Genomic DNA, 63,841 nt, shown 5'->3' on the forward strand with positions numbered 1-63,841 from the left:
TAATTTTTACAGAAGGTTTGATTTCCTATTTTGTTATTTCCTCTCTCTTTGTATAATAAATAAAAATAGAAAAAGACTCGAAAAAGAAATACTTTAAAGATATATGTAAAGCACTGTAATTTTCTAAGCCTAATTGCATTGATTATGGACTCAACAACTTAATTAAATTTTCGTGTGAAAAATAAATCGATAATAATTAATAACTAATTAATCAATAATCGATATCATAACAGTTCTATAGCCGTTTTAGCAACCCATACACTAAGGACTATTTTGGACATTTTCTTCTAAGGACTATTTTGGTCATTTTGTATAAATTAGGCGTGATTTCTTTCTTCACAGGAAAATATTGGAATCTGCCATCAGTAAAACCAGTGATAAAGAGAGATTTTTTCAAACAAAGCAAAAAGATGGCTGGATTATCACAAGATTGGGAACCGGTGGTGATTCGCAAGAAAGCGCCGACCTCCGCCGCACGGAAAGATGAGAAAGCAGTCAACGCCGCCCGACGAGCCGGTGCTGAAATCGAAACCGTCAGAAAAGGTTCATATACAAATATGCTTTAGTCTTCTCATCTTAGCCTTATTGATTTTCTAAATTACCTATTTTTTCTTCTTTTTCCGATGAGTTATACTGTTTCCTGCTTCTTCTTTTTTTCATTCCCGGTTATTTTTGTTTGGTACGAATTAGGGTTTTTTTTCCGGTTAGGTTATCAGCCATTTTCGACGTATACCGCTTTATCTATGGTTTCCTGTTTACATATAAGTATTTGGTGTTATGGATATTCTTTGTTGGCTTAATACATCGTCATTTGCTTTCGGACTAGGTTATGTTTCAATTGAACACCTCAACTTCTAATAAAGTGTTTCAATTAGACACTTTTGGTTTAAATTTTGAATTTTTTGTATGTATTCTTATTCGTCTATTAGATAGTTAAATTAACCACGCAAAATATATCATATCCTTTATAGTTTATTGAGGTGAATGTATATAATTAAAGGAAGTGACATATTTTATGTGGTTAACTTAACTACTTAATAGACGAATGAGAACACGCACAAAAGAAAATTCAAAATTCGAATTGTGGGGTTTGATTGGAATATGGCTTAGTTCAAATGTCTAAGTGGAATATCCTGGTATGTTTAAGGGGTTGCTTATGTATCAAGCCTATTTTGTTTCAATTATGGCAGTCATGTATAGTACTATACTATCATTGGTCTGCAATGAGTGCATGTAGGGTTTTCATTTTGCTTTTTCCGAAGAAACAAATGACTGTTGCCTCTAATGGGATTCGAACCAAGGTTTAAGGTTGTTACTTCAGATTTGTGGACCTAAACAATACATTTGGGGCAAGGAGAGTTTACTGTTTACTGCTTTAGTTTATGTTAATTGAGGTTATTATCATTTCCCTGTTGTAGGTGGAATGATTTCCATATTGTTCGAGAAAGAAATTCACAGTTTAGCCAATCTTTTGTAAGTAGGTTTAAGTGTTAAAGGTGTGTAACCATCTCATCTAAAAGTTTTAGTAGTTGTTAGAGAAATTACACTTTTATGTACTTAATTATATTCTCAACATGTTCCCTCACGTGGGCCGGATTGTTTTTCATGATCCAAACACGTAGTAATTCTTTGTGATAATGGGTGGTGATGAGACTCAAACTTGTGACCTAGCCTGCTTTGGTACCATGTTAAGGTTTATAGTCATCTCATCTAAAAGCTTAAGCTTGTAGAGAGTACACGCTTATGTACTTTATTAGAGTAGTTAATATCGTCTCGATTCATTCTCTGCGTTTAGGTTAATATCAAAACTTACTCTTCCTGGTTTTGATTTTGTGACAATTAGAAATTTCACTGTGTAGATAGATTTCCTTATTTATAGGCATCTCCCTTCTTTTTTCTTCTCTATTTTAACATTAGGAAAGGGTGGCTCTGAGTTACTTTATGTGCAGTTTAATTTTCTATTTTGTTTGACAAGAGAGACTAGTAATCTGAATTTTGCTATTGTTAAGTGGAAACTGCTAGGTCCTGAGTGATATGCACTTCCCTTCTCGCTTTGTCATTGCATGGCGATTTCTCTTGATATAACTCAAGTTGGGAAGTCAGGGTCGGGAAGGAAATGACTCTTTAATGTCGGAATGCACCTATTTCTATATAGAATGGTATCTCTCTATCCGGGTTAATACCAATCCTTGCCATTTCATGAATATTTTTGTCCTATTTTATATATATACATTTTCATATGTTCTATGTTTTGCCTATTGCTAGACGGTGCGAAACTTCATTGTTGATGTGACCTTTTTTTGTTGTTGACATGGATCCTTTAGTTGTGAAAATGAGCAAAAATGTTTAGTGCTCACGATATCTATCTTCTGATGCAGCTACTGCTGGGTCAAACAAGGCTGCCTCCAGTAGTACAACTTTGAACACAAGAAAGCTTGATGAAGATACTGAGAATCTGTCACGTAAGTTTGAGTTGAAATTATTACTAAAAACACTTCTATAATACAATGCGGTTCGAGAGCTTTTCTCTGCTCTGACCCATTATCTTCCTCGATTTGAACCATGCGCCACTAGCTCTAGGAATTTCTCGGTTATCAAAAGAAGAAGAGCTCTTCTCTGCTCTGTGAGTTCAAGTTATGGTTACATCCTGATTTGACAAGCAGACACCTTTTAAAGGTTTCTCCTTCAGGCAATGCCCGCATATTGCTAAAGTTGAACGTTTAATTGGTTTGCCCCTGGAAAATAACCAAACATTTTATCTTTTGCTGATGACATCGGGTGTTACTTTTTGTTTTTGTTCTCAGATCAGAAGGTACCTACTGAATTGAAGAAAGCCATTATGCAAGCTCGGCAGGATAAGAAGCTGACTCAGTCTCAACTTGCCCAAGTACCCTCTATCTCTCTATCACGCGCTCCCTGCTTAAGGCTTAACTCATTCTATCAATATAATTTTGGTAATCCTTTTGTTGTGCAGTTGATAAACGAAAAACCACAGATCATTCAGGAGTACGAGTCTGGAAAGGCAATTCCAAACCAACAGATAATTTCTAAACTGGAGAGAGCTCTTGGTGCGAAACTTCGTGGAAAGAAATAAACTGCAAGAGTGGGGGAAAACTGAACCTTTTGGACCTCACTATCTTTTGGGTCCTAAACTTGGTCATGTACATGAGCCTTTTTCTTTTAACCGTTTTGTTTAACTACTATGGTGGTTCTCACGTCTGGATTCGTGGATGTTAATTTGCTGGTTAAACCGAGTAATTTTCCTTGATCTTCTCTATGCCTATATTATTGTTGCAAACATGAACAGGTTGCTAGCTCGGTATGAGCAGTTTTGCATTTACTCTACAGATATAATCTGTGGGTCAATATGGTGTTTGTGCAGTGAAATGGTGTCATGACAGTGTAGGGAACTAGAGCAATCGAGGCTTGACAATAGAAGCTGGTGCCACCACTAAAGACTGCTAATTTTGATTATTTTTTTTAATTATACGTTTTTGAAATTTGAAACATTTGTTCATTTTAAACCACAAAAAAGTGCTAGAAATTATTTTTGCTATTAATAAGCTACCGATCTTCATTATTATTTGCTAATAACAAGCTTTTCCCGTAAAATTGCAACGGAGGTGTCATAACTATGAGAGTTGTGATACAATTAGAGGAAGAAGAAGGAGGAGGACGGGGAGGAAGTTTAATAGCAGGCATAGGCGGATCCTCCAAAATTTTGAAGATAGGGGCTCTCACTATCTTTTAAGGAACAATAACAAAAAAAGAATGCCTTCCAGTGTACCCAAATGAGTACACTATAATATACAAAAAAAAAAAAAAATTAAAAATTATCGGGTGCACGTATACCCGATAATTAATTACGTAAAATTTGAGTGTATGTAGGATTAATGTTATATAGGAGCCATTTGAGTATCGTTAAAAAGATTGAAGTGAAAATAGTTTTGTTTTAAAAGTTGGTATTCTGTTTTATTGCATACCTTGTCTTCATTTTGAGAAAATTTCTGAAAGCTGTTTTCTGGTATACATGCTAACGTTTAGTATTCTGTTTCCTTTTTTACCAGATGCTTAGAGCCCGTTTGGATTGATTGAAGAAGTAGCTTTTAAATTAAAAAATAAAAAGTCAAACTTAAATGACTTATAAGTTAAAAAATAAAAAGTAGGGAGAGTCCTACTTTTGATTGTTAACTTATTTTAAGTCAATTTTAACTTATTATAAATCATTTTAAAATTTGTCAAACCCTCTCATAAGTTAAAAATGACTTAAAAGTTGGTATTTTAAAGTTTGTCAAACTCTCTCACAAACAGGCTCTTAGTCATACTATCTTTGGTATTTTATGGTGGATTCTTTCACTTTATTATATTCTTTTCTCGGATTGCTTTGTTATGTTTTTTCTTGAACCAGAGATCTATTAGAAACAGTGTCTATCTCTTAAGGTAGAGGTAAGATTTGCATATCCACTGCCACTTATGAGATACTGTGGGCATGTTGTTGTTGGTATTGTTGTACAATTACATGCTAATGTCCTATGTGTTGTTTGTTATGTAGACCTAAATGTTTAGGAAACACAGTAGGCATTAGAAATTGGCATTGGTTTGAACAAATGAGTTTGATGAATGGTGTTGATCAGTGGTGGTGGATCCAGAATTTTGATTAAAGGGTGTCAAAATTTAAAGAAGGAAAAAATTTCACTGTTACTAACTTAAATTTATACTTGTATATGCTTTATAAGATTGTATTGGGAACACTTGATGAGGGGATAAACAAATATCAATATTTCTATAAAGGTAGTTGCCAAAGCTTATTATTGTTTTATTGAGATTCCATGTTCCTCGTTCTGAATTCGAAAAATAGTCTAAAATATTCTCGAACTATTGAAAATGGTACAAAAATATTCATCATCTACTTATTGAGCCTAAAATGCTCTTGACATCCACCTTTAGATCTAAAAATGACCTTTTAAAATGCCCTTATTGGGCATGAAGGAATTTTTGTACCATTTCTAATAGTTCGAGGGCATTTTAGCCCCTTTTCTGCAATTAAAATTATGTTAAATAAATTTTGATTTATAATTAATTTTAATTAATTAAATTGCAACCAATATATGGCCACCACGTGTTTTAAAAAAATTATTCAAATTATTTAATTAAAATTTTGTTAAATAAATTTTGATTTATAATTAATTTTAAATAATTAAATTGTAACAAACAGATGGTCGCTCACGTGTTTAAAAAAAATATTCAAATTATTTAATTAAAATTTTGTTAAATAAAGTTTCATTTATAATTAAATTGTAACCAATAGATGGTCGCACATATTTTAAAAAATCATTCAAATTATTTAATTAAAATTATATTTTGATTTATAATTAATTTTAAATAATTAAATTTTAACCAATAGATGGACTCCGCGTGTTTAAAAAAATTATTCAAATTAATTTAATTAAAATTATGTTAAAGAAAGTGTCATTTTTGAAACTAAAGGTGGATGATTATCATATAAAATATTGAAAATTACCGCCCTTGACATCCACCTCCAAAAATGACATTTTCTTTAACATACTTTTAATTAAATAATTTTTTAAATACGTGGCGGTTATCTATTGGTTAAAATTTAATTATTTAAAATTAATTATAAATCAAAATTTATTTAACAGAATTTTAATAATTTTTTAAACGCGTGGCGGCCATCTATTGGTTACAATTTAATTATTTAAAATTAATTATAAATCAAAGGGCCTAAAATGCCTTCGAACCATTGGAAATGGTATAAAAATGCCCCTCCTGCCTTTTCCGTTAAAGAAAATGTCATTTTGGACATAAAGATGGATGTCAAGGACATTTTAGGCCGAATAAATGGATGAGGGGCATTTCCATCTCGTCCTTACCCTTGAATTCTCTTTTATATGTTCTGTCTTTTAATCTCGTCTGTGAGCTTCTCTTCTTATAGTCAAGCAATTCCAATTTTTCAAGAGCATTTTAGGCCATTTTCTGTTTTGAATTTTCATCGAACACACACGTAATTTTCGTGATCGTAAGTAATAAATGATTGCTTTTGTAATTGGATTTATTGATTCCTTAGAGACTTAATTGCTGATAAGATATCAATTTTCCTATAGTCTTTATTAGAATTAGGGTTGTTTGTTTTCAAAGAAGTTGGTTTGGTGTTTATTCTCCTAACTAAAATTACTATTAAAAGATAAGATTTTGGTACGAAGGAAAATGTTTTCTACAGAATATAATTTTCTAGAAAAAATTAAGTAGGTTTTTTACTTATTTTCTAGTGTTTGGTAAGTAAGAAAGAAAATATTATCCTAAGGGGTCGTTTGGTTTGAATACAAGTTATGATGGATTAATTATGATAGATAAGTTATGTTGGGATTAATTATGATGTGATAAGTTATGCTGAGCTTATTTTTTTGATTATTTCTTAGTGATTGTTTGATTTATTGTATTCAAAATAATATGCATTGTATAAATTTTAAGAACAAGTGGTATGTCTACAAAAATACCCTTCACTTTATTTAGTTTTTTATATTTTCTTTGCAAGCTTTAGTTATTCATTCTTAAAAATAAAAGTTTTAAAAATAAACGTTTCATCTTATTTAGCTTAAAAATAATCTTAAATTTGTTAAAGTAAAAGATGATTATTATACATATCACTTCATTTAAGCACATATCACTCTTACATTGTAAAATATTAAAGTTTTCATTTTAGTTGATATATAAAATACAAGCTTTCAAGTGGCTAATATATATATATATATATAATTAAAAATATGTAATTTAGTAGTAGAGAAATCAAAACATAAGAATTAGTCAAATAAATTAATAAATAAAAATTATATTTGTATAGTCTAATTTTTTTAATATATCACTCTTAAATTGTAAAATACTAAAGTTTTTATTTTAGTTTATATATAAAATACAAGCTTTCAAGTGACTAAAAAAATATATAATTAAAAATATGTAAGTTAGTAGTAGAGAAATCAAAACATAAATAAACATAAGAATTAGTCAAATAAATTAATAAATGTTAATTATATTTGTATAGTCTAATTTTTTTAATTTAAAAATATAAATAATTATCATAAAAATAAGGAGTAGTGAAGATTATAAATGTTATTATACATGATATTTAAAATAATAATATACATGAATGTGAAAAATGATGTATAAAAAAGGTTTAAAAGGATATTTTTGTCATTTTCTCTATTTTATCCCGGAATTACTATACCACCCAAGAGGAGGAAAAACTTATCATAGTACTAATTATTTATCTCGGGATAAGTTATATCGAATTTGCTAACCAAACAACAAATTAAGTGGCATTATAATTTAATCTCGAAACCATTTGATGTTATCCTTCACACCAAATGACCCCTAAGAGTGTTATTTAACAAAATACTATGAAGGCGGGAAGGGATTGGGAGCGGGGGTTCGAGGGCGGGGGAGGGCGGGATGAGATAGTCAAGGGGTGGGAATTGGCGGGATTGGGTGGGCGGAAAGAGATAATAAAGTTAAACGTTACTTATGCACCTTGTTTCCCTATCTTCATTAAGGAAATCATTTTCCTCATTTTTAAGAAATTTATTTTCCTACAAAAAATATTTTTCAAATATTTTAACCAATCAAATATAAAAAAATTAGAAAATATTTTTCAAAATTTCTCTATACCAAACACACCCTTATGACCTTAAAAATAAATATTCTGGCTATTAGAATCTGCTTAGACAATCAACATGGATTGTGGTACAGTGGAGGAATTATTTTACCCTTAACCAACAGAGATGTCGGGTTCGAAAAAATCTTGCACTCACTCAAATTTAATCGAAGCTTCAATACCGATTCCAAACACCAATTGAGAAAAAAAAATGCTTAGACCAATTACATTATTTAACTTTATTTCTTTATGTATGGCCTTGGAGGTAAGAAATTTTGCAGATGGTATTTCTTAAAATATCTTGCAGCTGAGTTATATCTCTATAGAGATGATGCTAGGATATTATGAAATATTTATTTATCGGTGGGGGATAAGCTTTTCTATTCTGGTTCGTAGTTTTTTTCTTTGCTATGTAATATTTTATAACTTTGTGATATATCATCAAATAAAAAATAAATAAATTAATAACAATCCCAATCAGGAGCGGAGTTAGTAATTTGCATATGTCGAATTCAGTAAATTTTACTTAAATTGTATATTTATCTTAATAAATTTATTAAATATATATAAATATTAAATTTAAAATTTAATTAATATCACTTAAATTTTTATTATAAAATTTATAATTTATAAAATTAAAATTATAAAATTGGCTTCTACATTTTGATACTATCTTTTGGCTGTCGTATGATGAGTTCAGCTACTTCAACAGATAGCAATTCGACAAATAAGACATATGAGACAGAATCAGAATTTAAAATATATGACTTTTAAAATTTTAAAATTGGATCATGATTTTAAAGCTTAAATTAATATGTAATAATAATTAAATTAAGAAACGAATATTACAATTTAAGATATTTATAAAGTGGCGATCATTTAAATATAATATTTATTAATTTATTATAATTATACATAACTGAAATGTTTTACATCATTATTAGGTACACTTTTAATAAATCATTTTTTATTTTTTCACATCATTCAATTGTGATATGTTATGTCAAATTTAGCTCCCTAAGAGAATATATATATATATATCTTTCGTGTACTTTGTATATATTCTTATTGTTATATTTTTGTTGGGGATATTTTGATTTTGAAAAATATTTTTCCTTCTGCTTATGCTTTTTGTAAGAAGCAGAAATTTATAGCTTCTTTTCAATAGCAAAAAAATTATTTTTATTTAAAAATAATTTTATTAATTAGCCAAATATTTGATTTTTCAAAAAAAAATAATCTCAAAATAAATATTTTGACGGTCCAACAACAATCTACTCCTAGTGGATAACTCCTTGCAATCTAATAATTTTTTATTTTTTTGGGCATTGTCACTTTATTTATAGCTAACTTTAATATATATCTATAGGTTGAGGTTTTCTTTTCTACAAAGAAAGGTAGATGTCTCTTTTAAAAAATGGGGTTATTTGATAGTTAGTAAATAGATAATTTGTTTATGCATTAATTTTTATATAATTTATATAATATTTAATAGTTAGTTAGAAATAAATTATTTATGTATAAAAATAATACGATATTTGGATTGCAATTTAAAAATTCACTTAATTAATATGTATATAAATTATGAAAAAAGAATTGTTTTGTAGCTAGTTTGAATGTGAGTTCTATAAGTATTAAATTCTGAGTAAGTAATATCACATTTGATATATAACTAATTAGGAAAGAAACTATTTATGGATAAAATTATTATTGTATTTGATTTATTATTTAAAATCTCACATAACTAATACATGTATAAATTGTAAAAAAATCTGTTAACTAATATTTACATAAAATAATATATGTATTAATTATTCAATCTTATATTCAGCATAAAATATTTATAAATTTCATCAAACTTATACATTTATTAATTATTATATCAATTTTTAAATTATAAATCAAACACCATATAATTTTATACATGATCCTAATCCATTATCAAAAAGTATTATATTATTTATATATGATATAATACATATATGATATTACTCCTAATCAATTACCAACTTACCCTTTAATTTATTATCTTATACCTGATAAAAAATAAAATAATTAACATCCATATAATTAATATTTACATTACTAGTAATTACATAATTTTTATCAACTGCTAAAACATATTTTTAGTAGATTTTTTAGGAATCAGTAGAGGGATAATTATTATTTTTTTCAATTTACAGAAATCCCTTAAAAATATGATAATCCGGATACATTAATTCAGTAATCTGAATATATTAATTAGGATTTTATATATCAGCAAGTAACATATAAAGCATGGTATATTGAATATAGAGATAATTTATGAATAAGAATTAATGTATCCGAATTACTAAATTAATGTATTCGGATTCTCGGATACATTAATTTAGTAATTTAGATACATTAATTAGGATTTTATATATCAACATGTAATATTTAAAGCATGATACATTGAACATATAGATAATTTATGAATTAGAATTACTAAATTAATGTATTCGAATTACTGAATTAATGTATCTGAATAAAAAAAGGATTTTAAAAATTCTTTTAAATAGATAAAAGTAATAAAAAAATATGATAAATAAAAAAATATACTTAGGTAATTTTTCCATCTTTTTAACATTATCGGAGCTAAACACGCCGCTGAACCAAGAACTCATTTTTGTACTACATTCCGCATTAATTAAATATTTATGTATGTTCAGTGAAATTTTCATTTCAATTTCGAGGATATTAAATTTTTATCAAGAATAAATTATATGTTAATATTTTATAAAAAATTAATTATTTATAATAAAAAGTATTTTTTTTAAAAAGAAATTATATTATTTTATTCTCTTTTAACCCTATAAATCTAAATATCGTTTTGCCTCTTACATTTTCTCCACTAATATATACATTATTTTATTCTTTTTGACTTCTTTTTGTACACTTTTTCAAAATATTTGATAAGTTAGAGTAATACTCTATCAAAATATAAATCAATAGTTGAAAAGTGTTGAACAAACTAGAATATCAACTTCTTCTTTTTTTATATCTTCTTAAATTTTTAAGCATTGCAACAAGCATATTAAAGTGGGGATGAAGTTATCAACTTTTTGAATCAAATTTTATGATTCTAACTTTTATCTTTTAATTAAAATTTATCAACTTATAATTATTTATAGAATTATGTTAACAATTCATATAATGATTGTTTTAGTGAAAAAATATTTTTCAACATGAAATTGATAAAATCTTACCTAGAACTTACAACTGCAGGAAAAAAATATTCAAAGAAATCATTTATAAAAAAAATATTAAGTAATAATTTACATCTAAAGAATATAATTTTTTTTTAAATAAATACATATAAAATTTATTTAAATTTTAAATTTTAAATTAAAATTTCGGGATAGACCCTCATCTCCCAAGTATGTTGAACCGCCCCTGCACATACATTAAAAACTTGTAGATATTTTATCAGACGTTATAAATTCTTGCAAGTTCCCAAACTCAAGAATCATGCACATACGCCAAAACTCAAAGGCATATAAATTAACCTACTCAAAAGATTAAACCTCAATCCAATTATCAAAACAAAAAGTATAGTAAAAAAAATGACAAATTTCCAAAAATTCCATGAAGAATGGCATGAACAACTTGGTGAACTAGTACAACAAATGAACAAATCACCAAAATCTACCACAAATGAAGAACAACACAAGTTACACACAAAACAAATACAAAAATTCACATCACATATAAAGGAATATTATGAAGTTAAGTCATTAGCAATTCTCTTGAACAGTCTTTGTATTGGATTTCTGGATGGCGACCTACTACTGCTTTCCATATTATATACTCTGAATGTGGCATTATTTTTGAGTCTCACATAATTGACATTCTTAATGGCTTTTGTTGGGACGATCTTGGACACTTATCTCAAAATCAGCTCACTCGATTAAGTGATCTTCAGTGTAAGACTATCTATCAAGAAAATACCATCACCGAAGAACTTTCCGATTGGCAGGTAAGTACTTCAATTTTTTAAAATTTATTATTTCTCAAAGGTGTGTATAGTAAAAATAATGAAACAAGTGTTGAATATTTTGTTAATATATAAGGTCTTAAATTTAATAGATATATTTATTTATGAAAGAGCATGATTACTATGAACAGTCATTTATTCATAAAAGAATATGACTGTTATGAAAGTCATTTCTTAATATATATAAAAGTAAATTCAATATGTATACGGATAATATTTCTTTTTAAAAAAAGTGATTTTTCATTCTTCAAAGTCATCATCTTCTTTTTTAATTATATTTTCTCTTATTTTTTCAACAAGAAGTCATTAAAAAGGATGTTTATTGAATATTTATTATATATATGTATCATAATTGAGATATTTATAACTTTTTAAAATAATATTTTTTTTTTACGATATGTTTTTACTTGTAGGATAATGCAAATGATATAATTGGAAGCATTGATAGGAAGATGGAAAGACTTGTGGAAATATTGGAGAAAGCTGATCAGGTGAGGGTGAGGACCATCGAGAACTTGCTGCACCTTTTAACGGCACAACAAGCGGTGGAGTTTTTGGTAGCGGCAGCTCACTTGCTTTTTGGGATCCGTAGTTGGGGAATCCATCACGACCGTCAACGATTAAACGGATAATTTTTAGATTTTATTTAGATTAATTTAGATTTTTATTGAAAAGTTTTTTTTAGAACCTTTAATTATAGATGAAAGGATAATTACTATTCGAGCTGAACTCTTATATTTGCAGTATATTATGATTTTCTGTTATTTATTATATGAACTTTAGTGATTTATTTATTTTATATGTTAGTGATATAACAGAAGAATATATTGTGATTAGAAAAAGAAAGGAAAAAGACGTAAGGAGGAAGAAATATAATGAATTCATATTTAGAGCCCGTTTGGATGTGCTTAAAAAAGTCACTTTTATGGATGAAGTGCTTTTAGAACTAAGGGTAATTTGAGAATTTAGTTAAAATATAAGGGATATAAAAATAATTTTCATGGTCAAACAAACTGACTTTAAGCACTTAGAAAAAAATGTTAGAAATTCTAACTTTTTATTTTTGACTGACTTTAAAAACTTTATGACTTAAAATTAGCATTAGGTAAACATGTCCAAAAGCTAAAAAGGGACTTATAAGTTGATTTAACCAACTTAAAGCACATCCAAACGGGCTCTTAATTTATATTTAGAATACTGTCAAAGACTCCATTTTTTATAACCTAATTTATTTTTTAATTAATAAATAAAAATATCAATTCTTTGATTTTTTGATCATTTGTTAATATTTTTGTTTGTAAAGTGATAAAGAATAAATTGTAAGTTCAAATATAATATGAAAAAAATATAAATTAATAAAATATTATGAATACAAATTAGTTTTGGTCTTTGATTTTTCTCTCTTTAAGATTTTTCTGTAATTTAAGAATCATCAATGATAAGATTTTAATTAGGAATGAGAACCCAATCAAAAATCAAATGCGAAGTTTAACTACCACAAAAATAAGATAGATCAGAAATAGGGAATGAGAAGTGAAGAAAGAAAGATTCAATTGTATCCAAGACAAAATCAAGGAAGAAGAGAAATTGAAATTCGAAAAGAAACAAATTCAATTGAAATCACAAATGAGCAATCTCAAGTGAAATCAATATTAAGAAATTTTAAATCAACATATGAATTCATCCACTAACCTAAAGAGAATGCACCTACACTCTTCAAAGAGTTTCTTCATTCAACATCCAGAATAATTTTTTTGAAAAATGGCCAAGGCATTTATTTATAGGATGCCTTTTACAAGAGCAACTTTTTTTACACAAAAAACCCAAAAGTGGCTTATTCGAACTTTTTAAATTGAAGCCACGAATAGCTAATCCTTTCCACCATTCCTTCATCTTGAATCTCTTCATTTTGGCCATCCAAGCTATCATCCACACGTGAAAGCCCTTCCATTGGTGTCTATAAGATCCTTCCGAACTTTTTTTGTATCATCATGATTTGTGTAGCTCGCGGTATATGTCTAGTATGAAATATGTTAATATTGCTCTTATTAATTAATGGTGAATTTCTCGAATTATGATGATGTGAATCTACTTGAGATTTATTTAATCTTCATAAAAGAATTTTGTGTATCATCTTAAAGTATTCGATTATCAAGAACAATTTGATCACATCTTGATTTCTTAATTATCCCATGTGTTTATGCAATATTGGAGGTGTTATATTATTCTTTATATAGATATGAACTAGAATTTAGGATATAGTAATCTTCAAAAATTCTAATTGAAATTATACTTCTTTGTCAGACGATTTTTTTTAATAAGAAATAGAGAGAGTGAATTAGAGGTATGAAACAACATGGAAGGAGGGGGGGAGGGGGTCAGGGTCGGGGGTTATGGGGGTGTAAATTACATTTTGTAAGAATACTATATCATCTTATAATAGATTTTAAATATTTTTTTCTGTTTGAAAAAAGAAAAATTAAAATGTTAGATGTATCATTTGTTAGTTGTTTGCCATATCAGCATCAAGTGTTTTACACTCTCTTTAATATTTTTGTTGATTATCAACAAAGTGTGGAAATAATATAGCCACTACTAAAAAACTGCTAAAAAACGACGGATGAAAAAGCGATGGACTGCATCACTAGTAAAAAGCGACGGTAAAAGTGATACTATCCATCGTTTTAGTATTTTATTATTTTTTTTAAAAAAACGACGGGCTGCGTTGCTTTGTCTGTCTTTTTTTTGGCGGTTGTTTGCACCATAATTCATAAATAATTTTTAAATATAAGTAGTGACGCCATCCTTCACTTTTAATTAAATTATTTATAAATTAATTAAAAGTGACGGACAACATCGCTCTTAATTAATTTTGATTTATAAATATTTTTTTAATTATTGTGACAGACTGTGTCGCTTAGTCCATCGCTTCATTTTAAAATATTTAGTCAAACATTTTAAATTCGCGATGGACAGTGTCGTCAAGTCTGTTGCTTTTTAAAAAAATGTTTGACCAATTTTAACCAAAAAAGCGACGGACTAAGCGATGCTGTCCATCTCTTTTTTAAAAATATCTCAGAACAGATGCGGAATTGTTACACCCGATAAAATTATCCAAATACCCCTAGATGAGTGATTGCTCGTTTAACGCATCTTCCTTAACTTTTTCGGTCAATTCGAGGCCGAATATTGATCAGGGTGAAAAATTGTATGGGAAAATCTATGATTTTGGTTGAATTTTAGGCCAATCAGATCAAAAGATAATTTTTTAGAGTAAAACGATGAAAAAACAGAGAAGTGGGCGACAGTCCTGCATCGCGGACCTGCCGCGGATTGGACTTAATTCTATCCAAGTTATTTTCTACGGAATAAGAATTCGTTCAGAAAAATTTTAGAAAAAAATTACAATATGAGGGAATCAGTCCGCGTCACGGACCTAGTCCCCCACATGTCAATTTTTCTACCGTTTTTATTCTTAAGGAGGGGCATTCCGATCTTTTTTCCACCCTTCCTATACTTACCCACGACTGATATAGATCGTTTTTGACCTTAAAAGAGTTCCTAAACGCATTCTTAAGTCTTTTACGCTAATTTAACTTAAGAGCTAGGGCTAAGGAGTGGAGAAGAGGCTAGGGTTCAAAAGATTCAAACAATATCTTGCAAGATTGATTGTCCTGTCTTCATCCCAGGTATGTAAGGCTAAACTAAAGCATGAACTTTGTTCTTCCATGTGCCCCAAGATTGTGATAGGTTGATTTGTGAATGAATTGAGTCCCCTCGATTGTGATAGGTTGATTTGTGAATGAATTGAGTCTCCATGATTGTGTTCTTGAGAATCTTCTTTAAACTTAACATATTTTTACATAATATTGCATAATTGAGGATTTCTATGAACTTATTATTGAACAAATAATTTTTGACTATTTACTTCATAAACCCTCATGATATTTTGACTAATATTGGATGAATACGATTAAGGATTGAGTCTAGAGCCTTGAGCTTGTGAATGTATAATTGTGATTGGGATGTGAGTATGATGATAGTCTTGATGAAACTTGATAGTTTTTGCATCGTCATTATTGAACTAAATTGAACGGTTTTAACTAAATGTTATCATAAATGATTGCCCCAACTACTCATAAATGAATGATTTGGGAATGATTGAAAGATTGATTGTCTGAAAGGATTGATTGGATCGAACCGATAAACTAATAAAGTTCCATATAGGGCTTTTTAATTGGTTGATTAGGATTGATTATTTTATGAGCATTGAGTCTTGGGAGGAGTATCGAACACCAAATTAGGTAAGAGTAAGTAATAACTCGAACTCAATAACTATGTCGCCAAACGTAGGAGAGGATTGAATCGTTAAAGTTGGATGTTTCCATATTTTATTCTCTTGAAAATATAAGACTCGTTGATTATTGGATTCAGATTGGTAGATTTGTCCTTTATCCTGTCAAGGTATTGGACGGTTGTGGCAACAACAACGAGCTTGTTGTACAATCACTGGCTCATAAGTAATTGTTGTCGAATAGGATAAACTCCCATATAGGTCTTGATAGTACTCTGATTTGATTGAATTGGATTGAATTGTATATGATTGGTCTTTGTCTAAGACTTACTCTTGCTTTAGACTTATGACATCTTGATCGAGCTTTTTACTTATTGATTTGAGTTATCTAAGTTGATAGTATTCTACCTTATGCATGTTTCATTCTGCCATATTACATACTCGTCTATTCCACGTACTGACGTCCATTTGGTCCTGCATCATTTCATGATGCAGAGACAGGTACTAGAGATCATCAACAGGCGCATCATTGAGGATCTATTCGTATTCAGCTGATTTGTGAGTCCTCTCTACTTCAAGAGGATACCACATTTGTCTTTCTAGCTTTTGAGTTTAGTTATCTTCATTGGTAGCCATGAACCTGTCATTGGTACCATTTAGATAGTAGTGATAGAGGCTTCATAGATTAGATTGTTGACTTGTTGATTCGAGATTGTCTTTTGGCTAGTTTCATTCGTACTAGTTTTGTTGATTGGATTAGATAGATTGTTGGCCTTTGGCCTTATTCTATAAGTAGCTATTTGATCATCTTGATGAGTTAAGTCTTCCGCTGATAAAGAGTTGGTTGAATGATTGTGTGAATAGGCCAAGTTGTTCGCTTGGGGACTTCTGAGTATCGGCCACACCTAGAGTACCCTCTCGGGACTTGACAGGGATTTCTTTCATTTTCCCCCTTTCTTCTTTTCTCTTCTCCTCTTTTACTCTCTCTAAAATTTCCCAACCATTACGACCCAACCTATCCCGCGCGCGCCGCTGTCTGGCGAGTTGCTGCCGCCGCCTCCTTCCCTCGCCGCCAACCCCCAGCTTTTTCAAATCAAGTTAAGGTTAGGATTTTGTATGTTTATGTTAGTTTTTTACGATTTGAGTAATTTTTGATTTGTTTGTTAGGTTATTGTATTTAGTTTGTTGAATTTACATTATTAACATATTAATTTGTATATTTGATTGTGAATGAAGTACTAATATTTGATTTTAGGGTTTTAGTTAGAATTGATTTTTTTTAATTAGATGTGAATTGGAAATTTTTGAGTTGGAATTATAGTATTGTGAATTAGAAGTTAGAGCTAAGAAGTAATTAGAAGTTAGGTAATGGTTGAATTTTCGAACTTAGATACTTGAATTGAGAGTTTTTTGAATTAGATTGTGAATTGGGTATTTTGTGTTAGAATAGAAGTGTTTTTGAAGTTAGAATGTTATTAGAAATCTTGAACTTAGAAAATAGTTGAATATAAGATGTTTGAAAGTTGAATTTAGAAAAATATTGGGTTATATGATTTTTGATGTTTGGAAGAAATTCAAAGTTATGAACTTTAGAATGTTTAAATTTTTAGAGTGTGTTTTAGTGATAATGTGTTAGTTTAGCATAAGTGACAACACTAGTTGATCCTATTGATGAAAAAATTAATTTTCTTGCAAGATCGATTTGTTTTCATCTAGTGTTAACACTTAACTTTGATTTGGTTTAGTTATTGGAATTAGTTTGTAATTTAATATATGAATTGTGGTTTTTATGAACTAATTAAGCTTGAATATACATAATTTTGTAGATGGATCATCGTTTGTGGATGTATAACATGCACTATGAAGTTGGTGGTGGTTTGAAACCTGAATTTATTTACAGCGTAAGAAGTTTTATTGATCATGCAATGACACTAGATATTTTTTAGAGAAATGAATTGGTTATGTGTCTTTGTCGTAAATGTAGGTGCTTGAAATTTTTTAAGTCAGATATAATTATGGTTCATTTGCATGGTAATGAATTTAAGTCAAGATACTTTGTATGGTTGATCATGAAGAAATAGATAGATTGAATAATATATTTTATAATCTGCTGCCCGTGGATGAATATAATGTGCTTGCACCACTTGGTCAAATTATGATTGAACAAGATAGGGTTTCAGATGATAGAGTTCAACATGTTACATTTCAGCATGATAGAGTTCATGAAATAGTCAATGATGCTTTTGAGGTTCAAGGTGGGATGGAACCCGAGCAATATTTTGATGGAACTCCTAATGAAGAAGCAATACATTTTTATCAACAATTAGAAGAGGCTAGTCGTCCACTATGTGAAGAAGTTCGCATTCTGTTTTGTCAGTTGCAGTTAGATTAATGAATATTAAATCAGATTGGAGTGTTCCTCATGCGTCTATAGACTCAATGATTAATCTTTTGGGCGAATTGGTTAATCCAAAATTTAACCTACCTAAGAACTTCTATCAGGCAAAGAGATTGGTTTCCAAGTTTGAATTGTCGTATGATAGAATTCATTGTTGTGTTAATAGCTGCATGTTATTCTACAGGATTGATAGTGAATTAAAAAATTATAGGTTTTATGGACAAGCTCGTTATAAGAGGACTCATGTGAAAAAAATGGTCCCAATTAAGGCGATGCATTATTTATCTCTTATTCCTAGATTAAAGAGATTGTACGCATCGATGAGGCCTGCCCCATATATGAGATGTCATCGTGAATATAGAAGACCGTCGGGTATCAAAAGCATGAAAGCATTTTAATAACATGTATCTTGATTTTGCTAGTGAACCAAGAAATGTTAGATTGGCGTTGTGTTCAGATGGCTTCACACCATTCTCTAATGCTGCCTCACCTTATTTTTGCTAGCCTGTATTTTTTACTCCGTACAATCTTTCTCCTAAGATATGCATGACAAGTCCGTACATTTTTTGAAGTTGTGTTATTTCGGATCCTTGTAATCCAAAAAGTTTAATTGATGTCTATTTACAATCATTGATAGATGAGCTTAAACAATTGTGGTTTGATGGCGTAGTGACTTATGATATATCTACTAAGCAGAATTTTATTATGCGTGCTTCTTTAATATGGACTATTAATGATTTTTCTGCATACGGAATATTGTCTGGTTGGATAACTATTGGAAAGCTTGCTTGTCCTCATTGCATGAAAAATAGTAAGGCATTCACCTTAAAGCATGACAGAAAAAATTCATGATTTGATTGTCATTGTCAGTTCTTGCCAATGGACCACGAGTTTAGAAAGATGAAACATGCTTTCAAAAAAAATAGGGTTGAAAATGACTCTCTATTGCCATCATTGACAGGACATCAAATTTGAAAGAGAGTTTCTCAATTACATAAAGTTACAGAAGCTCCACCTTCTAGACTTCCTGGATATGGTATTGAACATAATTGGACCAAACAGAGCATACTCTGAGAATTGCCGTATTGAAAGGATAATCTCATACGACATAATCTTGATGTGATACACATTGAAAAAAATATTTTGATAATTTATTTAACACATTAATAGATGTTAAGGGTAAGACAAAAGACAACCCAATAGCTAGAATGGACTTAAAGAAATACTGTAGGAGAAAAGAATTGTGATTGCAAGAACTACAAAATGGTAAAATTGTCAAGTCTAAAGCTATTTTTTCTTTCACATTGGATGAGAAATGTGAAATATGTGAATAGGTTAAAAATTTGAGGATGCCAAAGGGATATGCTTCGAATTTGGGTAAACGGGCAGATCTGAATGAAGGAAAGTTGATAGGTATGAAAAGTCATGATTGTCATGTATTCATGAAAACTTTGATTTCCATCGCTTTTAGCCATCTACCTGAAAGGATATGGAAGTCAATCACAGAGATAAGTCTTTTATTTAGAGATTTATGTTCAGGAAAGTTGCTGAAAAATAGTTTAGACATGATGGAGGAAAATATTCTTATTATTACTAGAAAGCTAGAGAAGATCTTCCCATGCGGTTTCTTTGATGTGATGGAGTATCTTTCGATTCATCTTGTATAGAAGTCCGCCTTGGAGGTCTAGTTCAAACAAGGTGGATGTATCCATTTGAGAGGTAATGATTTTCTTATATAAGTAATTAAGTTATTTATATTATATATATACTAAAATTATTTGTTAACATATATTGATATATACATACAGAAAAATTGAAAGCTGTAAACAAACAATTAAGTAGAGGGGAAAGATCGAAGGATCAATTGTTCAAGTTCATATTGCGAGAGAAACTGGTGACTTCAATTGTTCAAGTTCATATTGCGAGAGAAACTGGTGACTTTTATTTCTATTACTTTGGGGATGAAGTGCCGTGTAGGAGCAATAGGCCTAATCGCAACGATGAGGGTGATAGTGACTCGATGTTCCCATCGATTTCAATTTTTAATCAAAGTGGTCAAGGATCTAAAAGGAGTGAAAGACGAGGCGTCATTACTATGAAAACACAATCAGCCGTGACCCATATTCTGCTTAATTGTCTAAAAATTCAGCCATATCTTAAGTAAGTGTTAAATTATATTATCAAATTACATAGTAATAAGTGTTTGCTAACTAACAAAGTTGTACATATCAATATCAGCTTATTCGTAAATACATGGGACAGTGAAGCCATATATACGAGGTTTTTCAAATAGCTAAAGAATTATGTAAGTGTGAAAACTTATATTCAATAAGCATTTAATGTATTCATTTTATAGTAAATTTTAATATTTTGAAATCAATTTGTAGGTTTATGATAAATACTCAAATGTCCAACATTTGCCATTAGTGAAAGAGATCACACTCGGGCCTGAATTTTCAATACATACAATGAATAAATATTGTGTGAATGATTTTAAGTTTCAAACTGAAGAAGTTTTTATGTACAAGAAAATCGGTGTGTGCGTTTAAGGTGATGTTGACAGTAATGGACAAACTATTAATTATTATGGTGTCATTCAAGAGATTATTGAAGTAATATATTCAGGTTGACCTAAAAAAAGATAGTATTATTCCTGTGTAAGTGGTTTGACCCATCACATAGAGGCACAATGATGGAGCAACAACATAATATAATTGAAGTTAAGCACACAAGACAATACGGAAGTTATGATCCTTTTATCATTGCTCAAAATGCTAAGCAAGTCTATTACGTTCCATATCCATTGTGTAGAGATAAGGCTAATTGGTGGGTTGTTATTAAGACAAAACCTATGAGAATAATTGAAATTGAGAATGTATTAGATGTGTCGTATCAAAATGATGTTGCACTTGTTCAACAACAAGTTGATGTTGAGTTGAAAACCACACTAGAACATCCTCAATACATACTAGAAGAGGTTTCTAACGATGAGCTTATAATGCCAAATGTTGAGGAAGAAGTAAACGAGGAATATGAATCATTTGAGGAGGAGGAATGGGAAGACAATGAATATGAAACAATTGAGGAGGAGGAATGGGAGGATGACGAAAATGAAACAAGCAAGGAAGAATAAAGTGGTGAATACATAGAAAATAGTCCTTAGGTTACTATGTTAGTTAATGAACATTTTAAATTTTTTGGTTAAGTTTGAAAGACTTTAAATCGTTGTAAATTTTGACTTTATTCATTTTGAGTGATTAATTATATATGTTTTTATTATGTATTTTGCGTATTTTGTTTGTTGTTAGTTATGTTGGAATGGACATAATTGAATTGAATTTTACTTGCAGGTGGGCAACAGACACTGCAGGTTTCTGCTGTCAAAACAATTACAGAAAAAGTGACGGATAGTGTCCTTTAGTCTGTTGATTTTTTGGATTTTTTTAAAAAGAAAAGTGACGGACAGTGTTCTTTAGTCTGCCGCATTTCTGAATTATTTTTTTAAAATTTTTCAGAATAGCGACGGACAGGGACCCTAAGTCCGTCGCTATTTCAAGAACACCGAGAACAAAAGCGACGGATGGGGATCCTCCTGCCGTCGCATTTCTGAAAAAAATAATTAAAAAATTTAAAACGTAGCGACGTTGTCCGTCACCATGTTTTTTTTATTTTTTTTTAAAAAAAATTAGACGACGCAGTCCGTCGTTTTTTAGATATATTTTTTGTATAAAAGGCGGGATGACGCAGTCCGTCATTTTTTAGATATTTTTTTTTAAAAAAGGCCGGTTGACGCAATCCGTCGCTTTTTCAAAAGCATAGAACAAAAAAGCAACGGAAGTGACTGCGTCGCTTTTCCGTTGAAATTGACCAAAAAAAATGATGCAGTCCATAGTTTTTTGCGTCGTTTTTCAACAGTTTTTTTTAGTAGTGAGCGACGCCTAGTTTGAGTGTGTAAAATAGATAAGATGTACTTGAGCTGTTTAGATAAAAATTAATGACAACTTTAAAGGATTATCAATAAATTCTGCCGGTATAAAATTATAGTGAAAGTAATTTAATAGAGTTCAAAATTTTTAGAAATCATTTGATTGGGAACAAATTATCCCATTATATATATATAGGATAACTTATCCATCATTATACTATACATAATGAGATAAATAATGCAAATATTTTATACCTTCAATAAAATATAAAATAAAATAATTTTATATTTTATTCTAAAATTATTATATATTATATCTCATATCAAACATCTCCTTCACGTTATAAAAGTGGTACGATAGTATCATAACTTTCTAAATATGAAAGGTACATGTAATAAGTGATTGAGATAGAGCCTAGGAATAAGACAAGTTAATCCTTTGTTAAGCAAAATACAATAGAAAAAAAATGCTTTCATAAGCACTTATGAACCACTTGAAATCAGGGGCCGAGTTAGTTTGAAGTCAGGGGTTCATTCGCTCAATAATTTTTTTTATTATTTATATATATTTATAATTATTTTCATGTATATATTTTAGATATCAAACCTTCTTTGATTAATTTATATATTTATTTTTTGAATAAGATAGTTTTTACTTCTATCTGAATGGAAGTGTGTAGAACACTCTAGCTAAGCATTTAAAATATGTAAATTATTATACAGAAGTTTAACTTTTAAAATTCAAACTATTTCATATAAATTAAAACAAAAAAAATAATATTTTAAAATATGTAATAATAATTTTTTTTATCTAACTGTTGAAATTCGAACACGACAGATAAATTTGAAGGGAAGGAGTACAGTTAAACCTTGTTATGGTGATAGAATTTGTTTGAAAATTTCATGACTATTTTAGTAAGGTATAAGCTTTGGTCAAGCTGATAATCCCAATCAAATAAGCAATCGTAATTAAATATGAATCCACTAATTACTTAATCGGCTCGCGCAAGATTCTATCTTTAATCAATTGATAACTATTTAAAAATATAACATAAAAAATTAATTTTGAAGAAAATCAGATAGCTATAGTGAAATATTTGGCAGCACTAGTCTGTTCAACTTGCATGCCTTTTTGTTACAAGCTTTTTACATGTGGATTGATTGTCATGAAAAGATAATTGTATGCATGATTGGCAATACTTGTAAAATCAATAGTGAATTACTTAAGGGCGAAGTCATATATAGTGTAACTTAAGAATTCAGTAAAATTTAAGAAGTTATCTACATTCTATATTTATATATAAAAATTTGATTTCGTAATAAAAAAAGGTTTTAAAGCGCATTAGTATGGTTAAAAACATATTTACCTGTAAAATCTTATTACATCATATTTGTAATATGAGGATATTTAAATAAATAAATAATTTTTTAATTTTTTTTTTATGCAATGTATGTTATTTTTGATACACCAATTAAATATTATTTGAAAAATAATCTCAGCATAACTAATGTAAACATGACTCATACATAAAATATTACTAATATCAACAATACTGATACATCATATTCAATATTAATTTTTAGTAGGAGTGTACATGACTGAATTGGTTTGGATTTTTTAAATATAAAACTAAATCATTATTTGTGTTGGGTTTTCAAATCTATAAAACAAATCAAACTAATTAAAACTCAATTTTTTTGAGGTTTCTCGTGTTTCTCAAATTTTTTGGATTTTTTTGAATTTTTCCAGTAAAGTATTCATACCAACATATAATTAACTTTTGCTTCAAATATTTTTTTAGTCATACCAAAATACGACTATCTAAGGTGTTTTTTAAGAAAATAACACAAAATATGAAATGAATGATGAGACTAAAATATTTAACAAAAAATAATAATGAAATCGCATAAAATTAATATTGCAAATTAATATGTAATAATAATAATGATCATAATTTAAAAGTAATAAATGATGCTAAAATAAGTCTAACAAGTATTAATTTTAAATATTAACGAAAAACTAAATTAGTGTTGAATAACTTTTTGTCACGATCCAACCCATTGGGCCGTGCAGGCATCCATTATATGACCTGAGCAGGAGAAACTTTAACCCCTTATATAAGAACAATTGCGAAATTTAAAACAAACTTGAATAATTAAACCAAAATTTCTAAAGAAAACTATATTAAAGACTAACTTATACAATTATACAAAATCTCCCAAGGATACTAGTCTAAACAGGTACAAGAGCTACTAAGAGTAGAAATAAAATAAAAGACCAATGACCCAGCTTCCACCAAGATAAGGAAAAAATAGAAGCTGCTGGAGGATCGCCTTCGTCTTCACCTAAGAGACATAACTAACCCTGCAATCAGACTATACCAAGTGGCATAACAAGAGTAGTATCAGTACAAACAACACGTACTGGTAGGCATCATCGTTCAATCTGATATCCATCGCATAATATATGAACGGAGAAATAAGAGATATCATAATACTTAAACTTCCTCAATTTAGTCACCCCAGTCCAATAAGTGCACTCCTTATTCTCTCCCTAAACAACACGGTTCACTACCACCCTAGTCACAACTTAAAACCTGTGGGTTAGGGACCCACCTTACTATTATTCCATCACACTGATAGTCCCACCTAGCAACCTTAATCGTTTAATGATTCGCCCAACCCTCACTAGTTGGTCTGATTGTCTCACAACATAAATCATATCCGTCTCACAACCACACTCTCCAACTCACCTGAGTTCTAGATTGCCACTATTCCTATCTCCGTTATTCATGGAAATCACAATGGTAACACTCTCTGGCAACTAGAAACCTCAACTTCCAAGTATATAAATATAAAATACGATTATACCATATAGATCACATCCAGGCCTAACAGGGCCCATCCTCTTACCTATCAATACGTGTATTGATGATCATAATTCTCTATATCTAGCACACTCAACTCAAGATTTCATTTATAGTTCTTAATCCATGGCTCATCTATCACTAACCTTATTATTACATGAAAATACATATATTATCAGGTCCTCTCATGAGACCATCCACACACATATACTTGGCCCTCTCAAGGGACCCAATTCAGTCATATTTGTATCGGAACGTGACACTCGATTCATATGTGTCGAAACATGACACCCCATCCAAACATACCACATTCACAATTACATTCAGTATTCACAACATTTATATCACCAAGAACAGGTTCATCACAAAAATAGGTCAACAAGTGCTCATTTATATAAGGACTAACATGTTACCTTTATCTGTACACGTTTAGGCATATCATAAGTAACTCAATTACACATTTAAGACAATTTTGGGAACAATCAACATCCACACTACCAAACCTTACAGGTCTAACTTCAAAATCTACTACTTTTACTTTTCCGTATGAGATTCTATTCCCGATATAAATTAACCAGTTGCACACAAAGACATCACCATTAATAACTTCTCAATTCACTGCATCACTTTTCTACCCAGATCACATTCGAATTTAACCCTATCACAATCGTATCTCTGCCCGTAACCCATGACCCACAACTTAGGATATGAATTCTCATTAATTTTCCTTCTATATGACACAATAGGTATATATTTATTACTCAGAAAAGAGAAGCCTAGCCTACCAGGACACCAAGCATTTGCGGAGAGATAACACTGCTGAAATCATTGGTTCCAGATGTTCTACGGGCAAGATCAGATTGAATTCCACGTGTTGAAGCTTTCCAAAAGCTGAGATTCCCTCCCCTCCTTTTCTTCATTCAAGAACAGCCTTTTTGGAGGTTTTTGCAGAAACCCTCGCCTCTAACTCACACTTGGGAGAAGTGGGGAAAATAAAAAATTCACGACTTAAGTTCTTTCCCACGACTTCCCGCTCTGCCGGCAGGACCATCCTATTTTGGTGGGATAGTGGGACCCAGTCAAGTCAGATTCGTGTGATTTCTTTTTAATCGAAATTAACAGTGGTTCAAATCGTTACACTTTTTTTAGCATTACTATTGATTTGGTTTTTCTTTGAGGTTTATTAGAGTTAGTAATATCTATGGATTGCAATCTTCATTGGACCATTCAAAATTTTAAGTTTCAAACTTGAAATAATATGTTAAAAGATAAAAACTATGAAAAAGTATAACAAATATTTAAAAATCATATCAAAGTAAATACTTTTATGTATAAAATAAACTTTAAAAATTATATGTATAATGTTGGGTTATTTTTATTTCGGATTGACTTATTTATAGTTTAAATCAAAACAACTGAAGTATCGTCGCATTTTTTCTTCCAATACCAAACCGAATTCAGATCGGCAAGGAAGAAGTAGAAATGCAACTCGTGTAATTGAGCGTTATCACTAATCTGTTCGCAATCGAACCTTACTTTTCTTAATTGATGTTTTATTCCCAGCTTTTTTTTCTTGAGATTCAGTAAATATCATTTGTGTATCTTATGAGTCATGAAACCATAAAATAGTAAGCATAAGATTAAGAGAATAATACATAAATGATAGAATCCCCAATAACAATCAATTAATAAAATATGATGTTCACACTATGACCATAACCTTAGATAGAGAGGTTTTAGCCACTCATAACCCTATTATGTTAGAATATGTTATGCCTTTAATAATATATTTTGAATATATTCTAGTTAATATTGTACTTTTGTATTTATAGCAAGCATATATTTAGGTTCCTTAGTTTTAGCTATTAGTATCAATTTTTGTATTTAGCATATCTTGTAATTTGTATATATTGACCAAGTTCAATGAAATTAAGCAAGAAATTCACTTCCTTCATGGTATCAGACTAGTACGATCACCTAATCCTAGCCTCATCTCTTCTTCTTCCTATCTCCTTTCATCTCTTCTCATGGTAGATTCGCCCAAATTTCATCCCGCTCTCACCGTCACTAATATTAAGTCTCTCGTACCCGTAATATTAGACAATGAGCAAGACTTGTATCATTCTTGGGCTACTCTGTTCATCAATCTTGCTAGGGTTTATGATCTTTACGATCATTTGGTTCTACCCACGGAAGCGTCGGCTCTGACTATCAACACTACGACCAAGTCGACTGATTCGACTCTTTGAAAGCGTTTGGACGCTGTTATATTGCAATGGATTTACACTACCATTGCTCCTGATCTTCTTTTAGCTATCCTTAAATGAAATGACATGGCAGAGGGTGCGTGGAACCATCTTGAATCTCTTTTTCAAGACAACAAAGCCTCCCGAGCCATCCATCTCGAGAAGGACTTTACGAATGCTGTTTTTGAAGGTTTCACCTCAATTGACAGTTATTGTAATTATTTAAAATCTCTCGCGGACAGATTGGCTGATGTTGATGCTTCGGTGACTAATAGTCGCCTGGTTTTACGTCTAACCGGCTTCTTACCAGAGGCGTATAGTGGTACGGTGGATTTTATACAAAATCAAGAGCCATTTCCCCCTTTGAAAGTTGTCGTTCTAGGTTGAAAATGGCTGAGCGTACCATAAAGGATCACCAAGCTCGTGAAAATAGTATGTACGGAAGTCGGGCCGATAGCGCTTTCATGGTTGCCACACCTTCTTCCTCTTCGAATGACTCCTCTTCTAGCAACAAAAGAAATAACAATAATAAAAACAAGAACAATTCAAAATCAAATGGCAAGAAAAAGGCAGCTCAACAAAGCCCAAGTGGACCCACTCTAAGTCAGCCGCCACATCAGCAGCACCAGTGGCAGCCACGTCATCAAGGCCCACCACCACAGTGGCAGCCGAGGTGGCAACCTAGTTGGGGAGGTTGTACAGTGCCTCCTTGCCCGTTTCCTACATTCTAGTGGCAGCCAAGGCCCAATCCAGGGGCCCAACGCCCTTCAACCTCTGGGCTAGGCATACTTGGGCCCAGACCTCAATCTTTTAATGCTCTTGCACCTACTGCTCCAGCTACACACTCACCGATATTGAGACCGCTATGCATGCTCTTTCCTTTTCTCAACCTGATGGGAACTACTATATGGATACCAGTGCTACATCTCATATGACGACGGATGCAGATATTCTCTCTTCTTATTTTAATTCAACCAATAAGCATCATAACATTGTTGACGGTAGTGGTCATTTAATTCTAATTATTGGTCACGATCGTACTATTTTACCCCCACCCTATCCATCATTTATCTTAAACAATGTGTTACGTGCTCCAAAACTAATCAAAAATCTAGTCTTAGTTCATAAGTTTACCACAGATAATATGATTTCTATATCATTTTACCCTTTTGGTTTCTCTGTTAATGACTTACAGATGGGGAACAAACTAATGAGATGTGATAGCACCGGAGACTTATATCCACTTTTCTCCAACTCTCAAGCTCTTTTCCACCAATCAATCTGCTTTTACTGCTTTGCCTTCGGATATTTGGCACAATCGTCTAGGTCACCCTGGAGATAATATACTTAAGTTTCTTTGTAGTAAAAAGTTTATTGATTGTAATGAGGCTTGTAAAACCTTTTGTTCTTCTTGTCCTCTTGGGAAACATTCTAAGCTACCTTTTTATGATTCGGTTTCATATACTTTTCTTCCGTTCGATATTATTCATAGTGATTTTTGGACTTCTCTCATTGTTAGTACTTCCGGCCATTGTTATTATGTTTTTTTTCTTGATGACTATAGTAAGTTTCTGTGAATATTTTCTATTGCCAAGAAATCTCAAGTCAAACACCTTTTCTTAGTTTTTCATGCTTTAGTCAAAACTCAATTTGACCGTAATATTAAGACGTTTCAGTGTGACAATGGTACGGAATACATAAATGGAATTTTTACGGAATTTTTTGAGAAACATGACATGCTTTTCCGTCTTTCATGCCCTCATACATCTTCTCAAAATGTCAAGGTCGAAAGACACATAAAATCCATCAATAATATCATCCGAACTCTTCTTGCTCATGCATCCATGCCACTATCCTTTTGGCATCATGCACTCTCCATGGCCACATATCTTCTCAATATCCTTCCTTCCAAGGTATTGAATAACCAATCACTCGCTCAAATCTCATATCAAAGTGATCCAGATTATTTTAGTTTGCATGTTTTTGATTGCTTATGTTTCCCATTATTCCCCTCATCTACTATTCATAAACTACAAGAAATGTCCACTCCTTGTGTTTATTTAGGTCCGGCTCCTAATCATCGTGGTTCAAAATGCTATGACATGTTGAGTGGTAAAATCATAATATGTCGTCATGTTCGTTTTGTTGAAACTGAATTTCCATTCTCCAAACTTCACAAAATAAAACATTCGGATTATGATATTTTTAATGACACTATTAATTCCCATTTAATATATCATTTGTCACAAAATTCCACTCAACCTACATTGCAAACTAACCCACCTAATCAACCGGACCAACCTGTGCAGCCCAAAATAAATTCGGCCTTTCTTCCTCAATCTGGGTCGCAGTCTCACACGGGCCCAGATCACACCTCACCTCATGCTGCTTCTCCTACACCCAACCCAACTATCTTGACCCCTCCTCACACCACTTCTAGGCCTACTAACCCCATTTCATACCACATGATCACTCGTGCATCTAACGGCATTTTTAAACCCAACCCCAAATACTCTTTCAACTACCACACTATGATCACTACTGATATTTCTCCTATCCCAAAAAATTCTGTTAGTGCGCTTCGTGATCATAATTGGAAAAGTGCAATGTTAGATGAATTTAATGCTTTAATTGAATTATGTATGAACATTTATCTATCTATATTATATTAAAAACACGAAGATACTTAAAATATTGATTGAACTTTTTGCCCTTTATTAAAAGACTCCGTTTTAGATAAAATTATTTTCACCATTTTGCTTCAATTATTATATTATTATTTTAATGATATTAAATATTAACTACAATAAACATAATACAAACTAAATGAAGAAGATTTTCTTATTATAGTTAAAATTCTACAATGAAAATTTTATTCCAACTAAAATGGACTTGATCTAAAAAAATAATCTATTTGTTTTCTTCAAACTAATAGAAAAAAAAGGTTTTTAAAAAGTCCAGAAGATAGACAAAAAAGTTCCAAGAAAATAGGGGAAAAAAAATCAAAAAACATACAAAGAAAGGTTAAAAAAAATAGCCAAAGAAAACGTAAGTGAAAAAACCCTACTCTCAATTATTTTTTTATAAAATAGGTTGGTTTGAGAAGACTCTTATTCATAATTAAATAAATAAATAAAATATACAGTAAAAAAGTATTATAAAAAATAATTAAGTAGTCCTAAAATATATTGAAAATATATATATATATATTTTAAAAAATTAAGAAATCTCAAATTTATTGTAAAAGTAGTTCTAAGTGATCTTTTTTAAAAAAAGTTTAATTGAGAGGCAACAGCCCTCGTAGGAAAAAATCTTATCAAAGAAGAAAAAATGTAGGAAGAAAAAACTACTTCCAAAAATTCTATAGAATAGGTTAGTTTAAAAAGACTCTTATTCATAATCAAGAAAAAAAAAATATCCAACTTAAAATAGAAAAGAACATATATATAAAAGAAATTATGAGTATGGATAAGTCATAATGTGAGTTGATTTTTTTGGTCATTATTTTGTTCGTAAAGAAAAATAACAGAACAATCGTGATTCTTCTTCTTTATCTTTCTCTGTTTCTATATCCATAATATAAAAACAGAGAAACAATCATGATTATTCTTCTTCATTTTTTTCTGTTTTTTTTTATTTGTAGTATAATTTAAAGTGATTCTCGAAGTATAATCTATTTTGATTGAAAAAGCTGATAGTAAATGGTGAAAGGTTTCTATTGTTTTTCATTTAGTTTCTTTAGAATATGTTCATCATAAATTTTATTGCTTAGTAATTAAAGTATGAAAATCTACCTTTTATAAAGATTTGTATAAAAATTTATGCAGTTTATGTTACAAGGAGGTGTTCAAATTCCTCACGTTGAAGATACATTGTGCAATTTTTTTTAACAGGTGTTTGATATTTGTATTGAAACTCGATTAAATTTGAATTTGTATTGAAAAGTCTCATATTAGGAGTTAATCGATCCCTAACAAAGGTGACTTGATCCCAATTCTGAGAGCTAATTATAGCTAATAGGTTGTAAAGTAGAAATAAAATGGCTTAAGGTATACTTGTGCAGTAGGTCAAATTTGCCATTATTCTTATTATTAGCCATCGAATGTATTTTTATCTTCTTCTTTTTTTGCGTTATTTATTTGTCAATAATCTAATATAAATCTTATGATAGAATATTATTATATCCCTACAGTGTCTGCTCATTTTGACTTGATTGATCAAAGATGGATTGAATCTTTATTTTGATGATTCGGCAAGAATACTATGTTTAAATTGTTTTAGAGATATCATTTTTTCGTGTCTTATGTGGAATGAAACATAATTTTGTTGTCTAAAGTTGTGTAGGACAATGGAGTAATTTGAATGCTCCGTTAATATTATGTCTATTTTAACGTAGACTAAATTTATTATTTTTCAAATAATTATTATTTTTAATATGTAATTTTTTTAATTTAATTAAAATTAGATATATTTTAAAAGTCTTGAATATTTTTTATCTGAATTATATTAAAATTCTTGACATTTAATATTTTAAAATCAATAATGATTTGTTTAGTTACAACAATCTTATGAAAAAATTCACATAAGGAGACTTGGCTAAGAAGTGCTAGAGCAATTTGAACTCCTTTACAAAAACGTTAGGCAATTTTGAACATTTAGACTACTTTGAAGTTTGAACTCTTTAATATTGTTTAAGACTTTTAAATTAATTAAAGATTTATTAAAATCCTTTTTGGATTGACTTGTCTTAAGTGTTTTTAAACTAAAATAACTTTTAAGCACTTTTGAAGTGTTTGGGTAAGTTAAAAAGTACTTCTAAGCAATTAGTTTTAAACTAAAATGCTAAAAATAAGCCAAAAGTCAAGATTGGAATTTCTAACTCATGACTTTTGACATGTAAGTTAAAAATGAAAAATCAATCCAAACATGCTTTTAATCTCGATAAAAAATATAATATTTAAAGTTTATGAAATAGCCGAACAAATTAAAAGTTTATCTCTTTCCTCTTTTTTCTTTGTTTAAATAAATAAAAAATGTGTTTTTTTATAACCTATTAAGGAAAAATAATAATGAAGGAGTGCTAATTGAGTAAGAAAGGAATTTAAATAATGTAAAATTTAAACTCTGATAGCAATCACTAAGTATGTACACTAAATTCGTTATATTAAATCACAACTCATAAGGAACTTTAAATTGTTGACTTAATTTTTTGCCCATCATTAAAAAATTATAAATAAATAAAATTATCATTTTCTATATTCCTCAAATTATTGTCATTTAATGATAATACTAATATTTAGTACTATAAATTATTTAAAATTATAGTTATTAAATATTTACCTTATTTATAAGATGTAAAAATTCTTAATATTTAATATTTTAAAATTAACTAAATCGTACCCTTATACTTAATAAGAATAGTTTAAAGCTTCAAGTAAGAGTCCATTGAAGCTTTAACCTTATTTAATTTGTATACATTGTCCCATGAGCCTCCCATCTTCCTATATTATTCAACAATATAGTAAAAGACTTGGGAGTTAGAAATTGAAGTAGCAAGGTTCTACGAATATAGGTTGACCTGAATTTAAAACTCAATGAAAAATTATGACATTCTTTTCTCATTAAACAATATAAAAATATAGAATTGAAAGTATATTCAATCATTTTATCTTATTGTCAAATGAAATTAGTTTAATATGATTTTTTTTTTCAAAAGACAAAAAAGGTTGAGTATTTGGTACAAAGGGATAGGAATAGAAAAATAACATATTTACACTTGATGATATGGATTAGTAATATATACGTAAATTTCAAAGTTGGGTACTGAATAATATAAGTTATTACACATGTAATATTTTATTTATTTTACATACATTTTTTTAATTAATTGACGCAGTATACACGTGCAAAGCACGTACACTAAACTAGTAGCATTTATAAATACCCAATAGGTCCCTTTTTTGCCTTCTGCTTTGTATATCGAGCTACTCTGCCTCGTATTCGGTCTAGCTTAGCGAGCTCGTCCACTTTTTGCTTCATACATTATTGATTTCAAAATCTTTTCACCTACGATGCAAATAAATATCTTTCATAAGCTTTAAATCATGTAAGTAAGTAAAAATAAGGAGCATTAAGCTAGATTATCCTCGAAACAAAGTACAAATATGAACAAAACAAGACTTTGTGGGATTGAATTCTTGCATAAATTGTAATTCGAAATAGTGATCATAAGATTGAATTTCTGTATAAATTATAATTCCTCGCCATACTGTTTATGGGATTCGCTCCCAATCTCATTGGATTCTTTATTTGACAGCAATCGCTGTATAAAACTCATTCAAATCAGTCATCGCAGCATTAGTGGTGGGTCTGCCACCTATCCTCAATTGGAGGTCAAATATATCATCAATATGGCTCCAAAGGTTATCGTCACGGGCATGACACTCAACAACATTCATAGTACTAATTGAATTTATTGACTTCCATGAGTTGTATGTGTCTTGAAATTGTAATTGTGTCTTGAACGGGTATTGCATACTTGCATTGCATTTTAGTAGGATTGGTGTGCACGTCTGCCCCGATTATGTTCTAACTGGGATCAGAGTGGCACACCTGCACACAGGGGCGCGGAGCTACATGAACCTTAGGAGTTCATCCGAAATCATTTGGGGAAAAATTACATTGTATATATAAGGTTAATTTCTGATTTTATGAATATATTTATTAAAATGAACCCCTTTTAAAATTAAAGAGAAATACGCCTCAGTGGTTAAGGGGTTCATTGTTGATTGAAATGGTTTGAGTTAGATTTCCATTATTTGTAATATTTTGCTATCTTTTTTTTTGTTCTTTGGAAAGGTTGAGATGAGCTAACGTTTTGGGATCCGAATCCCAATCCAATGAAAGGTATCATTGTTTTGGGTTCAATGTAAAACTTTATTATTTTTGTTTTTCTCTCTATGCTATTTTTTTGGGGAAAATTTCATATATGGTAAACCTTTTAAGTATAATAGCTCCATATGAGTATAGTTTTCCTAATTACTTATAATGACAAACATATACAAATGTTGTAGCGAATTATACAACGCTATACCCACAAATTATTTGTATACCGAAATATACGAGCACTGCGATCAGATTTTGGGTGTTAATACTGTTGTTATCCTTACTTCGTATCTTGTTTTTATGTAATAATCTATCTAAGACTTACTTTGACTTTGAGTTATTAAATTTTACGTTTTTCTATTAAACTAATCAATGATTAAAAGATTGACTTACGTAGTGATGGAATTGAGTTATGTATCATCACGATTCCGAATTTTGAGTTGTGACATCAGTAAAACCTAGCTAACGTAACAAAGCTGCCAATAAACCATCAAACTACAATAATAAGCATATATCTAATATATCCTTCAAGCCATAATATATAAAATTCATCCAAAACTACTTCAAACATTCACAAACACTTGAAAGAAGTCACAAAAACTTCAAAAATTCATAAAACACAACACAAGTCATAAATTATACACACAAATATATTAATCTACTATCCCTAAGTTGCACGGACTCTTCACGTTCGATGCTGCATCCGTATCGAGTTCTTCCAAAATACATTATTTTTGGAGCCCATGAACAGTTTAAAAGAGTTCGAGTAACATAGACTATCCCTTTGATCGTTGAGTATCGTGATTGATTCCCCAGCTACGGATTCCAAAGAGCAAATGGGCTGCCCCAATCAAGAACTCCACCCCTTGTTGTGCCGTCAAAAGGTGCAACAAGTTGTCGATGGTCCTCACCCTCAATTGATCTGCTCTTTCCAATATTTCCGCTAGCCTTTCCATCTTCCTATCCATGCTTCCAACTATATCATTTGCACTATCCTACAAGCGAAAATATATATGTAGTGCACGTACGCAATAACATGAAAAACACATTTAAAGTTTGACCTAATAAGGTTTATTCATGTGTGATTCAAGGTTTGAAGTTTATGAATTTTTCAAGTATTCATGGGTGATTCAGGTGTAGACATCAAATCATAAACATCCGACCTCGAATTCAACCCCGAGGATTGATTCGAAATTCGAATTCGACAGTTAATCTATGACCCGACCTCGACTCTCGATCCGAAACTCGACTTTGACACCGAACTCGAAACATCATTCCGACACCTGACTAAAGTCCCGATCCTGACACCCAACTCATGATTCGACCTTGAAGCTTACGTAGGACCTGATAGCGAAATCAAGATTCGATCCCGAGCTAATTCGGGACCTGAGAGTTGGGTCTCGAATCGAGGTCGGGAGTCGGTCCCGAATTGAGAATCAGTAGTCGGATTTCAAATTAGTATCGAGAGAAAAAAATTATTAATTTACATTGAAAATTTTCTTAAAAAGGACATTGACTGGAAGAAAAAAATATGGACTCCAATAAAAATAAAAAGGTAAGAAACTAAAAATGATAAAGCCAAACACATATGTTTAATATATAAAAATTATTTTATTTTCGAATTCCTAATATAGAAAATTTAACTTTAAAACTCTTAATAAACCTAAAAAATATAGTAATCGTAGCATCTTTAGATTTTCTCAAATCACCTTATTAGAACTCTATCGGTAGCTACCAAATATTTTAAAAAGTTGAAGCGCTTGCCTGCCAATCGGAGAGTTCTTCGGTGATGACTTTTTCTTGATGGATAGTTTCACACTGAAGGTCACTGAACCAAGTGAGCTGATTTGAAGATAAGTTTGCAAGATCGCCGCTACGAAAGCCCTTGAGAATGTCAATTATATGAGACTCAAAAAGAATGCCACATTTGTGAGTAAATAATATGAAAAGCAGTAGTAGGTCGCCATCCAGCAATCCTGTACAAAGACCTCTCAAGAGAATTGGACCATGGTGCACTAAATATATAAAGTATGTCATTTTTGGCTGCTAACGACTTAACTTCATAATATTCCTTTATATGTGATGTGAATTTTTGTATTTGTTTTGTGTGTAACTTGTGTTGTTCTTCATTTGTGGTAGATTTTGGTGATTTGTTCATTTGTTTTACTAGTTCACGAAGTTGTTCAAGCCATTCTTGGTGGAAATTTGTCATTTTTTTACTATACTTTTTGTTTAATTAGATTGAAGTTTAATTTTTGAGGAGGTTGATAGTTTTGGCGTATGTGCATGATTCTTGAGAGGTGGAGACTGCATAAATTAATATTGTTTGGAACTTGCAAGAAATTTACAACGTCTGATAAAATGTCTTTTTATGACGAGGGAAGTGACCTAATGTTATTTATGAAAATAACTACAAGTTTAATTTTAATGTATGGAATTTGGGAGAATTAAGAGTTTTTTTTTTAAAATTTTTAATCTTGTATTATAATTGAAATGGAAATTTCACTGAACATACATAAATATTTAATGTGGAATATTGTACAGAAATGAGTCCTTGGTTCAGCGGTGTGTTTAGCTCCGGTACTGTTAAAAAGATGTTTGTAGTTAATTAGGATTATGTCGTAATTAGTAATATAAATATTAATTATATGGTCTTAATTTTTTTTTGGTCAGGTATAAGATAATAAACTAAAGGGTCATTTTGATAGTGGATTATTGTTAATTACTGTGATTTATAATATCTTTAATGTAATTTTTAAATAATATATGTTATTTATTATGTTGCAATTTACCTAACGTATGTGAAATTTTGAGAGTCAATCAAAATTTTAATATATTTTTAAAAATATTTTAAGTTTTGATTTATAGTATTTTTAGTGGACATAATTTTTGAATAATATATGTTACTCCTTTTATCTCAATTTATATGACATATGAGAAATTTTGAGAGTTAATCAAATGTTTAATATACATTTTGGAGAAAGTAAGACAAGTAAATTAAAATGGAGAAAGTATTAAATATAAATAGAGAAAATTGGAGAAGGGCAAATAGGTCAATTAACAGACAAATCCTCGACTCCTCTATTCACTTTTCTATTTATGTGACACAAATAAATTTTTTAGAATTAACCCAAAATATGTGCATGATTCTTGAGAAGTGGCGCCTTGTCGACATTGTTTGGAACTTGAAAGATTTATAACGTATGATAAAATGTCTTTATATCAAAACGGAAAGTGACCTAAGCTTTTTGGAAAAAATATCCCATGCCTTTAATGATTTCTTTATCTTAAATTATACTTTGTTCCTTCTAATCTATGTGACATGAAATTTTGAAAATCAATTAAGCTTTTTAATTATACTTTTTATATGCTTATTAAATATTTTAAATTATTAATTATTATAATTTATAATTTTTTTTATAATTTTTAAAAAGTATTAATTTTATTTTAAATTTTATATTCGAATTCATGATCAAAATTTTAAAATTCTGCCACATAAATTGGATCACAAAGAGTAGTTATATTGAAAAGGTAATACACATAGTACTACTTCCATTTATTTTTATTTGTCAATTTTTGGATTTTACGCGCCCCTTAAAAATAATAATTAAAATAGAAATTTTATTATGATATCTATATTAATTAATGTATAGTATAACCTCTTGAAAAATTATTTGGAGAATAATTCATTAGTATTAAAACTAAAATATAAAAAATAATTATCTTTCTTTCTATGTTAAAAAGCGAAAGTAAAAAATAAAAATTTATTTTTAAAATTATAGAAAAATAAAAATGAACTATCAAAGGCTCAAGAAAGCTGCATCAACTTTAAAATTAGTCGATAAAAATGAACTATCAAAGGCTCAAGAAAGCTGCATCAACTTTAAAATTAATCGATAAAAATGAACTATCAAAGGCTCAAGAAAGCTGCATCAACTTTAAAATTAGTCGATAAAAATGAACTATTAAAGACCCAAGAAAATTGCATCAACTTTAAAATTAGTTGATGGTCTAGAAATTTTGTACCGCACAAAGCTCAAACTCACGGCCCTTTTTTCAAAAAAGTTAGGTGCTATTTGGTCACAAATATATTTGAGCAAAAGTTGAATAAAATTTGAAAATTAATGTTTGGTAGTATAATTTGTCATTCCTTAGTAAATATATTTGGCAAACAATCCAAGTTATCAAGTAATAGAAAAAACTAGAATTTGGACTAATTCTATTATTTGAGAATTTTAGAAAAATTTAAAAATTACCCTAAATTTTTATATTTTATAAAAACACCCATCATCTATTAATCTCATATTTATCTACAATCAACTTCATTAAAAAGAACAACTTATTTTTAATGAGTTATAATTTATCCCGAATCAGTGACAAGTTTGAATATGTGATTATTGTACTACTCTTACCCATATTGTTATTTTTGTTGTTATTAATTGTCATCAATTATATTATAAAGTTATTTTTAACGAAAAATGTTCATTATAAAATGACAATACAAATTTATGGGTAATTTAAATAATTTTTAGAACTTATGAGTATAAATCATATTTTTTGAAAAAGCCAAATATTTCTCTCAAAATCTATGGTCAAAGCATGGTGAAACTTCACTAAAAAATGACTTGCCAAAAATACTTAAAAACTTATGATCAAATTCTAGCTTAATTGTGGCCTTTAGGCCGGTTTCCATATACATATAAAACAAGGGGCAATCAACACAAATTTTAGTAGTTTCAGACTTAATTATGTGTCTTTCACTTTACCTTTTGAAATTATCTTTTGTATCACATTTACTTTATCAGATGTATACATTTGACTAATTTATATACATGAATTTTGGATATATATGGATCAAATTAGGTATAATTTATTCCAGATGCATTATATTTAAGTGTGATTCACATGTGTATGAGATACACAAACTCTCTTGCTCGCCTCTCTCCTATCTCGCTCGACTCTCTTAATCTCCCGCTCGCCTGTCTCACTATGTACATGTATTCATAATGTATTTAGTATTCCAGATACATTTATCAAATGTGTGTAATTGAGATACACCGACTCTCTCGCTCACCTCTTCCCTTATGTATCGTATTTCAGAATATATATAATATCAAAGATGCATGAATCTGACTTGAAATTGAAGTAATGATGTATCTGACTTAGGTTTTGATACGAAACTATTAATTAGTGAGATAATACATAATTATTTCAAATTATAGAGAAAATCAATATTTATAATAGGAAGGTTTGGGTAAATATTTTTTTCTAAAACAAAACCAACAGCAAGTCTTGAGCATGACCCCATCCAATGAGATCAAGCTTAAACAAAAAATAAAAAAAAGTTTTAGAATGTATATTTGTAACGATCCAAATCGTCATTAATTAAACACAGGAGAAATTGTCATAGGAGTAAGTCAACTAGGGCCCACAATCCTGTCAGAGCGGGATAGTCCCGCTATAGCGGCACCGCTCTAGCGGGATTCCGACTGCCAAAGCAGGAGAACGTGGGACAGAACTTAAGTTGTGATTTTCTTATTTCCCCACTTCTTCCAAGGATAAGTTAGAGGCGAGGATTAATGCAAAAACCTTCCAAAAGATGCTCCTAACTTGGGAAGAGAAGGGGAAGGAATCCCAACACTAGAAGGTTTCCAACCGATAAAATTGAGGCCTATCTTGCCCATCAGACATATGGAACCAAGGATTGGAGCCGCATTATCTCTCCACAGTTGCTTGGCGCCCAGGTAGGCTAGGCTTCTATTATCTGAGTAGTTAAATGTACACTCATTGCATAGTATAAAAGAAATTTAATGAGAGGTTGCATAATTAGGCTCTGGATCACGGGCCATGAGTAGAAATTCGGGTGTTATTAGTAGTCTAAAGTGTAGTGACATGGGTAAGACAGTTGTGTTATGATTTTTGGGAAATAAGTGATGGTTTTGTTTCTCGTATGTGTATCATGTACTTGATAAATTACTTCATTGTAGACATGTGTGTATATGAATATGGACGCATGCTATGAATTATGTGAAATGATCACTTACTGGCTTGATTTGTGATGAACCTGTTCTTGATGACATAATCTTGACTATTGAATGTGCCTGTGGTTGTTTGTACGTTTGGACCGTGTATCACGTTCCGACATACATTTGGATAGAGTCTCACGTTCTAAAACATATATGAATTATGTGTCAAGTTTCGACACAACTCTTAGATCGGGTGTCACGTTCTGACACATATATGACTGAGTTTGAATCCCATGAGAGGGACAAGTATGTGTGTAGATGGTCCCATGAGAGGACTAGATGATATCTATTAACTATGGAATAGTGAGGGTAGCTGTTAATGAGCTAAAGAATAAGATTTCATGAAGGAACCCCGTCGATGTTGTGGGAGTTAATAGTTGAGGGCAGAGAGGCAGTATAGGCTCTTTCGTGAGTAAGAACACGGGACATAGTAAGGTTAGGTTGTGATATGTGGGATATTCTATGTTTTCATATTTAATAAGAGAAGTGTCTTGTTAGCAGGGAGTTGTTCTCATCGGAGTCTCGGTCAGGTGATAATGATAGTAGTAGCTGTTGCGTAAGAATCAGAGTTAGTTATGATGTATGGTTAGGTCATTATATTGTAAGGTAAATGGGTCAAGACTAATGGTAGTTGTGTTTCCCATGAGTGGCTAAGGGGCCAGCTGGCTAAATGTTAGGGTGATCTCAACGGAAGCATGGTGGGCCCATAGCTCATATGTCTCGAGTTCATAAAACTGAAGTTTGTAGTGAACCCGTGATAGTAGAGGGGTGAAGACTATAAGAGTGAGAGTAAGGAGTTTACTAGAAGTTTAGGGTGGACAGGTTTATAAAGCTTAATTTTTTATGATCTCTCTTATTTTTTGGTACATATATTATGCGGTGGGTATCAGATTGATCGATGATTCCTACTAGTACGTATTATTTGTACTGATACTAATCTTGCTATGCCACTTGGCATAGTCTGGCTGTAGGATCAGTGGAGTTCCCTAGGTGAAGGCGAAGATGATCTCCTAGCAGCTTCTATTTTTCCTTCCTTGTGGTTGGAGCTGTGTCTTTTCATTTGTCTTATGTCCTGTTCTGTAGAGCTCTTATACCTGTTTAAACTAGCATTCTTGGGGGTAGGGGTTTTTAAACAGAGTCTTGTACGCAATTATTTTTATGTGACTTATTTCTCGCTTAATAGAACTTCCCGACTTATCATTTAATTTTTCTATAACTTCTGCAATGCTTATTTCATACAAAGGGTTAAGGATTCTCCTACTTAGGTCATAAAATGGGTGTTGCACGACCTGGTGGGTTGGATCGTGATAAGTTGTATCAGAGCCCAGTTTACCGGTCTCCCAGTACAAGAGCAAGTGTGGAATATACTCCTGAGGATTGGTATAATGACGTCCATATCAAATCTTTGGGAAGGTATGAAACATTTTAGGAAATAGTTCCAATTCTTCACTCCCTTCATGCTGCCTGTTGCTTGTATTATGGGTTGAGTCTAATTGATATCTGAAGATTCCAGTTAGTATCTCAACGAAGTAAACTTGATGTCGTAGTCACGACTGAAGGAACATAAGCAAGAGAAGTTGTAACCGAGAAGGTTCCAATTGATATCTAGCCTTGCATGCCGAGTAAATTCATAGATGATCAACTGATGATCATCCATGAAACGAGTTAAGTCAAGGAATTAACCTGCTTCTGTGATAAGGTTCAGAATTTTTTATTATGTGTGTAGTATTGTCTACTTGATTTACAATGTGTGGATTAACTTGAATTTATGATTATAGTACTTGCTTGAATCATACGAGGTGATTAAATGCATAATGTACCTGCCTGAGTGATATAATGAGAACATGTGTACAATGTTGCCGGAATTGTTAATAGGCTGTAAAGTATGCATGTCAATTACTTGAACTTATGTGGGACATAATTACGTGGACTTATATAAGTTGTGGTTAGATAAAGGGAAAAATGCATGACTGGGTGGTATGCCATAGCCTAATGACAAACTATTGTATGGTTAGTGATATAAATTCTTGACTTGATTAAGTGATGCACTAGTTTGTGGGAAGGTTATTCCCATTGTTATAGGTTACCTATCATGAATATGGTAAGGAAGGAAATCATGGATAATTGTAGAGAAACTATAGATTTGGGATAGTTAGGATCAATAGGGTGAAATTGTACCTACTAAACGGTGGTGGTAGAGGAGTACCTTAGACATAATTGTGGCTTATTCCTCTCCAGTAAGAATGGACATCCTTGCATGTCATGTGCGCCAGTTGTGGTGTTAGTATAGTTGGTGGGAAAATGGGAGAAGAATTCTTGTTAGAAGGAGTTAAGTGGGCTAAGTTTTAACTCTGAGGGTTCTAAGAGGGATATGGGACTGGAAATACACCAGGAGAAAATTGTTCTGGGATTTTGTGTCGAAAAATCCCGCCCCAGTGGGAATATCCTGCTAGAGCGAGATCGAGCGAGACACAACCCCAACCAAAAATCCCTTGTGCTTCTCTTGATTTTGCACTGAACTCCGAGGCATAAATTGACTAATTCTGAGGTCAACATAGTGACCAATAAAGATAGAGTAGACCATAAATAGATAGTTATACATACAGACTTGATGTTAAAGGAAATAAATAGTATCCAAGTGCTTACAAAAAATTGAAAAAGCAGTAGAGAAAGAAATAAATTGTTTGTTATATGCCCACACAGGGAAAACCAAATGACAACAAATACTAGCGGGAAGGAGGCGAGTATCAATGTCTGAGTCTAAATTCTCTCGAGGGTACTCTCTTGTCCAGGCCTCATTCAGAAATTTGAACTTGCAGAAGTCGCCGGGTTCTAATGTGGGAAGATCCCTATTAGGAGCGACACAGGAGAAGATAGTCTTGATTGCCTTCCTATCCGCATCATGAGGCGATCCCTCTCTCTGCTCTTTCTCCTCTCTCTTCATGATAGTTGATGGTGGCACTAGAGCAGGGGTATTGGAAAAATGGACCCTTAGGCATCTCCGGAATGCAGCTAGGTCCTCCTCTAAGGGAGGATCGGGTGGTGGTTGCGACTAAGTGGGAGGGGCAGCTCCTCGCTTCCCCTTCCGCTGCTGCCCGACTACTCTCCACCCCAACTATCCTCCGTTTCTTATGCCCTAGAGAAGAAGCCCGCCTGATAAGTAATGGGTGAAAGGAAGGATCCATAGGGAGCACCTCATCAGAATCCAAAAGAGGCACCCCGGCCATCTTGCATATTGTGAAGGTCAGACCCAGCAAGAAGACGCCTTCTTATTGCCCCGATAGAACATCTTCCATTCTGATATAATCTGGGCCCCATATTCAGGCTTATCCCTTGGATGTCACAATCCACCACTAAAGCTCATGGAAAGGTCACATTGGTGCAGTTGCCGGAAGAGCGGATCCTCTTGGCCACCAGGTGTAGCTATTTCTTGGCATCATCTGACCAGTCAGTGCTAGTGATGCCCTTTGTACTGGGAAAATAAACCCTGTTTCAACGCTCAGGGCCAATAGAGTGTCCCATAACCACTCCAGATCCACCTCCCTCAACTTGGTCTTGTAGTCAGCATTAGAGGCATCAGGTACCTCTATTACGACACTTATGTAGTGAGGACTCAAGGGAATGTCCACTCCTCAGATACGAATGGTTGGGTGAGAGTCATCCCAACATACCATAGAGAGTAGGGCGTAGAACTCTCTCATCCGGCCTGTGCGTGCAGAGGGAAGAGTTTCAGTCAAAGGGACCCATCTGAACTCCTCTAGTCTAGCATGTAAGGTGAGTACCCTTTCAGCCACTCCCAGCATATAGAAACCCCTCTCGACTAGGAACTTGGTGTTTCGATAGTTTTGATGCCTCTCCCAGCTGGTGGCGTCGGGACAGCGGATGAATAAGAGGTTGACGTTGTCATTGTGAGTCATAATATTGTACCTAGAAGTTTCAGGAAGTTACAGTTAAAACTCGGTGGGTAAGTAAGGAAATGAGGGGAAAGGGACTCTTGAAGGCGAGGTCTGCCTGGAAAAATCCTGCCAGAACGGCAGGATCTCGCCAGAGCGACCCCGATAAAATGGGATGAAGTCCACTCTAGTGGCTTACATCTGGGTCGAATGTTCAAACGTGTTCATGATGCCTCCCTACCCAAATCTTGTGTTTTCTTCAAAATATTTGTAGATCAGTGCTCCTTGGTATCCTAACACCCTTTATTACAAAGAAATTTCATTTGAAAACTCCAATAGATGGCCGAATTGAAGTTTTGGCCAAGAAAAATCTTTTAACTTCCACCCCCATGTTGTAGACCGATTCGGGTGGAATCCAGTTAATATTAACCTTATGCCCAAGACATCATGAAGACATTGTGAATGTAAAGGGAGGGTCCATGCTACGTTAATCTACCAATGCAAGCAATGCAATTCAAAAAGGTTGAAAAACTACCCCATGGCCCTTTCTACTCTATTGATTATCGTTAGAATGGAAATAGTAGCGTGATATTAAGTTTTAGAGAAGAGTCTTATTGTAGAGGAGACTTTTAGAGTGAAGAGTTTAAGAGGGTTTTTTGGGAAATTTTGAGGGTAAATTTAAGAAGAATGGGGTGAAACTATTCTTCTCCCCACCCTTACTATCCGCGATAGCCCGCCAGAGCACGATGATCCCGCCATAGAGGCGCCGTTCTAGTGGGAGCAATATTGCTAGGTTAGAATGATGTAGGCTATAATGTGTGTTAGTTGGGTCGGGTTTTCCATCGTAATCCTCATAGAGTGTATATTCAAGGTAAACTTGTGCCATAGTTCGGAGTACACGGATTTTCCCCTAGGCCTTGGAAAATGGTCATTTATTCAATCTTGCCTCGACCAGTTTTGTCATGACCCAACTCCGTAGGCCATGAATGGGGTCCGACCTGGACCCCCGTATATATAAATATTAACTATAAAAACTATACACAAGAATTCAAAGGGTGATAGAAAATTCGTCTGTATGTAGCCTCTTTCATTTGCACCATGTCATGCAAGGGCCGACAAGGCTGCCTTAACATAATAACATTTATAATATGCCATATAGGCACAATTGAATAAAACTCATAAACAACCCACCTACATATGTCTGCAGACCTCTAAGATATTAATAGGGACATATGGCGGGACAGGGCCCCACCATACTCCTGAATCAACAACTACATACATTATACGATCAGCACCAAAATCTAGGCTCCAGAATAGTAGAGCACTTCCGACATAGCTGAGTGGGAGTCCTAAGCTGGCGGATCTCCAAAGTAAGTATCTGTACCTGCGGGCATGAAACGCAGCCCCTCCGAAGAAAGAGAGGTCAGTACGATATATGTACTGAGTATGTAAAACATAACACATAATAACTGAGACCATAACTGAAACAAGGATGCAGGGGACAAGTGTAACAATTAACAAATTAATGTACCTTCACCTTAGGACACGTAATTATATACATCATCATACGCTGTGCCCGGCTCGCTAAGGAACTTGGTATCATAACTATTTCATCATATTACCATATCACCATATCATCATCCCCTCTCATCGTGTATATTATTTCATCAGGTCATCATATACGACATAATCTTATCATATATATCATCACAGTTCATTCGGTCCACTATGGGGCTCGGGGTCACAAGTGTATCCCTATATTTTCATATGCATGCCTACGTAAGTATCAGCCCTTTAGTGAGGGACTCAGTAAAAGAGTAGTGTACATAACGTACCGCACCCGACCCCTTTATGGGACTCGGTGCTATTATCACATAGTAAAATATATCGAGGAACATTTGACCCGATCCATAATTTAAAACAATGCCGTGGAACGTATGATTCGATCCACATTTTCATCATATCATATATATATATATATATATATATATATATATATGGCCCGGGACTCGGTGAATAACTTCATCATATACGGTGTCATCATATGCTTCAACTTCATCGTATACGGCATTTCATCATCGTATACTTGATATATACATATACATAGCCGGCTCGGGACTCGGTGAATGAGTAATAAAGGTGTGCACGATAACGTTCCCGGCCCATCGTGGGACTCGGTGAAAGAAGGGTTATCATATTTACGAGTACAGTAGTGAGAAACCATATGAGACTAGGTCATCTCCTGAGACTCAATGAAACAGTCAAGTGAACCATCACTTGAAGACCAGGGAAGTAATTCTCCGAGGTACCCTTTAGATGTTATTAGGGATTTCATCAATTAGGGCCTCAAGAATCACAAGCGTGTACCAAGATAATGCCACACAGTTTATGTAATCAAAGATACAATTTATGCAATCAGACACATAGCTTATGCAATCAGAGATACAACTTATGCAACCAGAGACATTTATCCTCTCAGATTCTTTCGGAATAAGAGCTTATATTTCCACTTACTATGCAACATATAGGTGGCTCAGGAGTAGTAATCTAACTACTTTAGGACCCTTAGTATTCAGAAGTGACTACGAGTCACAAATTATATCCGAAACTAATAAATGGAATTACCTCTAAACTCATAACAGACATTATTTCACTTACCTTAAGTGATTTCAACGAAAGAAGGAGATAGGCCTTATATGTACTACTCTTCATCCTACAGAAGACTTGAAAGGCGATGAGTCCACTTAGTGCAGGAGTTCTAACATCCATAAGTGAACAGGGGTCTTGACTCATACTCAAAGCTTTATGAATGGAATGACTCCCAAGTTTCGTATATATATAACTTAAGGCTAAGACATGCCAAAAGAAAAGAAAGGGTAAGCTTCACATACCTTTTGTGGATTAATTGTAATTCAGATCGCCTCGTTACCTCCTTGACCTAATAACATGAGAGTAATATTGAGGTTAATTACCTTTCGCTTTCCTATTTCCAACTCTACAACCAAGTACCCATAGGAATCATTTCCTTATCCAATACCCTCGACTAGTTTGTTACTAGTTCCAAAGTTACCCAAAATCGGGCAGCATCTCCCCTGTAACTTCAACATCCCTGAGATTTTACTTGGCCCAAATGTAAAAAACCATACCAACAAAAACAAACAAAAGCATATACATAAATAAATCACTTCAACATTACCCAATACAACTCCAAACAACTAGCTCAAAACTACGATACCAAAATAGAGTGTTTAACCTTTATTTTGTAAAACCTTTAACCATAATAAACGGGGGTTAGTGTGGCTGAAACCAGAAGAAAACACACTCTTTTTAGAACCCTTTACATCCCTACAACACACAACCACACCAGCTACAACCGCGGCCCACAATCATAATACCCTACGCGACTTTGATTTAGCTATGACGACTTCAATTTAGTTTATTTCTAACGTCAAGCATCCTTATGCAATTTTTACACTTTCAACCTTATTTAAGACATGTAATATAACTTATAAAATCATCATAAACTCCAATTTGAAAGGGAAAACCTTACTTTGCCTGAAACTCGCCAAAACTCGCCTCGGAAGTTCCTTTAGCGCGACTAAAACTTTGTGGCTGCTTGCTAATGTTTTGGTACTGCTCCAAACCATAAATTTACATTACTAACATCTTCATAACATCTTGGTATCCCCTAGATAATTAATTCATGAAATGAAATCGGAGGTTTACCTTTCTTTCTCCATGGTCGACCCTACTCTCTCTCTAGTTCTAGATTTTTCTTCTCTTCTTTCTTTCTCTAGAAGTTTCTTGAACTAGGAAGATAAATGACTTTCTTTTAGATAAGAATGATTCATAACATATATATATAGGATAATTTAGGGGGTGACACGTGTCAACCCCTCAGTGGTGACACATGTCAATCCCTAAGTGGTGACATGTGTCAAGCCCTCATTGGGCCAACACATTCCTTCCTCCTACCATAGGATGCCATGTTGGAGGTGGGGTCCACCCCCTTGATCCAGCTTCTTCCAAGTGTCACTCTCCCTTGCTGCGATATGTCACTCTCTTTTTGTCCTTGTGGGTTCATAATCTCGTCTTACTTTATGAACCTATGTAATCCTTGCTACGTAAGCTTGGTATGTACTTAAGCAGCTTAAGTATGTAAGATTTGTAAGTTGGTAGATTACGTAAGTAAGTTGAGTCCTACGACTCATTATTTGGTCTCCAACTTCTTCCGAATTCTTACAATGCTATTTCCAATCTTTCCTATCGTGAGGTATCACATTCTCCCTTCCTTACGAGTTGTTTGATAGCGTTATGGACTATCCGGCTCTCATGGTAACTTCTAAGAAGCTTGACAAGCTTTAAGAAACTTAAGAATCCTTCCAAAAACTTAAGAACCTTTCAAGATACTTAAGAATCTTAAGAACCTTCCAAGGTACAAAAGTACGGGGTGTAACACAAGCATTAATAGAGAGTTTCTCTGTTCCATCGCAATAACACATACTTTCACCGAATAATCAATATCAGAGTTCCAAAGGTTGGGATTACCTGTAGACATAGAGAATAGGTATGGATACTTGTGTTTCATTTCCCTTTCAGCTTCCCAGGTCATTTCTTCATGACTCTCATTTCGCCATAACACCTTGACAGAAACTACGTCCTTAATTCACCATGCCCTACTCTACCGATCCAAGATGGCAGCCGGTTGCTTCTAATAGGATAACTCCTCTGTGACCTGGATATCCTCTGTGAAATATACTCGAGACGAATCACCAACACACTTACGAAGCATCGATACTTAGAAGACTAGATGTACTGCTTTCGGATCCGCCGGTAAGTCCAACTCGCAGGCAACCTTGCTTATTTGGCGGAGGGTCTGATAAGAGCCAATGCATCTTGGGCTAAGGTCCTCTTTCTTGCAGGCTCTCATCAATTTCTCTGTGGATGACACTTTTGAGAGTGCTTAATTATAACTTGAAACTCTAGAGATCGACGTCGATTATCCGCATATGACTTCTGCCGACTCGGAGCTGCTAATAATCTCTCCCGAATAAGCTTCACCTTCTATACCGCTTATTGAACCACATATGGGCATATTAGTCATGTTTTACTACCATCAAACCAATAAATTGGCAACCTACAGTGTCCTTCAACCAAGTCTCGTACGGAGCCATCTGGATACTCGAATGATAGTTAATATCGTAAGTACTTTTGACAAGTGGTAGGCAATTGTCCGAGCTACCTTTGGATAACATTCCATATAGAATTATCTGTCCAGAGAGTGAAAAGTGAGTCTTGTAGCCAAGGTCGTGTTGTGGAATCTTCGACCTCGTATATTACTTCTTGCCTTCTTTAGATGACATCAACTGGTACCCTCGCCTTTTTTGGTTTTTCTTTTTGCCCATAAGAGTTGGCTACCAAGTTGTGCTGAAGTCCCCTCACACAATAATCTGTATAGCCGTTCCGTGGTTTTCCTATCATTAACTGGTATTATGTTGAAGAATTATGGCATACAAGTGCGCCATCTGTTAGTATTCACCTAATTCTTCTTGCTTTGCTTAAGCCCTTTTATAATTCCCTTAATGTAACTTATACTACTCTAGGTACATAATCTCGTGCCGTTGCTTCGCCGCTAGTTCGGATTCTTCTATTTTGTGCGATCATAGCATCACTAACGCACCAAATCCCATCGGAATTTCGAAGTTAAACGTGCTTGGGCGAGAGTAGTACTAGGATGGGTGACCCCTCGGGAAGTCCTCGTGTCACGTTCCATTGCAATCCTTGCAATAATATGCGAAGGCACTCAATCTAGCCCAAGATTTACCTTAGTGTCTTCTCGCTAGTCTTCATGCTTCGCCTTTCCCTCTCCATCCTTATCTTACACTCGACGTCGGGATAGATCGTTGGTTCAACCACGGCTAGGTCCTATTTTTCCCTTAGTACTCACTCTATCTCGGTAGTTTGGTCTAACCCATCTTGACATCTCTCTGTAACGTATCCAAAACATCCTATCTCCTTTTCTCGTGTACTTCTCACTTGACCCTATACTAAACATATACATATCCATAGGTTGCATAACCATTCTGATACAACCTGTATAAAATAGACATAATCTTTTCGTTTCCCATCCGATCTTGCTTTACATATCGACTTCACACTATAACTTGCTCGCGCCAACGCTATTTTGTCCTACTCCTTTCATTTCTTCCTTTACGTACTCCTTGGTCTCCTCATTTCCTACCATAAGAGATTTTCTATTCTTTCTCCTTGCCACTTTTATGTCAGCATATCAACGGCCTATGACGTTGTTGCCATATCTTAATCTTTGCCCAAACACGGCCCTACTACCCTTTACACGGTCCTTAGTTTGCTCAGTCATACTCTCTTTTCGTATTCACCCCTTGTGGTAGGCACACATCCCTTAGGGTTCTACCAATGATTCTTTGCACAGTCTCAGATACCGCAGCTCCTATCTATTTATTGTTGGCCTCGAGCTCCTGCTAACTTGTGCCAGTATGGGATCTCGCTTGAAATTTAAGCGTTTCTATCAACATGTGATAGTGTCAGTTGATTTTATCTCACGCGTGTATTTCTCTCATCCACTTCCCCCCTTTAAGGCGTACCCATGTCATCCTCTTTTTATTTTCAACTGTTCATACGCATATGATTCTGTTCCAACATATTTGACATACTGCACCATGTCTACACCTTCTATTAGCTCATCTATACTTTAGGTTGCCCCTGTAAGAAACCTTAATACAACCATGGGGTGCTTAAAATTCTCGATAAATAGTACATAATTTAGTCCAAGTACTGGTACTCGAGTCATATAACTAATGTAGTAGCTTAGTCAAAGCCGCATTTTCTTCATCCCAATCAGTACGTCACTAGTGCTTATAATCGTGACCGATTCTCCATTCGGGGGCACTTATACTCTGATGACACGTGTTTCTAGCTTTGCTATAACACTATCTTCATCCCAGTGAATACCACTTATTCCTCTTAATGGACTTGCAACGCATCAATGGTCTTGCAGAGCTACCTCCCTCACCCTTGAGAGGTCTTACTATTTTCCACGGTGGAGGTACATATACACAATACCCCTTTTTGCTTTATGCGCTTTCATCTTTATCGTGTACTCTATGCTGACTCCTAATCTTACTCACAATCACATTCTTTAGTTACTTTGTTACTAGGCCCTACGTACTTTCATGATGATCCTCATTATATTCACACTATATTCTGCTCATGGTCAATCTCGGAGGGTAATATTTCTTAACCTTTATTCACGATCCTTACTCTAGACTAATTCCACCTGGTGGAGAAAGCGTACTTAACACCCTTATCTTTTTTCGTCATTCTCATCCTTAATACCTCGCAGACAATCTTAAGACGTTCATATCCATCACCATTCTTCTCACCATATCAGTATCGACCTTCTAATTACCACCCATACCGCAATTTACTTATTTCCCAAAGTCAGTTGTACTCCTAGTTTAGTCGGATCTTATCGTTACCGTGGATACAATCTCTCAAGATATACTACAACCTTATATCTCATTCTCTTTTTATTTCAAAAAAAAAAATTGACAGAGTTTCCTCTATATTCCTTACTATCCCAAACCTGCACTCAGGAAATACCAACAATGCCTCACAGGGCCAACATATATATATTCATATCACCACCACATAGGGTGCCCAATATCAACAACAGTATAAAATAATGGACTTACCTCGTATGTCCAACTCGAACTGCACCCGTTACACTTTCATATCTATTTTTCCCTTCAATCTTTGACTTTATATTTCAATCATATTTCAATCTTCTTACCTTATCCAGCATGCCTCTTTCACACCATTACTTACCTGTATATTGGGTAGCTTCCAATATCATCCGTCATTTTCTTCTGTTGATGTCGTTCTTCAGCTGAAACCAAAGGTTAGAAAAAGGAATTTCATGTCCTATGGCTAGGCTCTATCGCATAATCTTAGATATGAAAGAAAGGTGACATCCTAAATGCCATGTAGCCTCTTGTTTATAGATGTGGCGTGCAACACACCGATAAAAAAGACTCTACTAGACACGGTCTGTAGACATTCCGAGGAAGGACTGCTCTGATATCACTTCAGTCACGGCCTATGGAGTTGGTTCGTAACAAGTTCGTGCCTTCTTCTCATGTTTCATTCGGGGACGAACGAGGGATAAATTGATATCTATTATAACGACTCAAACTGTTGTTAATTAAACACGGGGAAAATTGTCATAGGAGTAAGTCGACTAGGGCCCACAACCCGAACAGACTGGGATTGTCCCACCATAGCGGCGCCACTCTAATGGGATTTCGACCGCCAGAGATGGAGAACGTAGGACAGAACTTGAGTCAAGATTTTCTTATTTTCCCACTTCTTCTAAGGGTAAGTTAAAGGCGGGGGTTACTGCAAAAACCCTCAAAAGGTTGATCTTGACTTAGGAAGAGAAAGGGAAGGAATCTCAGCACTGAAAGGTTTCTAACCGATAGAATTCAGCCCTATCTTGCATGTCAGTCATTTGGAACCAAGGATTGGAGCCGCATTATCACTCCATAGTTTCTTGGCGCCCAGGTAGGTGTAACGACCTGTTTCCATTGTTAGAAATAGGCCAATAGGGAATAATTTTGGGCCAAAAAACTTAACTTCGGTTAAAGTCGTTCGTACCAAAACTCTAATAATGTCTGAAAAGGAAAGGGAAACACTCCCACAAGAAAACATAATAATAAAAAGTGTCTAAAGTCTTAATCTTGGAAAAGGGACTGAAACATGGAAGAGTACACGACAGCTTGAAATAAACAACTCACCCTTGAACTCGAACAAACTTAATCTTCTAACCGGGGTCTCTCTGCTATTGGCTGAATATGCCATATACTCAACAAAAGGCAGTGCAAGAGTAGTATCAATACATAAAAATAATGGTGTACTGGTAAAATCACGCGGTTAGCCAGTAAACGGAATATAGACAAGTAAATTTCAACATAATAGGCATATACATATACAGAATAAGTCAACCACATATAAATATCACATCTCAATGTATTTCATATGTTATAATTTCACACAAGGGTCCTCTCAAAGGACCTACAAACAGTCAACTCTATGTCAAAATGTGACACCAGATCCAAGTATGTGTTGGAATGTGACACCTGATCCAAATACGTATCGGAACACCCGATACAAATTATGTGTCAGAACGTGACACTCGATCCCAAGATATCATAATTACAAGAACATTTAATATTTATAATATTTATACCACCAAGAACAGGTTCATCACAATAACACGCCAGCAAGTGATTATTTCACACATAATCTAGCATGTTTCCCTATTCATATAAATACATGCATATAATAAAGCAATTTAACAGGTATATGAAACATATATAGAAAACTAGATAATCACCTACCTTGAATTCAAGCTTTCAGAACCTTGCAACGCAATAGCCTTTCCTTTTCGGGTTCATTCTTCTCGTTCTTGGTCTAAAAATATTAAATACATATCAAGAATCAATATAATGGCCTAAATATCAAAAAATATAACACAATTTCATTCACTAGGCCAAACTCATGATCCTAATCTTACCTTAGAGCTATTTCCCATCATATATTTTCAGTTCAAACCCTCCCCCAATGATTATCACCCATACTTCTAGTTTCTAAGAATCAAAGTATGAATCTAGGGAGTAAAACCCTTACCTTAAGCGTGGAAATCCATGGAAAATCAATGAAAATCGTCATAGGTTGCCTCTTAGGTTTTAGAAACTGATTGTTGTAGAAAAAGACTGTTTTTGGTCTTTTTTACGACTTAAGTCGCGACTGTCACGCTCTGGCGGGACAGGTCCCTCTCTGGCGGGAATACTCCCAACTTGGCGGGATATGCGGGAACAGAGAACTCGAAGTTTGTGATCCAAGCCCCCATTTCATAACACACCCCCTTTCAAAGACGTATTAAAATATAACCCTCACGCAAACTTTGATTCCGATAGTTTTACTCGCCCGAATGCGACGAAGCCATAAATGCTTTGTATCTCCTTAAATATTACCTTGTCCAATCAAATTATAAATTTGAACTCCCATCATTCACGTGATTACCTAGACTTAACCTAACTCAGAATTCGTCCAATTCTGACCTAGGCTCAAATTTTCCAAAGTTACTACCCAAAATATTCTGGCCCGAAATCCTTCCCTTTGGCCTATCTCTAACGATGGGAGCAGGTCATTATAATATCTACCAATTTACCCATCAGTTGTCCCGGAGTGACTAACTAGGGAAAACAGGGATAAAGTAAAGATAGAGTAGTAACTATTTCGTCGAACAATTAAGGATACTTTTCTCGCATGTCCTTCTCAGTCTCCCAAGTAGCTTCCTCTACCGAATGATGTTTCTATTGTACTTTAACTATATTTATCTCCTTAGTCCTCAATTTTTGAATGTCACAATCAAGAATTGCAATTAGATCTTCCTCATATCGAAGTTCCTTGTCTAATAATACCGAGTCCTATTTAATGACGTAATCCTCATCCCCATGGTACCTTTTCAACATATACACATGGAACACCATGTGTACCCCACATAAGCTAGGAGAACGTGGGTGACACCTTTAGAAGTTCTTGATCACCAGCCTCAAATGTCATATCCCTCACCTTGAGATCATCATACTCTTTTTGATGACTTTGAGCCACTAGAAGCTTAGCTTGGATGCTTCTTACTTTATCTTGAGCATCCCTCACTAAGTCAAACCCCAACAACTCCACTTCCCAAGCTTCAAACCACTCTATGGATGACCTGCATCCCCTCCCATACAAATTTTTAAATGGTTCCATATCAATACTAGCGTGGTAGCTATTGTTGTAGGAGAACTCACACAAGGGCAAAAACTTGTGCCAATGTCCCCCAAAGTCGATTACACATGCCCTCAACATATCTTCCAGCACTTGGATAGTCCTTTTTGACTACCCGTCGGTATGTGGATGAAAAGTTGTGATGAAGATGAGTTGAGTACTTAACTCTTCATGCAACTTACCCCAAAATTTGGAAGTGAATTGCTTCCCACGGTCTGAAATGATAGAAAGGGGCACCCCGTGCAGCCATACTATCTCCTTCACATAAATTCTGGTCAACTGTTGTGCATTGTAATACATTCTAACCGGAATAAAGTGTGCTAACTTCGTTAGCCTGTCAACCACCACCAAATAGAGTCATGCTTTAATGTAGATATTTAATGGGTATTTTAGATTATTCGGTAATTACAGATAATCAGTTGATGGGTGATTTTAAATAACTAATTTAATTAGTGGACTAAATTGATAATTTATTTTATACTCTATACCACTTATCTCACATTTATTAAAAAAAGTAGAATAGGATTTAATATTTCTGTTATCCACTACTATGCACGAACTGCAAAATAGAAGAGACAGTTTGACAGCACAAATAGAAACAATCAGCGCTTCAGGTAATGGCAAAAATTCCATTCCTGTTCTGAATATTAGTTGCTAGGATACATTATATATTAGTATATTATTTGGTAATAAAACAATATTAAGAGGTGAGTGGATAGTTATGACATTATGATTAGCCAAAGATGAGCAAAGAAGTGATTGGCCATAAAATTGCATCTAGTGCCTTTTTTCAGGTTAAAGTGGAATCCTCATTGACTGACTTAATGCATGTTGTATTAATTGGATTGCAACTACTTCTCATTGCATAACTAGTTGCTGGAGCTTGATGTGTGATCGGTACAAGTGGCTGAGATGAAGAGCCAACCTCTAAGTATATCACATTATGATTTAAGTTGATATATTGAGATAGGTAATTAAATATTATGTATATTATACTATATAAATATCATTAGATTTATGTTATTTGGAGTAATTGAAACTTAACCCTAGGCTTGAATTTAAGAAATATAAGACTTGACAAATTAATTGGCATTAAGATTAGGAACTTGATTATAGATTTGTGCTCTAGGATATTTGAAATTTAGGCTAGAAGTATAGTAATATGGGTGTCTACAAACTCGTTACTTACGAATTATTCATACTTGATAGATTGAAAATGTTCGGAGGCGTGGAACAAAGGAAAAACATTGGTGAATTAGCTTTCTTGACTTCGATTCTTCGGTTGAGGTAGGTTATGTTTTATTCCATATCATAAATAGACTCTTCATAGCGATTGATAGTCATTGAGTAATGTGTAAAGTTTACTATGTATTTAATTATTTTGGTTTGAATGATTGATATGTTGTTGTGATTGATCTGCAATCTCAAGACTGTGAAACTCATAATCTTGAACTTTTCCTATCAAAAGTGATATAGTGAAAAAGAAGATTTGATAAAATATTGTTAATGAAGTGGAAAGTGATAATAAAAAATGATGAATTAATTATATTTGGATCGGGTGTCATGAATCGACACGATATAATTAGATCGGGTGTCATGAACAGACATGATATAAGTGGATCGAGTGTTATGAGCCGACATGATATATTTGGATCGAGAGACACGAGCCGGCATAATTTAATTGGATCGGGTGTCACGAACTAATATAATATAATTGGATTGGGTGTCACGAGCCAACACGATATAATTGAATCAGGTGTCACAAGCCGGCATGATATTATTGGATTAGGTGTCACGTTCGGCATGATAATATTAAAGGAAAACATATTTAAATGACTTAATATACTTAATTTTAAATAACTCATTTTCCAAAAGAGTGTGGTGTGGAGGCTTGAGTCCTTATGTGTGTTCTTAATATTGTTGATTGATTACGTACTTATATCGGTGTGTTTTCACTTGATCTTGATCTTGTTTTTCGCCACCTATTAAGTGTTATAGTTGATTTCCTACTATTACTTTATGCATATTAATTTCTATTTGGAGTCCACCGATGATACCTACTCAGTACATGTTGCCTTGTACTGAACCTACTTGTATTTTTATTTATTTTATATTATGGAGTGCAGCAAGTGTACCAGCGACTTCGACTCGACCTTAGATCTAGCTAGTGTCCAGAATATTAGTTTCCACAGTGAGTTATTTCTTCTAGATCGTGTTGAATTCTCTTGATCATGGCATGATGTCCTTAATTTTCGGACACAAACTATGTTATTTAATTATTCTGGTATTTAATATTTTCAGACTTAGTATTTTAGAATTAGACATCCTTGATGTGGTGACTTTCAAGTTTCGGGGAACGTATGTAATATAGTTTAGTAATTTTGCTATTTCTTACTTTCATAATTTGAGCTTCCACATTATTTTCGTATTCCATAAGTTGAACAGCTAATATAAGTTGGGTTTGTATCATCGGTTCTCCCACCTAGGAGGTTAAGTATGGGTGCCACTCATGGCTCATTTTGAATCGTGACAAATATTGTATGAAATTTGTAGGAAGACTGAAATCTAATAAAATTTTGATTATTGTATGATATATTATAGTTGATCTGTCATATTGTATGAAACCTGAATGAAAAAATTAATTCTAGTAAAACATTGAATTCATTTTATAAAATTTGGGTGTCACATGTAATATTTTTGGTGGATAATTAAATATCTTGAAGAGAAATTTATAATTTCAAAAAATCATTGACATATAACTGAACATACATAACAGTTGATTGTTTAACATCAAAATCACAATAAGAATGAAGGAAAAACTACTAATTCAAGAAAGGAAGTGTGACAGTTGATTGTTTATATCAAAAATATACAACCATTAGAGAAAAAGGACTAGTAAAACTAAAAAACAAAAGTAACAGTTGCGAACATCCTTCATCTAAAAACTAGTTGTCTTGGCCTTGGCATAGAAAAATTGGTAGTGTTCGGGACCTACTCTCTTGATACGCGTGGTCCACCAAATCTGCTAGCAACCATTTCTGTTACCTCGCTCTCGTTGATTATGCCATCGTTTATATTGGTTGTTCCATAATGCCACAAAATTGTACCATATCTTTGGCGATGATATTTTGGATCAATGACGACTTAGAACATATCAAAAGTACCATTACTAATCAATTCAGCAAACAAGCATGTGTACATACCACAATCACTGTAATGAAAATTTAAATAATGAGTAGAAAGTATAAAGTGATATTATAAAAAAGCATGCAATATGTTAGGGATGCATGCTTTGATTCTGAATCTTGTTGAGGTACATTGTTCATCAACTTGTAACTGAGGGGATTTGAATGAGCCTTATTGATATATGCAGGTAGCTTGTTTGAATACAGATCCAGCCTTTTCATATAAAAGTTTTGCTAGTTAGAAACAAAGGTATCATTATAGCAAGCTTTTGCACTGCTTCGACGATATTTTTTTTGGACAGCCCCTTCTAGCATTGAATCAATACACGTAGAGACTTGAGTTTTATGCGGAACACCACCAAAATCCAAAGAAATGACTTGTTAACATTGACGGGGATGATAACATCGTCAACTCTATCCCATGCAATATTATCAAGCAATTTAAATCTCCTAATGCATTGTCCAACATTGTGATTCGGGGATATTGATCTCATGTCAAAATTGGATTCATACCAAAATCAAACCTACTTTATATACATTTAACAAATGTATATTCAAATAAAATACTATTTTTATGGCATTACATAAGTTTCGACTAAAATATTTGATTATATCAAATTCATAGTACTTTCAAATTAACTTCGAAAAATACTATTTGCAAATGCATATCAGTTTCATACCAATTTAATGTCATTTTATATATACATATTACACAGTGCATACCAGATTTCAGCATTACAAAATTCATACCAAAATTAAACCTATTTTGTACGCATTTAATACATGTATATTTAAAACAAAATATTATTATTATGGCATTATATAAGTTTCGACTAAAAAATTAGGTTATATCAAATTTATAGTACTTTCAAATTAACTTTGATAACATGGTGTTCATACAAAAATTAATCAAATCTGTAAAAAAAAATTAAATAATACCTTTACACAGTCTTAACCTTTTTTGGCTTAGGAATTTTTGAATCCACTTTGAGACTTGAACTGGGTCTTTTTTTGGAGGGTTTTGAAGGCTCACCCTTGAAAACTAACTTTGACCTTTTGAATAGTTTTTCACTAACAAAATCGAAATTTGAGTCTGAACATTCAACTGACGAGGATTCCACCATCTTCTCCGTTTGTTTTTGCCCCTTTGCCATAGTTTCTTTCCTTTTTACTGGATTTTTTTCTTCTTCAAAGGAATTAATTTCTTCATCACAGTGGTGATAGTTCTCTTAACGGGTGATACATTTTTTTTGACTGGTGCTTAGGTTAATATATTAAAACTTGGGGGCTCAATCTCTACCACAACTGATCCTTCTGTAAATATGAGACTCTTTCAAGTTGTGTGATCAACGTTTTGTGCTTTCTTCAACTTACAGAACTCCTCTATACTAAAAACTAAAAATGACGTATTTGAAAATCGTGGGGTCTGTGGAATTCTTGTGGAGGACAGAGGATTTTCTCTTTGACTTTTATTGAAACAAAGTGAAGAAAGAGGAATTAGAGAGAAGTTGACGGAGGTTGTTGTACATTAGAGAGGTGGGGTGGAAGGTGGGAGGTGTGTGTCAGTTGAAAAAGGAAAAGTGATTCCTTAATTGTAGTGAATATCATTATATATAATTAATGCACCATTGTTTACTTTCTCTTTCTTATTAAAACTGAAAAAGTTTAATATATTAAAATAATTAATTTTAAAAATTAAATTATAACAATCTGTTAAAGCCCGTAATTAATAATTTATAAATAGTAATTGCACAAAAGTCTATTTATAAGTTGTAATATAAATCCTCAAATAGATGTGTGATGTTATTTTTCCTATTTTAATTTTAAAAAATATATATTTTTAATTAATCAATTAGGATAAATTAATTTAAGAAGTGTTAAATAATAAATAAAATTAATGATGTGGTGCTGACATGGCAGTGATGTGGTGCTTACATGGCGATGATGTAGCAGATGACATGACAATTCATTTCAAAGTATTGAAGGAGGAAATTTAAACGTCGTGTAGTCAAAACATGTATGGCATGGAAGTAATATTCAACTCATATGTAGTACAAGGTTCAAAGTTCTCAAAACTTAACCTATACATTATATTCACCTTCAATAAATAGTAATATTGATTGTTGATCGCACATTGACCACGCCTTGACCATGGTCAACTTACACCACCACCCTTCAAAACATGTTTTTAACCCTCAAAACTCATTCATAATTCTATAAATATGAACCAATAGTGCAAATTGATCAGAAAACAGGTTTTGGAGCAAATGGGACTAGCAGAATCACCATCCGACACTTGAAACTCGATTTGTTGACCAAAGTCAAACTTAGCTCATTAAAATCGAACTTTCCAACTCAAGACCTCAAATCCCTGTATTAACCCCAAATGTGATTTCGACAACTCTTCTACACCAATTTCCACATTTTAGAGCTGATGGAACTGACGAAACTCCATTTCGAGACCCGTAGCTCTGATTGGTACCGAAAACTACTTTTTAACACTTAAAGCTTATGAAAACTCAAAAACTTACACAATTCACAACCTATTAAGATTTTAACAAAACCAACAACACAAACCGATCAAATAACACTTGGGGATACTAAAGATAGGGGTAAAAGGATAATTTTGCATAAATTTTTGAAAATAACCCTCAACGTCATTATAATATCCACCACTAAAAAGGATGTTCGTCCTTGAACATAAAATAAAAGAAAGTACCTGGGTTCTCAAAAAGCTGAGGGTACCGAGCCTGTATATCGGACTCTAACTCTCAAGTTGCCTCCTCAACAGGTCGATGCTTCCACTACACCTTGACCAAAGCGACGCCCTTGGTCCTGAGTCAACGAAGCTGCCTATCTAGGATAGGTGACGACTCCTCCTCATAAGTCAAATCCGTACTCAACTCTACCGCATCATAAGAAGTCACATGAGACTCATCCAGTATGTACTTGCGAAACATAGAAACATAAAATATCGGATGGACAGTTGACAATTTAGGGGGTAAGGCCAACTCATATGCCACCCCACCTACTCTCCTCAAGATTTCAAATAGGCCAACAAACCTCGGGCTAAGCTTTCCCTTCTTCCCGAACCTCATCACACCTTTCATGGGCGATATTTTAAGCCACACACAATAGTCGACCCTGAATCAAACATACCTATTCCACAGCATCCCTGGGTAAATCAGTATCCAATGCATCAACCGCAATAGAATCAAACCACCCAATGGGTGATCAACACCTATGATTATGCAATGTCTCAAATGGTGCCATTTGAATGCTGGAGTGATAACTGTTATTATAGGCAAATTTCGCTAAGGGCAAGTATTGCTCTCATCGCGTACCCAAACCACGCTACAATTCCTCCCAAAAGTGAGAGGTGAACACTAAACTCTGATCCAACATAATAGAGATAGGCACCCTATGTAACCTAACAATCTCATGAAGATAGATCCTAGCTAACTGTTCCGCATTGTAGCTAGTCCTCACCGGAAGAAAATGGGATAATTTAGTCAATCGATCTACAATCACCCAAATAGATTCATACTTACCCAATGCCATGGGTAATCCAGACACAAATTCCACAGTGATACGCTCCCATTTTCACTCGAGAATGGGCATCCTTTGCATAAGATCACCCGATTTCTGATGTTCATACTTCACTTGTTGGCTATTTAGACACTTATCCCTCTCTTCATGTCACACCACATATAGTGTTGTTTCAAGTCATGAAACATCTTTGCCACTCCCGGGTGAATCGAACACTTGGAACAGTGACCCTCCTCCAATATCATACGTACCCATTCACTAACCTTGGGCACACAAATGCAACCATTAATCCTCAAAAATCTCTCTGGATCAAGAAAGGCTCATTTTTCTTCACCACTCAACACTTTGTCTCAAATAGACCTCAATTTATTATCTTCAAACTGTTGTGTACGAATATGGTCCATCGAAGTAGACCTAGCCTCCACAAAGACCAAAATATCATGATGTGCAGAATATTCAAGTCGGACCAACTGTCTAGCCAATGACTGAACCTCCAACACCAAAAGCCTCTCATCAGCCTTAAGGAAGGCCAAACTACCCATACTAGATGCTTTGTGACTTAGGGAATCCGCTACGACATTAGCTTTGCTCGGATGATAAAGAATGGTGATGTCATAGTCTTTCAATAACTCTAACCACCTACGCTGCCGCATGTTCAGATTCGACTGAAAAAAGATATACTTAAGGCTATGGTGGTCAGTATGGACCTCACAATGCAATCCATAGAGATAGTGCCTCCACAACTTCAGAACAAACACTACCGTCGCCAACTCTAATTCATGGGTAGGATAAATCTTCTCATGTACCTTCAACTACTAAGAAGAAAAAGCTATAAATCTACTTTTTTCATAAATACACCACTCAAGACAACTCCCGAATCATCACAAAACACAATAAAGGCCACGCCATCCTCGGGTAAGGCTAGAATAGGTGTTGAAGTCAATAATTCCTTGAGCATTTGAAAGCTCACCTCACACTCATCAGTCCACCGAAATGCCAAGGTTTTTTGAGTTAGCCTAGTCAATGGGGATGCAATAGAAGAACCGCTGCAACTTTGACCGGATCAACCATAATACCATCCTTGGTCACTATATGACCCAAGAATATCACGGACTCAATCTAAAACTCATATTTCGAGAATTTTGCATACAACTTCTCTTTTCTCAATCTCTGAAGGACTGTCCTTAGGTGCCTAACATGATCCACTTTATTCTTGGAATAAACCAAGATGTCATTAATAAACACGATCACAAATGAGTCTAAATAAGGTCAAAATACCCAATTCATCAACTCTATAAAAGCATTCAGGGCATTAGTCAACTCGAAGGACATAACCAAAAACTCATAATGCCCATAACGAGTCCTGAATGCAGTCTTCGGGCTATCAAATTACCGAAATCTCAACTGACGATAACCCGACCTCTAATCAATCTTTAAGAACATCGATGCACCCTAAAGCTGGTCAAATAAATCATCAATACGAGGGAGAGAATACTTGTTCTTGACGGTGACTTTGTTCAACTATCGATAGTCAATACATATCCTCATAGTACCATCTTTCTTTTTCACAAATAAAATCGGTGCACCCCATGGTGATACACTAGGTCTAATAAACCATTTCTTCAATAAATCTTCCAGTTGTTCTTGCAACTACTTCAATTCTGTCGGAGCCATCCGATAAGGAGAAATAGAGATGGGTTTAGTGTCAGGCTCCAAAACAATCACAAAATTGATATCACGGTCGGGAGGAACTCTCGATAAGTCTGTAGGAAATACATCCATAAAATCTCTCACCAACCTCGTAGTCTTTATAGGAGATGACTTTGTAGTGAGATCACGTACATGAGCCAAATAAGGCAAACAACCCTTATCTATCAAGCGATGAGCACGAATATAAAATATCACCCCCTTAGGATACAAACTCGAATTACCCTTCCACATCAAGCTAGGTAAATCGGGATAAGCTAAAGTCACGGTCTTTGCATAACAATCTAATATAGCATTATAAGGAGATAACTAG

At 33.2% G+C, this 63,841-nt stretch overlaps 1 protein-coding gene and 3 pseudogenes across 1 annotated transcript; 3 read left to right on the plus strand and 1 right to left on the minus strand.

Annotated features, from left to right (window-relative positions):
- The first annotated feature begins 335 nt into the window (after nucleotides 1–335).
- On the plus strand, nucleotides 336–3,283 carry LOC129871665 (multiprotein-bridging factor 1b-like). The gene is made up of 4 exons (XM_055946623.1): nucleotides 336–543; nucleotides 2,379–2,462; nucleotides 2,805–2,887; nucleotides 2,975–3,283. The coding sequence occupies exons 1-4, from the start codon at nucleotides 411–413 to the stop codon at nucleotides 3,092–3,094; spliced, it is 420 nt and encodes a 139-aa protein (XP_055802598.1). The 5' UTR covers nucleotides 336–410; the 3' UTR covers nucleotides 3,095–3,283.
- Nucleotides 3,284–11,250: 7,967 nt separating this feature from the next.
- Nucleotides 11,251–12,399, plus strand: LOC129871536 (protein DOG1-like 3; annotated as a pseudogene).
- Nucleotides 12,400–34,864: 22,465 nt separating this feature from the next.
- On the minus strand, nucleotides 34,865–36,508 carry LOC129905013 (protein DOG1-like 3; annotated as a pseudogene).
- A 13,359-nt stretch (nucleotides 36,509–49,867) lies between these two features.
- Nucleotides 49,868–49,986, plus strand: LOC129871768 (5S ribosomal RNA; annotated as a pseudogene).
- Nucleotides 49,987–63,841: the final 13,855 nt, after the last annotated feature.

Source organism: Solanum dulcamara, chromosome 10, assembly GCF_947179165.1.
Source record: "Solanum dulcamara chromosome 10, daSolDulc1.2, whole genome shotgun sequence".
NCBI classification, from domain to species: domain Eukaryota; kingdom Viridiplantae; phylum Streptophyta; class Magnoliopsida; order Solanales; family Solanaceae; genus Solanum; species Solanum dulcamara.

Bases quoted from the DNA above. Each gene is read 5' to 3' on its own strand.
- LOC129871665 (XM_055946623.1), top strand. From the start codon at position 411: ATGGCTGGATTATCACAAGATTGGGAACCGGTGGTGATTCGCAAGAAA. The intron at 2,463-2,804 runs GTAAGTTTGAGT...TTTTGTTCTCAG, and splicing joins AGATACTGAGAATCTGTCAC to ATCAGAAGGTACCTACTGAA. The intron at 2,888-2,974 runs GTACCCTCTATC...TTTGTTGTGCAG, and splicing joins CTCAGTCTCAACTTGCCCAA to TTGATAAACGAAAAACCACA.